Source organism: Phasianus colchicus, chromosome 8 (assembly GCF_987193195.1).
Source record: "Phasianus colchicus chromosome 8, bPhaCol1.hap1.1, whole genome shotgun sequence".
NCBI lineage: Eukaryota > Metazoa > Chordata > Aves > Galliformes > Phasianidae > Phasianus > Phasianus colchicus.
This window is the reverse complement of record NC_143443.1, coordinates 20454399-20526278: the sequence shown is the minus strand read 5'-3', so window position 1 is coordinate 20526278 and position 71880 is coordinate 20454399. Positions and strand designations below refer to the sequence as shown.

Here is a 71880-nt window from a genome sequence, read left to right as displayed (position 1 = left end):
TTCTTGTTGCCCTGCAGCTGCACTTCTGAGGTCAGGCATGCAACATGGGTGTTTTACACAGCACAAGTAAGCCTTTTGACCTGAGCAGTAGCAAGTACTTGGAATCTCAAAGGGTGGAGAAGAAATGAATCCAGTTTGGATTTTTTTTTGTTGTGCCTTGCCTATCTTGATAAAGGGCATGCAGCTTCATCCAGCTACAGCTGTGCCAGATGAACGACCATTGGCCTCAGCTGCTTGGAAGGGTTGCTAGGATTACCCACCTTTTGGATATATCAGCTGAACTGCTTGTAGGAATACTTTGTAGACTGCTTCAGTCAAACCAAACCATTAGCAAAGATGAACTAATAAAGCTTTTTAGTTAACTAAAACTTTTTAATTAAGCTTTTTGTCATACCTAAGATGGTAGGTTTTCTGTTCTGCACTGCAACACATTGAGCCAACAGTATTTAAAGCTGATCCACCAAGTATAATATCCCAAGGAGGGCTTTAGTCAACAGCCATGAACAGGATAGTTTTTGTACCTTTAGAAGTTAAAAAAAAATAAAAAATAAAAGGTTCTGAGTAGTGTTCTACCCATCTTAAACTGGAGACAGTACATTTTAATGTACTGTAATACACAGTAACAAGGGACCAACAGTAATTTCACTTACATCTGTATGTTTATTATTACTCTGGGCACTGCAGTGTAAAGTGAATTGTACTGACAACACAGCAGCACTGTATGCCATACAAGTAAGGACAGTTTGGATGCAATGTGAATCCATAAACTATGAATTATCCAAGAGCTCATTCTGTACCAGGACAAATAAGCTGCCTTGATTAGAGTAAATCTTGGGTTTAAACGAGCACATGGAGATCCAGCATGTGTTGTGCATATTTTTAATGGTGTTCACTGTTTAACTGGGTTGCTGTATAGCAGTTCACTCCTGTATAGACTGCTATTATCTAAGCCTATGAAAACCAAGGCTTTAATGCAGGACTGGCAAAACAGTACAAGACGCTAAGCAAAATGAAGACTGGCACTGAGATTGTCACACAGGATTGGCTTAGAATGAACTTATTTCAGTCAGTGCAACTGGGATTGCTGGTAATTACGTTAGAGATTCCAAAGGACAGCAGGTTGTTTCACACACTAGGTTCACTGATTTGCACTGATTCCCACATCAAGGACTTGCTAGACGGACAGATTTTTGTGTACTTTTCAGCAGATTCCCAGAAAATTATTTAGTATTTCAATCAATCTTGTATGTTGCAATTTAGAAACTAATGAGGACTATGAAGTTCCATCTTGTCCTGTCCTATGATTTGTTGGTTGCACAGCCTAGCAGTCAGAAGACAAAAGCCATATTCTTAGCTTCCACTGATTTTATGTGAATACAGACAACTCACTTCATCTTTATTGCCTCAGTTTTGTGCTTGCAAAATATGTTTTATGATTCCCATTATCTTTTTTAAAGATGGAAAATGTTATATAAAGTATAAAATACAGTTACTATTAAATTGTGGGGTTGTGTTGCCTCTCTATTTTTTACAACTAAGGAATTAAAGAAGGTATAAGCAAGGATATGTACTATACGGTTCCCACACAACTATTAATGAAACTACTTTTAGTCAAATATCTAAAGTCAAGGCAGGAATTCACAGAAGCTCACGTGCATCTCTGGGCAACCAGCTCAATGTGACCTGGCAGAGCAGGGTGAGCAGGTAATCCAGAGTATGTAGAGGGTCCATCAGCAACACACAAGAACTGGGTACTAAACAGGAGACAGGTGGTTATAAAGCCTGGAATTTTAAAGCGGGATTGCAGAAAATGCTACAATAAGGACTAGGAGTGAAGGAACATATTTGGAATCTTGTGAGAGTGCAGTCCTGTGTTACAGTTATTACATATCTGTGAAATGATTTTCCAAGCCAAAAATCTAGATAATTCCTCTGATTCATTTTAGGGCAAGACCCCCAGAAAAGTGAATCATCAAACTGAAGGAGATTGTTCTATGGCTGTAGGTTGAAAATGATGGGTCAGAGTGTGAACCTCCTCTATTTACTGATGTTAAAGAAATTGTAACATGAGATACTACCCCTAACCACACCACAATGTAGTTGTGCTGTTGCCTGATACGATTAAAAATTACATTGTTTATTCTATAGTTCTAGCCCTCAGTATCCAGTGTTTTAGACAAGACATGGCATAATTTGATAGTGAAAAGGAAATAGCTGCTTAGCTAATATTGTTCTCAAACTGATTAGGGCAATTTTCTTGTAATAAGATCCTTTGTGCTCCTGGCTTTCTAAGGTGATCACTATGAAGGAGAAAACTTTACCAAATAGAAGTCTGTAAAGAAATAATGCCATATAATTCTGAAGCTGAATTGCTTTTCCTGTGCTAAGAACTCTTCTGCGGGAGCTCAATTTGTAAAATATTTCAACCATGGAAAAGTTACTCCAGGTGTTTTGGATTACAAAAAGAAAAGAGCATCTCTGTTATCTTAGCTCTGAGTGCAATGCCATTTGTGGTGAAGTAGCAAGAGAATGCATACGAGATAAGAGCTAAGCAACAAATGAACTTGGCTCATTTGTTTTCACTTTTAGTCACTGAAAGAGAAAAGAAGCAATCATCACTGGTTTAATTATTTTATATCACAAAGCACACATAGAAGATCCATATAAGCAAGTCTCCACTGGGTGAGACTGTACAAATAAATAATGCAGGTAGACTTTGATCCAAAGAGTTTGCAATTGAAGTATCACATAAGAAACAAGCCAGGCTTCTCAATACTCCTTACTCAGGGGATTGCACAAACTGAAACCCTGCCCCTTGTTCCAAAGGTTTATGGTGTGCTGCAGTGACCAAGTCCTGATGCCTTCAGAGCTGGTAAATACACAGGCAGCACAGAACTAGACATGTCTGTATCCTTGTCTGTTTTTGACAGCTGACCTTTTACTACAGTCCCACATTAGGAACAGCTCCTGTCTATCACTCCACCCTTTCAAAGATCTGAACACATAGGAAATGTCACATATCTCTGATATAATTAACACAGTTCTAGGTCAATAGTTTTTATTCTAGTTTCCATTTTGATCGGTTCATTCAAATTGCTTCATTCTGTTATGAATAATAGTTATACTGACAATTTTTTACTCCCAAGTTTAAACTGCAACAATATAAGCCAAGCAACTGTTTTCAAGGAGGCTGGGAACATAGCTAAAGGATCCAATCCTGCAAAAGTGTATAACAGGGTATACTATGAGTGGTGCTAAAAATTCACAGTTATGAATTCTGTATGCTTTGGTGTATGGTCCCTGCAGAAAAAGACACAATGCTACTGGCAACACGGAGAAAATACTGGGATATTTATTGAGAAACTGTACAAAAACTAAGCCAATGCCCATCACTGCATTATTATTTTCAAAAGAACAGTGTAGCTAGGCATCAGATTTTGGTTAACCAATGAAGTTACACACATAACCAATATACATCTGTTGGTTTCCCTGTGCTGTTTCATTACCTCTGTAATTAAGAGATGGAATGGCTTCCTCAGATCAATATATAAGAAGAACCGTACCGCTGGGCTCCCCAAACTTCAGATGGCTTTCTATTTGCAATATAGTTGTGCTGTTTGGCAGTTCACTTCAGAGTCTCTATTCCTTTGGAAATGCTGCCTTGGCAGGAACAGCCTTACTCTTCACTCTAATAACAGTTTGCACTTTTAATACAATGCCTTCTGGACAAGATCTCATCACAGACTCTAGCTAGCAATTAATTAAGACATTCAGAGATATGCTGTTTGGCAGGCTCCCACACACTGCAGCCTTCTCCTTAGAACATTCCCAGTTGTGCTGCAGTCCCAGAATTAAATTACACTCAAAAGCATTATATACTTGGACAGTTCAGCCTATGGTGCCTTGCTTATGTTTTTCTGTGATTTAAAGAGTGTCAAAACCTCCCTGAACACTGGAATGGGTTAAACTATATTTTCCATTGCTCTGTTACAGGCTTGAAGACTTTCCAGCCATTGCCAGGCACTGGAAGACTCTGCATGCACGTAAACCCCATGTTGTCCCCTGCAAAACTGCCCTGTGTAGACAACATCCCTACGTAGAAACTTAATCTGTTACCCACTGCGTACCATCATCAAGAGACTACTGACATCCCAATATCCATGTTTCAAATGTTATCTTGGTCCTCAGGCAACAACAGAAAATAATTTTATGACAGCTTGTTCAGCTGCAAGGACTCTACTTTGTACTTTTCCTGCCAATTTTTAATGTCAGATGCAATGAAAGTTGTATACGTTTTTTGTTTACTTTTTTAAATCTAATATGTAGTTGATAAAAAGCTCTTAGTCCACCCACATGGTAATTACAGCATTATCACAAATTCCTGTCACAGCCTTATACTCTGTTTACTTGCTGAATCACTAATACTAATAAAATTACTTAAATGGATGATAAAATACAAGCAGAAAAAAAATATATCAGATTTTGTTTTTTGCCAAGTCAACTTGGATTTCTTTCTTGTTTGTTTGTGTTTCCTTGAAATTCGTGTTGTAACATATTTTGGGGGCTATGAGGATTCTGTCTTTGCATTCTTCTAATGCAGGCCTTTTCTTTACAAGCAATGCTTATATTAACTCTTCAGGAATAATCTAGCTGATCTGATTTGATGCTGCTCTGAACCTACAGTTGCTCAATTGTCACATATGCATATACAGAATAGCTGTAAACATTTGGTGAGACTGAGCATCAGGCCCTGAGCATCCCAAAATTCTATCCACTAAATTTAGTGGCAACGGAAATCCACTAAGAAGGTATGGAGCTTAAAACAGTCTTTCCTCTTGAACTCAGTGAGAACTGAACTGAGCTTAGAACTACATGCAGATGACATTGTTTAATTTAATGTTATTGTCTTTTCTTGGGATTCGACCAATATGGAAGCCTTCAAACATTTCACAGAAAGTAGAAAACACTGTCACAAGGTGTAAAAGAGTGAACAGTAAAAATTGTAAACAATTGTTCAGTGGCAATGTTGGTGTGTACACCAATTTCATTTGCCCCAACTCCTGGTCATGCATTCACCTTCTTAATCCTGCCTGCTGTTAACACTATCTCAGCTGTTTTTGTAGCAATGCAATGAATCAGACTGAAGAACTGATATGGCTGGAAAATGTTATGAATAATAGTTACACAGACAATTTTCTTGCTTTAATTTTCTTGCCATGCTACTTTACAGCCCTAGCAGTTCTCTTGGTTTTGCAGCACACGAAGCCATATGATGCAGACATGAATAAACAGCCAGAAGCAAATCTACAAAGTGCTGTTTGTGAATGCTTAACCTGGTTCTGAATAGTACTAAACAGAAGCTTATCCTTAAAAGAACAGCCTTCCCTTACCTTGGGCAAACAGAGTAACAGGGAGTGGCTGGAAGGGGTAAGGTTCAGTTTTCTGCTCTGTGTTTAAGCTATGCAAAGATGGCAGACAGGCCCTTAGGAAATGCAGCCAGGCACAGCTGGTACAATTGGGGTTAATCACAGGCAAAGCAAAAGGGCAGAAAGTCTTAACGTGTATTATTTCTTAAGGCTAATTGTTGAGTGCATTCACTAAGAAATGTTTGTATATCTACAATAAACAACATATAACATTTGGAGCCATGGATTGATAGTAATGAGAAATGAAGGGGAAAAAAGAAGAAACGTATATTTACTATGCAGAAATGTCACCTACTAGTTATCCAGTATTGCGTCCTGTTCATATGCGGAGCTATTTTCCAGATCACACTGAAAGCTTGTGTTGCTGAGTTAATCTATGCAGGTTTTTATGCTATGTTTCTCACTACAGTATCACAGTCCAGCACTGCATTAAAAGTACAGCTCTAAGTACAGCCATTAGGTAACAGCTACGTCCAAACTGTAGAACTGAGGAACACTTCTTATTTCTCAGTTCCAAGAGTATAACTCATTTTATCCCAGCTTGATGTCATGAGCTAATCATACATCATTCTCCCCACCTTCTCCATACAAGGGGTGTGCACAGAAGGAAAATCAAAGAAGGGCTGAAAGGAACATGGTCCCCAGTAGAACTAAAACTCGTGTTACACCATCAAGATGTAGTCAGTGCAACAAATGTTTGTCATGTTCTGCCAAAGGGAAAGAAGCACATGCTACAGATAAGGCTTTTTGGTTGTTTTGTATCTGAACACAAATGTGTGCCACTTTTGCTAGAGAAGAGCAGCAAAGCAGTGGCTAGAACTGCTGGGGCTAGCAGTGCATCTAGTGACCCCTTCAGGATGAACTTCATCTGAGTGTAGAGAGTTCCCAAATAGTTATTAAACATCACCTTTACTGTGAACTCTTCATCTGAACTACAAGCCCTGAAGATAAAGGACAGGAACTTGAATATGAATCAATTTCTGAGACAGTCAGAGCATGTTGAGAGGCCCAATTTGTTGCAGCCACATCCGTAAGTGTTCACGTGCAAGTGTCCTCAAGCACAATGCCCAGTCACTTTAAAAGCTGCAAACAGTCCAGCCATGAGCTTATAGGAAGTTCAGCTTAGCTTGACAGTGTGAGATAATAACCCAGCTTAGATAATAGAAAGTTTGTACTGTCAAATGGATATTCAGGAAGAATCTCAAGATCTTTCTAAATACAAGTTGGCTAGGCTTTAGGGATGTGGGATCTTCAAGGAAAGAAGAATGAATGCAGGGCTGTAAAACCTTCAAAATGGCTTTTATCTATCTTCTGGCATCACTTCTGTCCTGTTTACACACTGTGTACCTAATTGTCGTTACTCCATGAACCCAGCTCATTCCAGCACCAAGCTTTACTGCTGGCAGTGGCTTGGTCATCTCTTCAGGATAAAAAAATTGTACCTCATCTCTGTGTTACCTGACCATGTTGTCTAAACAGTTCCTATAGTAGCTGCAAGCAAATTTTTAAGAGCTAGGAATGGTCCTTGTGAAAAAATAAAATTCAGTGTGTCACATCTATTGGGACCTAGAAAGCCTTCCAGGTTGCTGGCAAGCATTTTGTCACTAAATCTCTAAAATGAGCAAGTGTAAAACAAAGCAAAAACCAATGCTGTATCTGTCTGAAATTCTTAAAAGTCAAATAACTTTAAGTACAGATTAAACTGCACTTCTTAATGCTGAGCACTATTCAAAGTGCTGCATGTGCCCTCTATTGGAATCATATGATAGATTGCATTTCTTAAATTTAAAGCTGGTTTTATAAACGCAATGACAGTCAATGAAATGTTTGTGTCCTAGAGAATATGGACATAACACTTTGAAACAAGCAACACTTTATTACAGAGTTTTTCAGTTATTATCTTGATTACTGTAATTTACACTAAACACTGGTTAGAATAACGAAGGTAGTGATTGCTATAGTAATGTAGTGTATTTTGCATTTCTGTTTATAAAGCAAAATCAAAAACATCTTCACTTTGCTCTGCCTCTCTGTAAAAGGGCAGCTGTTGTCACAAAGTACTCGAGCAGCTGGATGTGTTGTTTTGTTCAAGTTCTGGCTTTTGTGCGGTGGAACTTAAAAATAGAGCTCAGATGTGAGAGGGCAAAAACTGCACTAAAATCATCTTTCTGCCTCGTAAATGATGGGCCGTGTCAGAAGCCAACTCAACTGAATGCTACTCCAGGCAGCCTCGCAGGCTGTTCTGCCTTACAGCAGTGCTCCCTGCCTGCCAGACATCAGAAAGTCAGGAGTGCTGCACCAGGGATGCTGGGGCATCAAAGCTTCTGGGTTTTTGGACTGTACTGAAATGTTGTACAGGGCCTTTCATTTCTGCCTGAGTTATCTTCTTTATTTAATATGGAATATTTGCACTGTCTAAAAGTGCCTTTGAAGGTGCTGAGTGGGAAATAGCAGCATTCAGTCACTGCCAACCCTCCCAAGGAAGCTAGAGCCAGCAGGCCAGGGGCAATGCATGACAACCAGCTCCTGGTCTGAGCTTGTTAGTGAGAGCAGCTAACTGCAGCTGTGCTGGGGAGCTGATAAAAGCTGGGCCACCAAGACAGCAGATGGGGAAAACGAGTGACTCGCTTATGACAGTTCTGAAGAGAGATGGAAAGAAAAATGTCTTGAGAAAAGAAAACTATATGATATCATTATCAGTGTGATATCAGTTCAGAAATTCACTGGAGAATGGGCTGAATTACTGAAGCTGATCAGAACAGAGCTACTACCAAAGACAGATTTTGCCTTTAAGCCGAGCCTTTACTTAGCAGACTGAAACAAATTCATTTAGCCTCATCTGTTTTGGAACATGAACATGATTTTTCTATTTAGTAATAAGTATTCACTTGTTTCTTGGCACAATGTTGAACTCATTTGTTCAATCACAATAAAGATTTATGATCATTTTTGAAGGAAAATGTCTAGAAATAATCTAATTCTTTTTGCATATTTATTGCTAACAGAAAAGATTAAATAGAAGCAATTGAAGCAAGATAGGTCTGGTAAAATGCAGAGTTATGGAATGTTCCTTTGAGAAGTAAGCCCTTTGAGTGAGTTGTTTTCTTTCATGTTTGTTCATATTAAAGCTGCACTTGAAGTGATAGTTGATTGGATCTCCTACACTGCTTCAGACTCCTCACAACTTGATTTTCATAGTCTTAAGGTTTTTAAATCTACTGATTATTGTAATGTTAATCACTTAAACATCTTTTGTACTCTTGTTGTTAACAGTATCTATTATTTACAGTAGTCATGTGCTAACCACATTAATTATATGTAAAAAGATAGACTTTCATAAAATGACAGCATTAACAAAATTGTTCAAATAAGGGAATAGTGAAGGAAGCAGAACCATTACAGCAGTGCTAACTATTGCTTAAGGAAACAATGGAGACATTCAAACAGAGGTGAACCTCTGCATAGAAGGATGTACACTTAGCAAAAACATGCAAGTTTTGTGTCAGACCTGGAAGGTAAAAATATTGCACATATATTTAAATTATTATTCTACAGTGATGTCTCCAGGCATTTCCAATGGGAGGGATTTATACAGAACATCTAGATTGAAAAGGACAGCTCACTAGAGTCTCAACCAAATGCCTCAGTATCAGCTAGAAGCCCATGCTGCCCCAAACAGCATCTGTGATCTCTACATTGAGCAAACTCCAAAAACATCTGAGCATTTAACTCCATATATTCTTGTGTTTATGTAGAAAAGTTCTGACCCCCATTAGAAATCCCCATGTGTGCTGATTTGGTTGCTCTCTCAGCACGCGGGCATCTGTGGGAAGGAAACTCAGGGCAAGAGCAGAAAGGGAGCCAGACTGTGTTCCTGTAAATCTCCTGATCTGGGTGGAGATGATGGGACATGCTGCAATGCGCACCCACAGCTCACTGTAAACAAAACCTCAATGATCCACTCATTAGGAGACAGAACTGTTCTGTTTACATGACATAAACCGGATACACAGAGAAGACAGAGGCTCTGCATCTAGAGAATTTGTCAACCGCAGTAGACGAAAACACCTTAGCCTGGTATGAAAGAACCTGATCAGCAAAGCTTCTGCAAAGAAACACGTTTTTGTTGATCTGGTAAAAAAATGCTGTCTTGCTTTTGTGAAAACAGCAATAAAGAAGAAGCAATTGTGCTTTTTCTTTAACGCTGAAACTTCTTTAAATATTATTACTCCTAAAAAAGATTAATAAAAATATTAAGAAACTTTCCCTTATCTCTCAAGGATACCTTCTTATCTGCTCAGTGGTCCAAACATGCAAGAGGTGGTGTCTTCACTGCTCAGTACCCATTGCACTGTGACTCCAGCAAATGTTGTGGAAGAACAACTTGCCTGTAATTATTGTTTTCTTGCTTGTTTGTCTGAATTCAAGAGCTGATTATTAAACACTTTTATCACTTTAAGAGCCATATTAACTTAAAATAATGTGAAGAGCAATCATGGACTCTGTTTCGGACATCACAAATTCAAACTATTTCTATTGAGCATGAACAGACTCAGCACTTTTGATACTCTGCTGCTGACAGTTATTCTTTCTTTAACTTGTCTAGACAGCTTCTGAAACAATGAATTATTCAGTGAATTTCAATTCTATTATGCAGGTAAGCCATATCTCTGTAATAAAAATGCTATTTAATTTCAACAGTAAATGTTGGCTTCGCTGTACAAATAGATTAGCAGTCTCAGTATATGATCAGGTTAATGAAATTCACATAGCACTGAAACAGGAATAAATTACCTAGAGTCAAGATGATAATACATACACATGTATTTAAACATACATTTGTGCAAAGCTGGATACATTCTTTAGCTATACAGAGCAAAATAAATAGGTAGAGAGATAGATAATCATATCTATTTCAGATGTTTTGTTTTTGCCTTCAATTCTACATGATATTTTCTTCCAAAGCATTTGAAGTCACTCAAAAGCAGTAGTCGCAAAGGTAATCACAAAATCCAGTTTTCTGCAATTCAAATGCTGCCATTCAGACTGTAAGGAGAACCACTTCTTCAGAGATTCATCTTACCATAACCTCAATGGGTCTTTACACAGTGTAATCACATTCCACTAAACAATATTACTTCATACACTTGGTTATAAAAGTTCTCTCTCACTGGGACAAAGTATCAGAAGTAAAAGAACTAGCTGATCAACCACTGGTGGCATTAAATCCCTGTGACAAAGCGGTAATGACTGGCACTGGATGAGTGTGGTCTGCAGTGTGCAGTCATTGCATTTCGGACCTTGCAGCACTAAGTGCCCTCCAGCTGGGCCTCAGTGTGGAGCGATGCTAGGAGGCAGGAGCACAGTGGCACAGCATGCAAGGGCTGCATGCCCACCCAGGAGGCACATCCCTGGCCTGGAGGGTCATGGGCTGCCTGATGGCAGATGTAGTTTTACCTGTAGTTAACTTGCCAGCCAGTGCAGTAGGGACCTATAAAGGCTTGAGTTCTGAATGTGGTAATAGTACACTATCAAAGGCTTAATTTTAAGTTCTGAATCAGATCTCTATTTAACCATAATATGTTCTATAAATATGTGAGCACTGATTATTGGATGAGATAGCTTTATGAGAGAGAAGTGAGAGAAGCAGAAGGAAACTGATTTGGGTTTCTGACAAAGGTTTCACTGAGCAGTTTTCCAGTACAATGATGGCATTTAAAAAATGTACAGTGTGAAAGGATTATGTGCATTTATACACATTCCAGTATGTTTTACATATATTCTCCGAGCAAGTTTCCTTTTTAAAGCAAGAATGAGCTTGCAACTATTCTGGAGTCACAAGAGACTATTTCACTCAGCTTAGTGGCATCTTCTAAAGTATTGTTCTCGGACCCTTCCTATTTTATCCTGGATAAGCTTAATGCAAGGAACATTCACATGTCTTAAAAACAAAGTCTGCAACATTGTCAACACATTGCGCACACTGGCTTTCACACTGTTGTGTTTTTCCCATCTCTCTTTCCTCCCTCTGTGATAAGCTTACTCTTCACTCTGCCATGACCAATATAGAAAGATGAGTGGGGCAGTGTTTCTATTCCTGTCATTGCCTCTGACTCACTGTATGGTTTCTTAAGCATTTGCATCTTGCATCCTGGTATCTAGGAAGATGAATGTGATTGTCAATATTTTCTCTAGGATCAGGGCATATAATAACATCTCACTTCTTGTGATCTCAGTTGTGCTTAATAAGAGCTGTGTCCACAACACAGAGTTTTACCAGTGAGACTACAAGTAGGGGCTCTCACTTCTACCTATATTCCTACTTCAATTACATCTCTAGGAACTTACTTTTTAGAACTCTGCTTCTCAGCTAGATTTGACTTCAGCCAGCAGTCTCAAAAACTCAAGATAGGGCATGTGCATAAAAACATATGCACACAAAACAGTCTGAGCACATTCACTTTCCTTTTTAATGAATGCTAAACTGGAGATATACAGAGACACTGTAAACAGGTTTTTCCATAATGCTGCCTACCTTCTGCTACAGAGCCATGTAACAGCACTGCTGAACATATAAAAACGTTGCTCTTTCATTTTTGGTACCTTTCTGCCTTAATTTCATCTACTGTCTTGTTTACCATTCTTAGCAGATTCCATTCTTCAGGATCGTTTCACTGATTGTTAAAGAAGAGCAAACATATCGAATAAAATTAGCAAACGTATATAATTCTTACAAACAAAGATTTAGTTTTTAGCACTGGAATAAAAGCCAGAGACTTCCTACAGCTTGCAGATGCTGACAAAATGCATGCATGTGGAAATACAGATAGCTCCAAATAAGCCAAGGTGTGCCGCCTGCTTGCATCTTACAGCCTATGTTATTTTGACAGCAACTATTACTTTAATAAAGCATATCTTTTATCAGAGAAAATTCTAAATTGTTAAATAATGAGTTTGTCTTACAGACAAATGAGGAATGTATTTCAGTTCCCAGAGAACTGAAAGAAGCAGCAAGAACAGCACACAGTGCTGCACTATGAAGAATATGGTCTCCAAGGCACACAGCAACTTGAATCTTAAAAGCCACGACCAAATGTTAACAATCTGTTATGAGCTGACACAGTGCAGCCTGCTTATCCCAAACATGCTAATTTTTACAGGGTAAGCTGCCAGCCTTACTATTCAAAATTTATGTTAAATGTTCCAGTCTCTATCTTAACTACCAGGAATATCTTCACCATACAGTGGAAATCAGACAGTTCCTGGCTTGACAATTATTCACACTGACACTGGTGGGTGAAGTAGTTTTAGTTGGAGGCAAATAAGAAAATAAAACAACAATCTCATCTAGAAAGAGGTGCCTGTTTGACAAGCTAAGTAATGACATGAGTTGATCTTTGCTATTCATGTTCCAACTTACATATTCTTTTCTTGTGATGGGATTATCATACGCATTCTTCAAAAAGAAAAGATTATTCCCTCTCTGCATTAGCACACCTTCTCTAAGGCAGGCTGTAAATGTATGCAAGACACATTTATATAACAACACGTATGTCATTATAAAAGCAAATGGAAATACTGAAATGCATCAGAAAACAACTTAGGCTGAAATCTCCACAGGCAGTTTTTGGGTGCTAATTTGTGTGGAAATGCACGGACAGCCTTCCGCCAAAATAAAGAACCCATGCTGGAGAGGTCGGAGGTTTCCACGCTCTGGGTTTCTCGACTCAAGAGCAAACAGCAAAACAGAGTTGCTACACTGTAGTGAGAAGGCAGCTTCCACAGCATCCACCCAGAGTTGGTAGCGCTCAGTGTAGGCAGATGCCAAGCGTTACCCTGCTCTTTAGGAAACCAGGCATCTCATTGCAGCCTACCCGGCACTCACGCAGGAACACGCCGAGCGCTGCGAAGGCTCTGACGGGCACTGCCCCTCTGCTGGTAGGCGGCCGCGGCTCTGCCCAACGCAGAGCAGCCCTCGGGGGCCCATCCGCCCGACCTCCTCGGCCGCCGCGCTCCGGGACGATGCTGAGCAGCGAGCCGGTGCCTCCGCCCCGCAGCCGCCGGCAGAGAGCAGCACCGGGCACGGCAGGGTGCGGTGAGTAGCCCGAGGCGCGGCCGGAGATGTCCCCCCGGCAGCACGGCGTCCCTCATGGAGAGCACGGCGGGCGGCCCACGAGCACTGCGGGCGCTGACGGGCTGCCTGCTGGGCGCCCTGGTGCTGGGCACGCTGGCGGGCAACGCTCTGGTGTGCCTGGCCGTCCTGCGCTTCCGCCACCTGCGCACTAAAGTCACCAACTGGTTCGTGCTGTCGTTGGCCGTCTCCGACCTCTGCGTGGCCATCCTGGTGATGCCTTGGAAGGCAGTCACTGAGGTGGCCGGTGGCTTCTGGCTCTTCGGCAGCCACTTTTGTGACACCTGGGTGGCCTTCGACATTATGTGCTCCACCGCCTCCATCCTCCACCTCTGCATCATCAGCCTGGACCGGTACTGGGCCATCGCCAGCCCCTTTCGCTACGAGCGCCGGATGACGCAGCGTCTGGCCTGCGCCATGATCGCCACGGCCTGGGCCCTCTCCATCCTCATCTCCTTTGTCCCCGTGCAGCTGCACTGGCACAAAGCCAAGGACAGGAGGCACCCCAGCTCCCGCTGCGACGTCAGCCTGAACCGCACCTACGCCATCACCTCCTCCCTCATCAGCTTCTACATCCCTGTGGCCATCATGATCGTCACCTACACCAGGATCTATCGCATCGCCCAGGCCCAGATCCGCCGCATCTGCACCCTGGAACGAGCAGGCGGGCAGTGGCCAGCCCACAGCAAGGAGCCTGCCTCCAGTCTGCGGAGCTCCCTGCGCAAGGAGACCAAGGTGCTGCAGACCCTCTCCATCATAATGGGAGTCTTTGTTTGCTGCTGGCTGCCCTTCTTCCTGCTCAACTGCCTGCTACCTTTCTGCCAGCCTGAGAGCGACAGCAACGGGCAGCCACCCTGTGTCAGCCCAACCACCTTCAATGTCTTCGTATGGTTTGGCTGGGCCAACTCCTCAGTGAACCCAGTGATCTATGCTTTCAATGCAGACTTCCGTCGGGCTTTCAGCAACCTGCTGGGCTGCCAGTCTCTCTGCTGCAGCACCACCAGGGCTGCAGTAGAGAGAGTCCACCTCAGCAACGAGCTGGTCTCCTACCACCAGGACACCACCTGCCAAAAGGACGGAGCCACTGCCACCATGCCTCCCACCACTGTCACAGCCTGGGTGCAGCCCGGGCCCCATGCAGCGAGTCTTCAGCAGGAAGACAGAGAGGAGCTCCCCATGGAGAAGAGGCTGATGAGTGCCCCAACACAGGCTATCCCAGGCAGCAGCCCCAAGTGTTGTCATGTGACAGCCACTTTGCAATTGGACTGTGGGGCAGAGCTGCCCCTGGAGACTATTAATGCCTTTACAGGGCTTGGCAGGCATGAGGGACACCGTTACTCCATTCCAGAGGGATAAGCAACTGTATGTTTCACACACACAGTCATTGCACAGAGGCAGCTCACTGCCTACACATAAAGTATGCCTATATTCCCAAAAAATCCCAAACCAGAGGGATGGGAAACATTGTTTTTATCCCAGGGGAGTAACATGTGTATAAGCCCCATTCCAAAAGCACACAGCAATCATATATTAACCTCTTCCCAGCTGCCACCTTCACCTCTTACCCTCTTTTATAGTAGGCAGATATTTCCCACATATCCGATTGCCCCAACTCTTCAGTCAAACTAACTTGTGATACTGAGAACTGTGTAATAACAAAATTTACATAGAAAACTTACTCTTAGATGTAGCTACATTCCTAAAAACGGTGGGGTTTTTTCTTGTTGTTGTTTTTTTCCCCTCTCATGTTTTCATATCATATAGGTACATATCATATAGGTCTGAAAGTTTTGTTTGGTTTTAGTTCCGGGTTTATTTCAAAGCCATGTGTTCTGGATTTATACAAAAGAATCTGTGTTTAGGCTTTAAAAATTGCTCAGTTAAAACATCATCTTATGTTGAGCCAGAAGACTACTCAACCCCCTAGATAATCCATCTGCTGTTATGCAGGACCCCGAGTACAGTTTCAGGTATCTGGAATCAGCATTTAATGATGTGGATCTAGGGAATTCCTAGTGATTACCCACCTTTTAACATCATCCACTCATCCAGAATTTAACAGCTATCATTCAATATGCTCAGTGCCTCACCTGGGAAGCAATCTTGAACAAAACCAGTATTTCCTTAAAAGAGATAGATCATTGTTTTTGTTGGTTTGATTCTCTTTGGTTATTTTCTCAGTGATCATATATGAACTGCACATGGATTCAGAAGCTAAAGGATCAATATCAGTTTTTTTGAGGATTTTTCTTGCTACATTTCTTCTTCCTTACACAAATCAAAAAGTCATATTGTAAGAGTGGCAGCATCTTTTATCTCCTCCAAAAGAACAAGACTACATTCTAAAGCTGCAAGGCATCTCATCTCACTCCACAATGTTCCACAACAGAGCCATCCTGGGATGTCCTGGCACACCAAGAAAACAGTCCTGATGAGCAGCCCCTCACTGCCTGCCACACTCCTGTCTCTGGTGCAAGAAATTGTTACTGGAGACTTTAAAAAAATAATAATAATAAAAATAATAATTTTTTTTTTTTTTTTTTTTTTTAGAATGTGCACAGACTCATTATTAATGATAAAAGTTGCTAATCAATGGAAAGGAAAAGTTTACCTACACACAAGATTTGCTCTGCATTTGAGAGCTGTCTACCCTAGCAAGACTTTTGTACTCAACATGAAAACATGTACGACAGAATGGGTTGCAGAAACTAGGCTGTGAAAGCCTTATTTGAGCAATGTTCTCTTAAGAATAATCAGCACCAATGCCTGGCAGTGGTCATATTTGTGCTAAGAATGGAAAAGGCTTTTTGTATCAGTTCTTTTGGTTATGTTCTAAATAAGCTTCAATAAGAAGTCAGATTGTGCCTAGAAATTAATGGGTATTGACTTAAGGAAGAAAACAGCTTGACCTTTACTTCCAAAGCTTACTAAATGGACAGTTTAGAACTGCTCTTCTTAAGTGATTCTGGAAAGATTTCATAGAATGGTAGAAAGTTTGTTCATGCCTAACTTGTAACGGTCTGTATTGATGTGCAGATGATACACATTACAATATCTTACAGCTGTACAAACTGTTGTAGTAAACAAAATGTAATGCTCAAGCCTGTAACAAACTTCAGAAATACTGTCCTATAAATTCTTTATACTCATTTTAAGTGGCATAATTAATGAAGGTGCTTCACGTGAAAATTAGACTGCATAGCCCTCTAAATATTGATATTGTATGTGTTTGTATTTTCCTAAACTGGGGAGGTTCTTGAGTGATAACCTCACTAGAGCCCAAACAGCTCTCTGAGCAGTAAATGAGCAACACCTCTGTTGCTAAGAACTTTTCTCATTGATTGACTGTGATTTCTTTTTGATAACCGAACAAGCAGCTGAGTTACATAAGGCAAGACTTAATTAATACCATTAGGCTCAAGTGCGATGAGGTGTATTAGAATTACAACAAAAAGCCAAAGGTTCATTTCAGCAGGATTTAAGAGACAAAATTCTTTCATATTTACACCATTGCAATCCCTTAGAAGAGGCACTTTCCAAAGTAGAAATTTAGCAGCACTTCATCTGCTTCTGGGTTACTTCCAAACACCAAACAAATAGTGAAGGTGTTGTTTTAGGGACATCTACACAGGGCTATTCCTCAAGCACACATTTCATAACTCAAATCAATAGATGCTCCTTTATGCGCTGACCGTTTGTGAAGTATTTTTCTGCCTGAAAGCAGTTCAGTTTCATGCCTAGCTCCCCACTTACTGTACCATTAATGTCAAGATGACCTAAAAAATAGCCTTTAAATATCCTTGGTGTCAAAATGGTCCAACCTGACAGATACCACGTCTGAAAACTTATTAACCAATGTCTAAATATGCTAATCAAAACATCTTCCAGCTACTCGCAGGAGTGGTATACCTTGCAGGGCTTTATGATGTACACCAGCTGCCTTCTCTGCTAAGGCAAATAATTCCTGTTCCCTTTTCCTTCTGGCAGTGCTAGTATCTAGTACTAGATGTACTTGAACACCACATTGAGACAATGTTTCATTTTGTTTTCTAAGCAATACTTTTCAGAAGCTAACTACAATACATGCATATACTTGACACTGGTTCCATTTTTGTGTTCTGTTTGCTTGTCATGTCATTTATATTACATTTTAGTTTGCATTATACACAAACTTTCTGCGATTGCCATTTTCTAAGAAGCCTGTTACATCTGCAGCACTGTCCCAATACATATCTGTTTCAGGAACTAGAAGGTACTGAAAAATCATGTGTTGCTTGTTCACCATGAGAAAACATGAAGCCTTCTGACATTGTTGCAATTCAAACCCTAATAACAACAACAACAACAAAATAACCAAAAAACAAAAAACAAAAACAGCCTCAAAGTAAACTCCCCATCACCTAAATCCTAATAGATAAAGCCTGAGATTTCCTCCCAACCCCGTTTCCACCCTTCTACCCATAACCTTGAGAGAACTACCTGTTTCACACATCATCTTTCTTGCTCCCAAATGCACACAGACATGAAGCTACTGCAGAAAGGTTTCCAGCTTCAGCTCTTCCCACAAAGCACTACTCCATCACTAAATGATAAACAAAGCAGTAGAAAAGAAAACCAAAAGGAAACCATCACAAAAATAAAGATGGTTCACAATCTCAAGTCCAAGCTGCCACTTCACACAGCAAAAACCAGTACAGTCGTATAGATGCGCAGATCCACATTTAAATAAGCTTCTCAACTCTTCCACTTGGATGTTTTCATGACGGCACTTCACAGAAGCCTGTGACAGTTCTGTTAGCCTTTACATACTGCAAAAAGTGGTTCCAAAGTATTGAAGGAGATGATGCTTTTCCAAAATTAGTTTTCCTTCCTCCTTCCTTTATTTCTTCCTAAATACACTCATTTGCTTTGCTGAGTTGAAAATATCAATGTAAAAGAAGCCAAGGTCATACCTCAACCATGTATATATACACACATATATCCTCCTGGTACTAAGATGATATCTTAACATTGCATTTAAACCTTAATTTCAGTGAGAAACAGCTGACCTAGGTAGCAAAAGAGAAATCTGTTGCACCACTCAGTTGTCACAAGCATCTGTTGCTTTGCTGTTGCCAGAATCATGCCTCTCATGTTGGATTTCAGATGCTGCACCTACACACACCACATGAACTGTATTTCAATTAGTTTACTTTTTCTCAGTAAAAAACAATGTTGATAAAATTAATCCTTTGCTCTCCATAAACTGCTTTTTCCCCTCAGCCGAGGGGCTGAGAAACACCATCTACGCAGTGCCTCATCTGGCAGCTGGAAGTGGTTTCATCACCACGGTTACGTGACAACCACCACCAAACTCTTCATTTATCTCGTTGTTATAATCTAAGTCACTTTTCTGAATCCTCCCCCTTTTCCTGCACACAGGGACACACAGCAGGCAATACCACCAAGTACTGCCTATTCCTCAGAGTTTTTGTTTTAAGTACTGCTTTAAATTTACACCAAAGAGCACAGATTTTCTCCTAGCATATTTAGTTTTAACAAATTTCTAGTAATTCAAGTCTGGGCTTGTTATCTTTTATTCATCCTTGCCTCCAATCACTCAAGACATTTTAAAAAACCCAGTGAACAATACCTAGCCTATACCCACAGTCCATATTTTTCTGTGTTATCTATATGATAGGATAGCTGCCTAACAGTGAAACTTCTGAAAACATTAAGAAATATATATAAGAAAGAAAGGAATAAAAGAAAGAAGGGGAGAATATTTAGAAGGGTCTGTTGTGATAGGTCAAGGGAAAATGGCTTCAAACTACAAGAGGGGAGACTTAGATTGGACATAAAGAAGTTGTTTCTTACACTATGAGTGATGAGGCACACAGTTTGCCCAGAGAGGTGGTGGGCACCCCATCCCTGGAGACAAGCAAGGTAAGGCTGGAAGGGACTCTGAGCAACATGTTCTAACTGTGGATGTCCCTGGTCTTTGCAGAGGAGTTGCACTGGATGACCTTTAAGGGTCCCTTCCAACTCAAATACTTCTATTTTATGATTTACTGAATGAAGATACCTGATTCAGCATGGGAAACTCCCCAGACTCTGACTAGATGAACAGAAAAAGTGATGCAGATGGGATAACGTAATCAGATTTTGCACACTTGCTGCAATTTTTGCTGTTAATAAAGCTGAATTAATCAGAAATCATACTGAAAAGTGTGACAAGTTGTAATGATATTTACTAGCTGTGTAGAGCTGGGTTTGTCTCTTGTTTTGTGGTCAATCTGAAAATTCTTTCCAGTATTTCACCTAGATTTCAGGAAATAAAAATATGAAAAAACAGAAAGTGAACTATCAGTTTTCCAAAGTAACTTAAATAAATGTATGCATAAAATAACAGTGCTTTACAGATGACCAAATCAGTAATATGATCACCAAAAGCAGCATCACAGAAAGCATTCTTGGTATTTGTTAATAGAGAGAAGAAATTATATAACAGAGCTGACTTTCAAGGCAGCAAACCAGTGATTAGACATTTTGTCTCTTACATTTAGGATTATAGTAGAACATCAGCACTGTCAGCCTAATAAATCATAATAAATCAACTGATAATGGTAATTAATAACCATAATATTTTCTCTCTAAGCAAGCATATCACACAGTATGGACCCAGTGCTTCTAAGCCATGAGTTCCTCCCAGACTGGTAAGATCTGCCTGCTGTGCTGCCAGCCTCCAGTCTAAGGCTCTTCAAGAGCTTAAAAAAGAAAACAGCTCTGCTATCATAACCCAGAGAGCCCTCTGCTACAGTCACTCCTGCTATTAAGCCTTTCACACTCACAGCAATGATCGATAGAAACTTTCTGCTCAGTTACATAGGAAAAAAGAATTACTAATATTTACTAATATTTTAAGAGTATGTTCCTTCTCCAGTGCAATGGCATTTGTGGGCTGGGTCTGTTCCACATGGTGCTCTGCTTGTGCCCTTTCACATGGCACATTTACTGCACCACTCTTGCTATTGCAGAGTTCATTTAAGCTTGTTACAGGAAATCTGCATGGCAGGACTGTGACAAACTTCCTTTTCCGTATGGCTTCCTGCGCCATCCTGCTGTCTTCTTCACAGCATCACAGAAAGATCTTAGAGAAGAGAATCCTTTCAAACCAAATGTTAGTTAAATGGCAACAACAAAAGCCAGATTTACCACCACATTCAAGCAAAAGTTTCTCCAGCATGATGTTCAGATTGCAAGCACTTTTTATAAGGTAACAGAGACTTCACAGGGTTTTGTTTCCCTCCCTGCTTTTTACTTCCAGTTACATACTGTTAGGCTCCTGTTTTGTCTTCAAACATTAGCACAAACCACTGGTGTTCACCACAGGTCTGCCTAGCCAGCTGAACTGCTTTTGGACCCAGTCTGACAGTGCTTTACCCGTAGGAAGTTTCACTAAAAACAAAGGCAACTATTATGGACAGAGCTGCAGTAAAAGTTGCGCACCACTGATATGTTTCAAGAACCTTTTAGAGCTGGATTTTAATGAGTATTTAGCTAGCTGGCTCTTACGGGAAAGAGAAGACAGCTGCCCAAATGACCACATAATGTGTACCTATGCGAGGCACAAGAGAGCATAATGGAGCAGCGTTAAGCAAACAACAGGATCCTGTTCAGGCACAACTAACTTCATGCTTCTTTCAAAAGCAGGGTAGCCAAGCCACTAACATTGCACTGCTGGCAATTTATGCTACTGAAGAAGCATGAAATGGCTTTACAGTTGTTTGTGGTGGAAGTCATTTCCTGTAGGGAAAGTGCACCTCACCTGCAGTGTTGCTATGATGATATTTTTGCATCTTGGCACATCTGAGACTTGACCAGGGAGAAAGAACACAGATAAAGCATAATGCACTTCATGCTGAGCTGATATCTGACCCAGGACCTAGGTAATCTTGACCGCATTTGAAGCACAAGCCACACTACTCACTACTACCATCCCTCCAGTTTCCATGTAACATGCAACAGGTGCTTATCTAAATACGCATTACCTTTATTTTTTTATATAGCTAGAAAATTCAGTTTTGCTTCTGAATAATTCCCTTTGTGAACTGAAGTCTAATTTTCAGAGACAAGTAAGCTGGGCAAGCAAAAATTTGAACTGTAGATGCCTTGTTGAGCTTCAGTGGCTGTCTTACTCTATAAAGCTGAAACAAGTGGCTTTGGGGTGGCACAAGCTGAATTCAGCCAATGCCTCGAGTAATAAGCTTCCAAACACATATTCCCTACTGTGTACTGCTACAGCCTACTGCCCTACAGCAGAGTCAAAGTTGTTCTGGTAAAAACACTGATAAATGTTAAAGGAATTTATATAGAATAATAATACAAAAAGGAAATAACCTTGGAGACTGAAACAGAACAGTGCCACAGGGGAAAACATTCATGTAGTTTAATACTACTGAGTACTGACATTAACATTTCTGTATTACCTAGAAAAATCCTACATGTTCAATAAGTGCTCATCATTCTTAGGCTCAGCTGTGGTGTGCTTGCGATGAAACATGTTCTTCCTCACTAATGTTATATTCTCACTTAGATTAAAAGACTTCAGTGGCAAAAGATCCCAAATTTGGCAAGTGAGAGCATGTGGTAAGAAAGGAAAAACTCATCATGGCTTATCACTCTTAGACATATTATAGCTCTACTTAAACACAATACCAAGCTGATTTTTATTTTTTTTTTAAACACAAGAACCACAAACTCTATGTTGTCAAAGTTGGCATAGGCTTGTACAGCCTGTGTATTCTGGCTCATTAAAAATCATTAGTTTGTAGGGCAGGGCCAACCTCCTCTTCAGATCACATAACAGTGTTCTCCCACTGCTTCCGATGTTTAGGTAAAGCCTCTGTGCAAGCATCAAAATAAACACTATCCTACAATCAAGGTGTGCTGTGCAGCCTTGTGTGTTTTTTTTTTCTTTGGGGGGATGGGGAGAACAGACAGGATATTCGTCATTAGATACATGACACCTTTCACAATTATTTTTTGACATTTACTCTTCCTTGTAAGTCTTCCTGCCAGCACACATCATGGAAAACCAATGTGCAGCCCTCAGACCGTTAGCAGCTTAGTGAAAGGTTAAGCTCTGAATAAACTGAACAACTGAAGGTTCAGGTAGGATACTTGATAGGGATGACAGAAAACATTACTCATGTTACATTTTTTCCCTAAAAAAATAGACTATTTGTTAACAAAATAAAACATTTTGTTAAACCTACCAGGTCAGCCTGTTTAAAATACATGTACCATTTCCGTTCTCTGGAATTTGTACTGAAAAATCACAGATCAGAGCTTTTGTTCTAGAAACCAACATTTTAAAACAATTGTATTGCAATATTTGGATTTGAAGCTGTCTATTCAAACCATAAGATATTTAATCTATTTTCAAGAAATCAGTCTTCCACTTACTACTCACTCATCAAATAATTACCATTTTTATTTATTTTTTGAGACATGCGTCAACTTTTTATTTTCATGAAACCCTCCAAACTAACATCTTCAGAATGTGAAAATTCCTCACATTTCACACAAAGAAAAATAAGAAATCCCACCCCTGAGCTTTCTTGGTGGTGTGTACGTATTTCCTCCCACAGAGGGAGAATGGGGATCTCATGCTGCACACCAGGCTTTATGCTAACAGCCGCCTGCTACCCTCACACTGTGCCTGCTGTGTCTTGAACAGAACTGCTCTCACACACCATTTGATACAAATATTCTAATTACCCTTCTAATGGCTGATTTGCATAATTTAGCTCGCTCTCTCTTTTACTCTTTGCTGACTCTTCTCATTTATATTATGAAATGAAAATCTTCCTTTCCCAGCATGCTGATCATCTCCACTAACACTGTGAAAGCCAGCAAAGAAATAGTCTTGAGATGCATTTCTTGAGTCACAAAAAACTTCACTTTTCTAGAAGCATTCCAAAGATATTTTTCCTTTTGTGCATCTAAAAGGGTAAAGCCAATTTAGACAAGGGAATGAACTTTCATCCTATAGCACTTGCATGGTTTTTGACTTAGCGTATGTCTGCCTGATGCTAAAACAATAAGGAATGTATCTTCTGCCTCTTTAAAAGGATTTAGAATAACCAGCTAAAAGTTCTAAGAAATAATTGGTCTTTTTTGGTATTCCAGCGAAGTTCTATTAAACAGTAGTAGAAATCCTCTCTCTCTGTAATTTCCTTCACTATGTCAGGGCAGATGCTGATTTATTTTGAACCAGATTAAATAACAAAAGAGGCAAAGCTGAAGCTCAGCCTTTCACAAGGCTTACATTTTTGATCAGCTGATAAGAAAGCTGGAGTGGTGGAGGTATTTCAGCACAGCGAGCTCAACAAGGGGCGCTGTCAGTGCCTGGGTCAGTCCATTAATTATGGAATGAAGATACAAAATAGTGAAACAAGGTCACCTTGTTTCTCTGAAAGGTGACAATAAATCCTTCACATGCATGTGAAAAAACAAATGAAGAAAAATCCTGTTTTCCCTCCCATGACAAGAGAAGAATAAGCATGGCAAGCTTAACACATCTGAAAGAGAAGCATCCTCAAGACAGAAGGCAGATAAGAAAACTGGGTGGAATTTCAAATCAGAAAAAAATACTTATGTAGAAAAATTAGCAGGTATTTGTTTATCTCCTATCAAGAGTACAGTCTGAGTGGATAAAAAGCAAGTCGAAGCAAGGAATGAAAATGAAAACACAGGATGCAGAGAACAAAGTGATTCCTATAGAGCAGTGGAACCACTACCAAAAACCCAAATCACAAAGATCTCCTGAATTCCACTGTGAGAAACAGCACTGGAGAACAACAGATGTGTGACTCAGATTAGCTTATAGGAAAAAAAAAAAAAAAAAAAAAAAAGCCTGCAGGAGTGAGAAATGGAAAAGGTGGACAATGTATATATATTTTTTTAATTTTTATTTTTTTTACAGCCAATGAATTAGGGGCAGCATCGTAGTCTAGGGTGATTTTGAAATGCCACTAAGATGGTATTCAGCAGCAGCATGACCTGCTAACTGAAAGGCAAATTTTACACAGATTCCACAGCATAAGAAACTGTAAGTCTTCAAACCTCTGATCAGTGCTACAAATTTTCCTTACCATTTCTGTAATTTTTGCAAAAATCAGTCTTCTTAAATGAAAGGCTGAGTAGAACTTATTGGAATCTTATTGGCATGGAAGAAAAGAATTGGCCCAGGCAGTAAACCCAGGCAAAGCCTTCACTCTGACCTCGGAGAGCACTTAATTAGGTTCTAGAAGAGACTTAAGAGGAAAACAAAATTTCAACAAGAAAGTTCTTGTTTCATTTTACTCCCACTCTACTCTCGGAAACAGGACACAAACTCCCAGATTTCAACTGTCTACACGTCAAATCTGATAATTATACATTAATGTTCAAATAATCTTATGAGACCTCTCAGTAGCCATGCTTATTCACCATCTTGTGTTGGAAGAAAAATGAAACACATGTAGTGACTTTGCTCTGAAGTATTCTATAGCTTGGAGAGCTGGGCACCATGCAGGGTAGGCCTAAATTGCCTTTCTGCTGGGAAAAGTTGAGACATCTGTCTCCCCATGGCTCTTCAGCCACCACTTCTTGTCTTTTATACTATCCAGAGCTTGGCTTGTTCTCAACAAAAGCAGAATGAGGCTCTCAATTATTTGCCTCCCCGCAGACAACATTTATTACCACATAAAATGATTTTATTCTCTTGAGCCAAAAGCAAGAAATCTGAAGACTGGCTTCTCAGACAAGTAGGTTAAACACAGCTATGTTCATGTAGTGTATTTAAATTCAGATTTATGAATCACCATTCTTTGTACCACCTACTTCTCTGAAAAGGAACTTTGGGTGACAGGCCAAGAGGCTGTGGCTACTTAACACCACAAAGCAAGTCTATTCTTGCAATAGTTATTGCTGCACTCTTATGGGCTACAGTAAGAAGAATAAGCATTATTTTTCCCATTGACTGGAACTCAATTGAATTTTGAAAGATCCATACTCTGAAGTCAGAATCCTAACCCGATTGCCTTATGCTATCTTCTATGTGGGTGAAACAGCCTATACATGGAAGAATCCTTTTTTGTCCAAAGAGTTAACAACAACAACAAAAAAAAACCAGGATAATTCACCCACTGGTAAAAGAACTGATCAAAGCTACAGACTGTGCTTCTGAAATGGAAAGATATACAAGGAAACAGCTTTATGCAGTGGTTGAACATCTATTGCTGTATTTTTCCTCTTAGTTCTTTTCTTCGTTAATAAACCCACAGCTTAAAATAGTTCATCTGAAGTCATATTCTTTAGGTCTGTAGCATTCTCACTGTGCTTCTGCCCTCAGTCCTGTTGATCTTTAAGATCAGTCCTTAAAACTGTATATAACATCCCAATCAAGGGCTGGCTTCAAGCATCTTATGAGTGATACCGTTGATTCCACCTGCATTTCGCAGTTACACAACAAAAGTCTCTGCTTCAACTTGTGATTCTCTGCAGCCTTACATAGGTTTGCTTCTGCAGAGGTGTTATTCAGTCAGCATTGCTTATCCTGGAGATGCACAGACCTGTATCCTGTGATTCTCTGCATTGAGCTGACTCCCATGTTTTAGACTGCTTGTGTGCTTATGTCAGCCTTAATCCAGATTCTAGCCTGACTCCAAACTTCAATCTAACCCAGCACAACTGTAAATCCTTCCAGTTTCTCCCTGCATGAGTCACACTATTTACTTAGAAGGATAGGGCCATTAACTTCCAAGACGTTTCAGGTTCTCTGCAGATATAAAGCAAGTATCTCTGTCCTGGTGTATAGGTGAGGGGGAGGAAAGGAAATTCAAAACCAAACTACAACAGCAACATGGGCTAGATTATTATTATTATTACTAGCTACAAACAGGGCAAAAGGATACAGAGACTTTGGTAAGAAATAAGGTGGTTTTTTTTCCCCCCCACACCCATCAAAACAGAGAAAACTGCAGCACATGCAGGAGAATTAATACAGAAGTAATCAGTATTGAGAACTAACATCCACTTTACCACAAAAGTTGAGTCTCAATAATGGAGGAAAGTGTGCAAATATGTACCAGAATACAGCAAAAAAAAACATCAGGGAAGATACAATTACACATGGGAAATCTAAGCAGCCTTTCATTGTTTCCTTTTATTTCCTCAATTCCTGATCAGTAATAACTTGTATGTGACTTAAACCTGTCCAAAGCAAAGTGCAACAGGAAAGTGCTCATTAGATCAGTTATTTCCCTCCAAATCTGATATACTTAAGATAACCTGCTTTAAAAATGATCTCAAATGTGAGACAACTCCACTTCACATTGCGTAAATGATACTAAGAATGTCAAAAATGGAAAAGGAGCTCAGTATAATAGAATATAGCAGTTACAGGTGGTTGGACCTTAATCTGAATGCAGCACCACGGTTTGGTGGACAAATAAGCTAAGGCACATGATATGCCTTATGCTCCCTGGAGCAACAGAGGATCTTAAATAGTCACAATGCAGTGCATTATGGCGCCTCGTGGTACCCACATCCCTAGGTTGGATGCCAAGATTCCGCCTGCAGTCCATGGGAGGTCCTCAGTGCCCATGAAAGGGATTTGCTGAACCCAGCATGCCAAGCAGAGCACTGTGCTCACCTATCAGCAGCTAAGTCTTGTCCTGCAGAGGTAGGTAAATATGTATTTCCAGGAAAGAAGGAGCTATTGGTTTCTACTTGAGATTTCTGGTTGTAAAGTCTCTCCTATGACTTACTGTCATTGTATTTCCTTATCAAGACCCTCTCTCCCCTGCTGTTTCCTATTCCCAAAACAATCAAACAGGAAGAGCAATGTCACCATGCTTTAAGTATTAAACGCAGCTGGGAAATGGAACCCCATGCCGTAGTCTTCCCCTGAACTGGAGAAAGAACTCCACATCCCTCACTTTGGGCAGTTGTGCTCAATCTCTGCAGAAAGGTGGCTTTTTTTTTTTTTTAGGACTTAAAGACAAACGAGTCAGTATCAGTCTTCCCCCGTTGAATCCTGCTGGACAGCATTTGCCCAAAGCAGAACAGCTCAATCGGGAAAGATTAGAGGATGCCTGGTACCCCTGAAGACACAGGGCAACTAAAGCATGCTTTTGCCAGCACTGCCACTCCAAGCCACTCTGCTCTCAGCAACCAGGGCAGCTGCCCGCAAGCCATGCTCGGAGGCAACCAAAGCTTCTTTGGATCCAGCTGATATAGCCACAGATTACCCAGGGGAGTCAGGGAGGGAACAAACCCAAACAGCCATACGAGGCCCTATAACCATTGTGCAAAAGCCGATATCTGCGTGCCTGGGTGCAGCTGGCTCCCAAAGGCACCGCTTCCTCGCACGTCTCTCCCACACACCAGGTGTGTCACTAGGTGTCCCCCTCGGGCCGCGCACGGCTATCCCCAGCCGCGGGGACACAGCCGGGCTGGGCTCCGCCGGCAGCTCTGCCTCGGGATAACGGCACTGCTTCACGGACCGCCCCGCCGACGGAGAGAGATGGTGTAGGTATCGCAGGGACGCGCGCATCTATAAATAAAATTCCCACGTTAAGGAAGGAAAACAACCGTCCTAGAATTCCCCACTTCGATACTTCCGAAGCTGTAACTCGTGCCCGCAGAACCACCGCCGCCGGACGGGACCCCCCGACCCGGCCGCCGGAGCTCCAGGAACCCCGAGCGGAGGGGGCGGGCACTGCCGGGGGCCCCGGACAGCCCCGCGTGTCCCCGGGGGCGGCGGCTGGGGAGGGGCGTCGGGGAAAGTGGGAAGCGGGGGCAGGGGGGGGCAGCCCCCGGCCCTTGATAACCCCGCACCCTCCCCGCCGCCGCCAGCCGCCTCCTCGCCTTCCCCGCACCCGTAACCGCCCGCCGCGCACCGTGAGTTCCCGGGGAGGCTGGGGGTCAGCGGTGTACGGCGGGGTAACGGGGAGGGGCGGGGGGGAGAGGAGCGGTGCGACGGGAGACGCGAGGAGAACAGCTCGGTCCCCAGCTGTGTTTGGCAGCCCCAACGCCGAGGGCTCCCGGGCTGCCAGAGAAAGGGGGGGGGAGGGAGGCGGTTAAGGCGAGCCGAGAGCGGGGCCGCGGTCCCCAGCAGCGGGACGGCCGCCCCCCGACAGCCGCGCATCTCCGCAGGGCGCGGGGCATGCGGCGGGTCCCAAGCCGGTCCGCGTCGTCGCCGAGGCACCGGAGGAGGCACCCGCGGCGCTGAGAGATGAGGCTGCCCCTGGCCCTGCTGACGCTGGCCGCGCTGGGGGCCGCGGGCGGCGGGCCGGGCCCGGAGGCGGCGCCCGCGGGGCGCTTCTCCACGCCGGAGCATCACCGGTGCGGCTGGGAGGTGCGCCGGGCGGCGGGGAGCAGCGAGCTGCGGCTGAGCTGCCGGCCGCCGGCGGGCCGCGGGGCGGAGCGGAGCTGCGCGTATCGCGGAGAGCCTTGGCGCTGCCCCGCCTACGGCGCGCGCAGCCGGCAGTTCTGGCGGCAGGTCGTCGCCCGGCTCCGCCGCCGCCGCCGGCCCTGCGCGGAGGGCGGCCCGCTCAGCGCCCGCTTCTGCGGCCCGGGCCGAGCGCCGCCCGAGGCTCAGCTGCGCCTGGTGCCCCCCGGCCCCGTCCCGGCTTCCGCCGAGCCTTCCCCCGAGCAGCTGGCCGAGACCTACTGCGCCCAGCGCTGGCACTCGCTGTGCACCTTCTTCGCCAGCTTCTGGCAGGGCTGAGCCGAGCCGCCCCGCCGCAGCCTCGGCCCTCGTAGCGCCTCGCCCTTCCACTTTGTCAGTTTTGTTTTTTGTTTTTTTTTTTAAACTTTTCTCCCCCAAATAAAGTGCCCACTTTGATAACACTCTGGAAACTCGTGTAACTCCTTCCTCCCCAGAGCCTGCAGCACAGCAGCGAGTGGCTGCCGAGAGCTGGAGAGGTGTGGGGACCGGGGCAGCACGGAGCACACTGAACATCGTAGAAGACATAAATAACCACAAATTTATATAACAGGTTCAAGGTGCAGTGAAACTGCCCAGCTAAAAGCCACGGGTACCACAATACAGCACAAAGACTTCACTGCATAGCCCTAGCAAAGCTGCCTTGCTCACACAGATCTATCACATGCAGAACAAGCTGCCCAGCCACGTTCCCACAGAGCAGATCAGGTCAAATCTGAGCAGACAGATTTGAGAGAAGAGCTCTGAAGAGACTCTCAGAGCAGAAGAGTTTCTTCCGAACCATGCTTTGGAAATGAGCAATGTTTAACCTAGCTAATGAGCTATCACCAAAGCTGCATTCCCATTTACAGAAAAATACTCTTCTCACATTGCATCTGGATTATACAGAACATCAAGAGACATGCACTAAACAGGCTTTTTTTTTTTTTTTTTGTATGTTCTCAAATTGCTGAAAACTAGAAGTACAGATGTGTCCAGGATATATATTCTTGTCACTTAATTAGGAAACATTATCTACTCATGGCCAGTAAGATTACAAATGCTTCCCACCAGCTGCAGCCGCACCATCCAGCTACTCCCAGAACACAGGAGGAGTCCCTGCCTGCTCACATGAACCACTGAGGGCCAAAGGCACCACAGCACCCCGGGTCCTGCAGGAACCTTGCAAGGCTTTCCTAACCATCTCTCTGTTTTCCTGCACTCAGCACAAGTAAGAGCTAAACAGAAGGAATTAGGCTGATTTTCTAGTTTTCTCCCTTCAGAAACGTCCTTGTACCGCATAAGCATCTTTTCTTTGCAGCAGACAAATTGCTTTACAAAGGAGGAGGAGGGGTTTGAGATATTGAACACTTCATCCACTTACTGAAGCAGAACTCTGGTACGCTTTGATGGAGACAGTTCAGGCTCTCCTCAGTCTTGCTTTTTCATTTAGACATCCAGCTCTCATCCTACAAGGAAAATAGCAATTTCTGCAACACATAGCTGCCCTGCATTATTTACAACAGTAGACAGAATTCCACCTTTTCATACAGGGGAAGTAACATCACAGAGGTTTGATTCTCACAGCTAAGCGTGCTTGTTAGGATCCCAAGTGTGATCCCATCTCCCAGACAAGCACATCAGTCTACATACATGATGCTACTGAGAACAGAATTTCAACAAGCCAGCCCTCCTCGGCTGCCCGCAGGCTGTCTGCACAGGTACATTTAAGTACCTGTGCTCCTACACAGCCATAAGTGGGAGCTCTGTGTGGTTTTGAGGGCAGCTGGGAGTACTTCCACAGTAGCTCCCACAAGAGGGCTGTGGGAGGCTGTTGCATACATCTCTTTGTCCCAGGGTATTTTTCTTCAAAGCAATAGCTTGGATACTGCTCAGCAGCACTATGCAAAAGGCTGACTATCAATGCATAACTTGCAGTTTTTAAAAAAACCGTTTCACTTTTCCCTTATAACACACAACCAACCACGTAGCAGGCTAGTGGCCATAGCATTGCATGCTCTCTTGCAATAATATGCAGCTTTGTTTTTACTCCCATGGCATTGGCACAGCAGCTTCGTGCAGTGCCTTTAGAGCTTGTGTTTCATACTATCAGACGCAAAGGTACAACACCATGGCAACTGATCTGCTAATCCACACCACACTTCATTTACAAAACCACTAGAAATTCTGAGCAAATACAGTGTCTTACCCCATGAGGAAGAGAAAGAAGAGGATCCTTGCTCAGTGCTTCACAGCATTACCCCCCTTGCTCTCTGAAAGAGCACAAAGTATTTCCTACACCTCACAAAATAATGAAATATAACAATCCAGGAGACCATATTTAGTTAATCTACTATGGTTAATAATACCAATGTCCAGAGTTAAATAGAAACAAATACCGAGTTTCTGTACCTTGGGTATTGTGAATCCCAAAGGATAAAGAACCAGTCAGATCCATAGAACTGCCTTTAAGGAGTGTAGATTTGTGCCTCCTCAATCAATAGTATTTTCATCCTTCTCTTATGATTAGGTGGTAGCTGACTGTAGCCATTAAGCCAACAAAGCACAGGAAGAATTTATAGCTAATATCTTCACCTCCACCAGAATCTGTTCCTTTCCAGCCCCACAACACAAACTTGTCATCCTCCCCACCCCCCCATTCTACCCCAGACACCCAAGTTTGCACAGGCCCATGCTGCAGTCAGCCTTACCTTTGCTCTCCCATTGCAGCTAGGCCCATCCTTCACCATCTCCCTGATTCCTAATTTAGATGGCTCCTGCCATCTCATCCTTCCCTCTTCAGTTCTTTCTGGCCAGGGCCTACATCAACAAGCAGCCTGACCACAATACTGGAGCCCAGCCCAACTGCTCTACCCCTCAGGCAGGTGATCCCAGGCACCACTAACGAGAGGGCACTTCCCCACAGGCAGCTGCAGGTGCTGTTACCCTCACAAGAGAGCTGCCACTAAACTTAGCAGGATAATAGAGCTGTCTTTCAAGGAAAAGCATGACTTATCTTTAAAAATAAAATTTGCTTTTTAGCTTCTGGATTTTGAATACCAGAGGATGTAACCTCTTTCAAGTTTTCAGGATTTAAAAAAAAATCATCTTTGCCTCACATTGTATGCAATCAAAATTGTTTTCTTTCCTTTGGTTGCTCGGTAAAGATGGCAACCAGTCTGAATTCACATGTGTTCAGTGAGGTTATACAAACAAACAAGTATCTCAGTGTCTGGAGTTTCTAACAGGATTAAATATCAATTTTCCTTAGGAGAAATATCAGTGATGCTGTATCCGGGCATGTTTGTAACACAGCTGGCTTTGTCTGTGGTTTTTACACATAGAAATCTGTGATAAATACCAAGCTGAAAGTCTCTTTCACCACTTTCTGATTTTGGAGGTACAATTATAACGTTACTCTAATTTGTGATGTTAAAAAATACAGCAAGCTGTCTTGTTGTTTGCAACAATCCCTGCCTGTAAAGTGATGCCACAAGGTTAATTCATGAAATAAATCTTTCTTCAGTAACCAAGCAGAGCTAAACTAGGAACAGGCATCTGTCAGTGTTTTGCATAGCAAAGATATCCACAGCAATGGCTGCTTTAGGGCTCGCCATGGCTGTGAGTTGCTTTAAAGCTTTTCCATTTCTCTAAGTCAGTTTGACACATGTGGGTTAAGTCTGGAACGAGGTGGGAGAGCAGTCCAATATCCACAAAAGGAAAGATGGTTCTGCCCTACGTGGACAGCTCTAGCTCTTGCTTTGAAGGACCATCTATCTATCTATTCTTGTTTTTTAAGAGGGAAACTGAAAACAAGCCAATGCATGCCAATATACTTCAATACATAGAGTACAAGTTGTAATTTAAGGTGCTGTTGTTACTGCACTGTCGTAGGCATACTTTAAATACTTACAGATTTGATTTGCAGTCACTGTCTTCTGCACTCTCAGAAGATCAGAATTGCTCCAGGGCCACAAGGCACCACTGAAGAGGCCATCCACCTTCCTCCTCCAGTCCTGGTAAAACCTCAGCCGCCTGCAGAATCTTTTAGTTGTTTGTGGAAAATCAGGTTTTAGAAAAGGAGATGAGGCTAGTGTTGGGCTTCTGTGACAACTGTGGTTATTTGACATTGTTGTTTTCTACCTGGGTTTGAGCACAGTCTGCTCTGGGGGGATCCCAAAGAAGGATGGTGTGTCTGTGGAGACTTTGGTGCAACTTAAAAACAACCATTAACAAATAGTAAGACAGAGGAACAAAAAAGCAAGTGAGAACAGGTTGGATAAAGAAACCTTAAATCTCTGGGAATTTCTCTTTAAATGACTTCAGTGTATTCCAGGCTCTCTCTTGTGCCTTGAGCTCTTTTCTGAAGCCCAATGTAAAGCAAAGCAAAGCAATGCAAGTGAATGGCAGGCTTTGTGGTTTTGCCAAACACCAAACCCTTTCCTTTGTAATAATTTGAATTTATAAGAATTCCAAGCTCAGTACATTAACGTGGTTACATGAAAGAGGCTTTTACCCATACAGTATTCCAAAGCTCAGATTAACTCTCCCGGCCCTCACAACATTTCGTTAAGTGGGTGGGACCTGAGTACAATCACACATGAAATATCTGCAGCTTTAGAAACAGTTCTGAGTTTTGGGGCTTAACCTTGCTTCATACGTGCCATGCTTTGTGCAATGCATATGCTCCATGTTCGCTGCTGCAAAGGCAAATATTTTGCCAGTTTATTTCAGGCATTCAGGAGGTTAACGCTGCCATGTTTCCCTGAAGGGGACGAGGGCTTGAGAGGGACAGCAAGAAGCGGCAGCCCAGTCTGCATTCCTGTGGTGAATAGCGGCCTGGCCTGCCCGCGGTGCTGCAATCCCACTCCTGGCTCCAGCCTTCCCAGTGCAGAGCCCCACACCCCCTGTGACAAGTGCTGTGGGCCCACCCGTGTAGTCTTGAAGCACCAGAGAAACACACAGATGCCTATTTGACAACAACAATGTGATGTATCTCTGTGTTCCAGGGCCCTGACCTCACTGCTGGCCCTCACAGCCTGCTTGGGTGCTCGTGTTCCTGACTGCTCTCTGCCAGTGCGTGTGTTGGGAAGAGAGTGCTGCGGCCTGGGGCCAGCACTACTGCTGTGTGAGCAGCTGTCTCACACTTTGCTCTAGGAAATGTGATAGAACAAACCTGTAAAACTATTGAGGACATAGAGCTCACCTGTTCAGTTTTGTCTTGTGCCATTCAGAAGTGTTCTGTTATAAATGAACCATAGTGAATAATTCTGATGTTACTTCAGTTTTACACCCACTGCAGAGCTATTGGATCAACAAAAGACGTTTTATGATCATCTCTCAGAGGAAATGTAGGAATAATTATTCCTTGTATGGTAAGGAATTGACTGATTTCAGACTCTAATATTCCACTATTCTCTATTTAAACTGTTCTAAAATGAGAGAATGTTTGCTGAAAGGATCATGGTAAAACTCAGAATTACACTGTAGAATCATTAAGGTTGGAAAAGACCATCCAGCCTAACCATGAATCATCACCACCATGCCCGTTAACCCTGTCCCTCAGTGCCATGCATCATTTCTTATTACACTGTGACAAAGTACTGAAGATAAAGTAACTATTTATCAAGGGAAATACAATACCTCTTTAACACAGAACCTATATATAAAAAATATATATTTTTTTCAACAAAAGATATCAAACTCCTAAAACAGAATTGATCTATTGTCAGCACACACAGTAAACTGAATTTAAAGCAAAAAGTCTTAAAGGATCTTTTTCTGTAAATCATAATCAGAGGCACTGTTTAGTCTGAGCAAACCTACTGCAGTCAGCATCTTTTGTTGCAGGACTAAGTGAAGGTCTCAGGTCCCAAAACCTTTGTATGATTTAAACTGAAAGAACAAAAAATCTGACAGAAATACTTTTTTTTTTTTTTTTTTTTTTTTTTTAAGATTGTGTTTGGAACTAGAAAATGTAAGAGACCTTGTCCTCTAAGTTAAGTTAGTGAAAAGCTGGGGACGAAACCCCAGTGGCTGAATTTGAGCTGTTTTTCTTTTCAACTAAACAAAGTGCTGTTTAATTCCAAAGTCACCACCCTTAGCAGCAATATGATTTGTACCAACAGGAATAAATCTAGCCTCAACTCCTTGCAGTTTCATCTCCTTTTTTAATTTTAAGAGCAAAACCTTTGGATATTGTGAATAAATTTATCACGTTTTCTTTTGATGGGTAAAAGGTAACAAGACGGCCACACAAGAGAGCATTATTTCATGTTAGTTGAGACAAAATGTTGAGGGTTTAGAGCTGATCTTTTGTCTCTGCTCAAAGACAAATGGTATAAAATTTATATGCATGCTTCTGTCCTGACAGCAAAGGGCTTCAACACGGCTCTCACTGAGAGCTAGTGGCTCTTTGGGATTCTACTCTCTAAAGTACCCCGGTATGAAATGGTCCCTTGCGATTCATCCCCTGCTAATAGCAGCTCCAAGACTACGGTCTCGCTCTTTTTTTTTTAAAGTTCTATTATCCCCAGCTGAAGCTGCCTGTGTTTTTATTGGATCCAAGGCCATGTAGCGTGGACGCTTTCTCCCCTCCGCTCTATTCTCTCGCAGCCCTCAGCAGACATTGAGGCAAACTGAAGGCCCTATTGAGAGCAGGGCCTGATGTCATCCCACCCAGCGAGGGGCCAATGAGCGCGCTCCCGTGGCCGACACAGACAGCCAGAGATGTGCATATCAACGGCATCTTAATAGCTTCTGGGGGCTTTTGAAATCTTTATTAGTCCATGGTAAACAGCAGAGGCAATGTGATGGTTTGTTGCAGTGAACCCATAGCCAACAACTTGACAGTGACGTGGTCATGCAGCAGAACAGCACCAGCAAACAAAAAAAAATTCTTTGATTTAAGAAGTTACTGTAGATCTAAGGGAGACGGAGTCCTATTTTCATCTTGGGGAGATAAAGGCAGTTCCACAGTGAGGGCTGGCTGTGTGCAGGACACACACGTGGGGACAACACAGCACTGGGCCACCAAGAGGCCTTGGGCTGACTCTTTCTGAGATCAGAAGATGGTGCTAGAGAAAGTAATTATTTCCAGAAGATGAATAGCTAATTTGTTTTTAGTTACACATTTCAGGTAAGGGCTGAGTATATATAACTACTATTTGTAAACTTTGAAAAGTGATGTTGCACACCGTATTTTTTGTGCACCTTGGAAATCCCTTTCACCATGTGCTCATGCAATGAACTCAAGCTATCTCTCACTGGCAAGCCAAAGCTGAGGAACATTGCTTACACCATCAGCCCCAGCAGAAGCTGGCCTTGAAGTTGAAAGAGCCAGACTTGTCCTTCTCCTGTCTTTTTCTCTCTTCCCAATTTTTGTTTTATTTTGTTTTGTTTTTAATATCAGCTCAAGTGTTTATGCAGCTCTATTACAAACAAGATGAGGGATCTATCCCAACTTAAAGAGCTGCAGGGTGAGTGAGCTTTCAGCAGGGAGGTCATCACACAGGAAATGAATTGAGGGTCCAAAGCCAGGCAAGCATGGCTTTCAGCAACAAGACTGCTGAAATCTCTGAAAACAGCTGTATGTCCACAGCATAAAAGCTGTTCATGTCTTACAACTGAAGGTGATTAGGAGTGCACAAAGATCCATTCATTTATCTTTCCCTAAACCTGGTCTGAAGAAAGGGTGATTTGAAACTAGCTAACAGCATCATGTCCCTTAGCATCATGGACAGGGAATCAGACAGAACAATCAATATAGCTTCCAAATTCCATACGCATATTTCCAAGTGGCTGCAGAAGATGCAAGGTTGCCCCCAGCAGTACCTCAGAAAGACTGATGCCACAGTCATCAGAGAAACTGGACTTGGGTTGCGTCACTCAGCAGTGATCAGACAAACTCCCTGGAAGACAAAAAGACAGAGCAGCAGGTCTGACACTGGAGAGTTTTAATGCAGTTAAGTCATGTTTGGGGTCTGCACAGAGAAAGCTGTTATAATTGCTTATCACTTGTATTACAGGAGCACCTGAAGGGCTTAACTACAAACATCTGGGTAGAAACAGTCCTTATGCCATAAAAAATTTGCAACCCAAGAAGAAAGAATGGGAAGAAAGGAAGTACAAAAAACTTATTTTTGAGGCAGCTTTAAGGTGTACCAATAGATGATCTCTGAGTTCTCTGATGAAACTCAGCTCCTCTGAGGCAGGCTTGGACAGGGCTGCTTCTGATCAGAAAAAAAGAAAAAAAACGATTTGGAATTGAAGAGAGGCTCCTAGAAAATAAAGTGGGATTGCTACTCCAAATGTCTCCATAATCTTTTTTTTTTTTGTCAAGAAAACCCACAGGGGCTGTAGTGAAAAGTATCAAAAACTGTCATTATAGACAGGCAGCAAAAACGCTCTGTTCACCATACGTACTGCCAAATGAAATATTGGTGCTACATAAAAGGCAAAACAGGTGCACCGGTGCTTAACAGCAAGATGAAATGATTGTGCATTAAACTGCATATAGAGATGCAGCCTTCTACTCTTTTCTTTAATAGCTGCAGTTAACTCTGGCAGACACTTGTGGCAGCTGTTCCTGGGCCCCTCCCAGAAGTGCTGACCATTTAGTGGAGCAAGGCACCAAGTTTTGGAGCATTCCCACTCCCTTATTGCAGCAAAGGGGCACAATCATCTGGTTTTGACTTCTGGTTCTAAAGATCACCAAACATTTGAAATCTTTGTTACAGAGAACTGATAGCAGTTCTGTTCTCCTCATCTCTGTAAATGCTCTGAATTGCATTTTCTGGGCTCGGCTTGGGTCAGATCTCTCTTCAATTCCTAGCAACAACTTCAGTGGGCTCCGATAACAGGTCATTCAAGTTGATGCATACGTATGCACATAACACATGCAAGCTCATCCCCAGTGAAGCACAACTTTCCTCAAGTGAAATTAAGTTTAGTGCAACTGCTGCTGCTGCTCTTGATTAAGATTTTAACTGGAAGAAGTCAGACCAAGAGGTATGATTTCTGCCACATCTCTTAAACCAGCACATTTGCGTCACTGCCGACAGCGACTGAAAAATGGCAGGATGTAAAAGGGAGAAAGGCCCTCACAAAAATCTATTAAAATGAGCCACAAATACAATGCCAATGTGGAAAGTCAGGGGGATATGCAAATGCCCGCATGTCCCAGAAACCCTAATCCTATCAAGAATGCAGAAGATGTTAATTTGACCATCTTTCACAGCTCATAAATCTATCTGTAGCAAAGCCAGGCTGCCAGATGTCATCAAGTAGCACTTCTTTGATGCTGGCACTTTTAGCATAGATGCTGATCATGCCTCAGTAAAGACCAATAGACAGCATTGTATGTGTGGCCTTGAGAGCAGCTTCTCACATTTTGCTACAATAGGAGTAAACAGTGGGAAATGTGAATGACTGATTGTCAGAACTGGTGGTCTCCCTTGTGCTGCTTTCCACATACAGAGCTATAGATTTCCCATTCGTTTTACAGCGTTAATATGCAGATTACTCTATTTTGTTCTTAACAATTAGTGGTATATGCTTCTCAGCTTAATTTCTTGAATTCTAAACTATAAATACAAGTGGACATAGTTCCCTTCTCGGAGGCAGATACCTCTTATTCTGTAACTGCTTAGAACACCGAACAGCTTTGGCATGATCTTACTTTCATGCTTTTAACATCCTACTTCAAAGCAAGTACAGTTCTCAAAGAAAAACATACACACATTTATCCTACTCAATACAAAGTTGAAAATTGCCCAGTGCAATTTAGGTTCTTTATTATCAACTCAGATCAATTTATTTTGCTTTCACAGGTGTGTATGATAAAGAGGAACAGCAGCTATTTTTGTGTGAAAGCCATCCAGGTTACTCCTAGGTAAGGAAACTTCCTTCCATCCAAACTGGAATGCCTTTCAGCTTCTTGCTGGATCTTGTGGCTCTCTGAGCTCTGGACTGAAGCACCTTGGTACACAGCTCAGCTAGAAAAAGAAACCAGGCACAGTTACAGAGAACACTGCAGAGAAACAACTGGAAAGACAGGATGTTCCATCATTCAGACAATTTCAGGCTGACTGCTATCTATAGGCCCAGAGATCCTGATGGAAATTACACTTTATATAGGACTCATACATCCCTGCCACATGCCATCAGACAGCCTGCTGAGCCCCTGGGGCTGAGCTTGGGACGTGCCATTGCAGCCAAGCTGCGTGCACAGCCTTTTCTCTGCAAGGCTATGCTCTGAATCCTGGTCTGACCCAGTAATGACAACACTGCTATGCTTGTTACTCTTCTTTAGGTACTGTTAAAGAGTAGCACTGTAGAAGAGTTCAGTTGGAAGGAACCTACCCAGACTGAGTACAAATAGCTAAAGGAACTCCATTACGTTGAGAGAAATAAATGCTATGAAAAAAATCAGAATACATTTTTTTAAGCTATATGACATATATCATTAATTTGCTTGGGGACTCCTGCTTAAATTTTACCTTCAGAATTAGATGCAAAAGGACAAGTACATTGCCCCTGAGTTTGTTCCAGTTCACAGCTTTACAGTATCTGTGCTGCTAAATTAATAAATACAGTTCCGATTATTTTTTTCTGAAAATACTGAAATTTTGAGACAAACACATGGGATTTTATCTTGTTTACTTATATGAGAACATTTGTTAATCTAAAACCAGGAATCTGCTCAGCAAGTCCAACCCTGCTGTCTTAGCAGTGTTCCAAGTCAGGTAAAGACAGTGAACCACCAAATCCCCCAAACCTGTACTGCAGAATCAGTCCAGTGAAGGAGACATTTTAAACATTATTTTTAAAATATTTTTTAAAGGAAAATATGTTATTTATTGATATTACAATAAAGCATCTGTAATACATAACAATTCACCCTATTAGACAATTAACATTTAAGCTATTAATTGCACAACACTGTGTCATTACTTATTCTTCCTGCAAAAGTAGACACAACCCAAACTTGATACACGAGCCATTTAAGTCATACATTGAGTTAAAGTCCTTTTTCAAAAAGCTGGTGGTTCTGGGAGAGGGGAGGGCTCAGTGGACACACCTAACGCAGAACAGTTTGCTTGCAGCAGGTTCTTGGCTATTAAAAGCTGCTATGTGTACAGTGTGAAATTCTTGTATCTCTTGCAAATTGTTTTCATGATTTCACTACATCTCCCAGACTACTTCCATCCAGCGGTATGCATAAGGGTATGAGCTGCTGTGTTGTTTTGATTGGCAGTTGTCTCTGATACTGCTTCCCAAACAATCTTTTTAAGAACTACTGCTTAGGATGTTTGCCTTCAGGTTTTGAATCCTATTTCTTTTGCTTGCATATGTTACTTCCCAGGTCTAAAGTGATGATTTTGAATTGGCTGCAATTTTCTCCTTACAACCATTTGAGCTCTTAACAAGAGCAGCTATTTTGAAATCCCTGTAATGTCTATGCATCAACATTTGTTTGCCATTTCGACTCAAAAATGAGACAGAAATAACCGTAACTTCACAGTACCCTTACAATTTGCATTTCGTTCTTCAAAGGCAAATAGCATCTCTCCCCCCTCCTGTCTTCTCTCAGTTATCAACCTTTCCCTTTTCAGAGCAGAACACATTAACTCCAAACCAGTCATCTACATGCTTTTTCTCCTTGTCTTGCTCTCTGTTCTGACCACCTGCAGCTCTTCCTGGTCACCTGGGGAGGCATGCAGCCAGAGTGAAAATCCCCTCCCTATGCTGTTCCAGAGCACCATTCCCCATGCCTACTGGCATGTGCCTCCCTGGGCACCTTCAGCTACAGCACTGCCCCTGCTGCCATCATCCTCAGCCACTGCAGCTCAGTGTTATTGCTCCTCTGTAGTGAATGAGGTAAGGGAAAAAGCACGTGTGTGCATACTCATAAATACACATGTACAGGCACACACAGCATGATACTTAATGGGGAAGTTCAGGGTAGAAAAGACAGGAACAACTTCTTTTATACAATTTACTCCACTCAAAATCAGTGTCAACACAGCTCTTGAACACTGGACACGCACTGCATGGATAAATCTTAGTTTTCAGTTCCATTCAGCAGAAGAGTCTTGCCAAATTATTTCTGAGTTTCTGAGAACTGAACTCTTACTATGAGTACAGTTTTGAAAAAAATTAACATTTTCAATTTCTTTAGTTGAAGCAACTGTTTTTACACTGATTACTTTACAAAACGCAGAATGGAAAACTAAATTTACTTTTTTGTTTGCTTCTGGTAACAATCTTGATTGGCAAAGTTTTCAGAAATGATTTTCTTTGTAATTACACTCCCAAGATACCTTAAAGAATTTCATCACCTTCTGTCTCACTACAAATTTACTCTCCTGCCATCTAGCGATCGTCTCTGTCTACATCTTCTGTTCAAGTCTGGTTTTGGAAACCACCTACCACACAAACACTTCTACTGAAAGAGAACTATTTACCTAGTACTATCAGTAAGTTGTTTATCACATTGCTACCAATACACTAACCTAAAAGGTCCAAATTTTCAGGCTACTCTTCATTTTACAGAAGCAACTCGAGGCCATTTTCTTCCAGCTTAAGACCAGATAATGCAGTTTTAAATGCGTAATAAACGTAGACAAAAGCTTCAGGTTACTAAAACATCTGCACTGTCAGCTAAAGCAGTTAGTTAGCTATATACCAGACTACAAGTTTCCACAGTATTTACAGGTTTTTGTCCATGCTTCTCTAATGCAATTAATTTCCCCTCTACTAATGTAGTTTGTTAAATTATCTTGCATGCTAACATTCAAAACGACGGGTTGACACGCTACATCTGTAATTACTCATGTAATTACTCATGCTACCAGAAAACCAGTGAATTAAGTTTATTTAGTGTTAAATGAATATGGAATGTTACACAGTACATGTAAAGACACTTTAGGATGAGTAAAGCAGAACTAATTGCACACAAGATTAAAGATTCACCTCAATAGTCAATATTATCAAATCATTACAGCTTCCATCTTCAGAGTGCAAGGTATGTCATGCAAAAAAAAAACAAAAAAACAGCTCAACAAATCCCCAAACAGACAAAACCAGTGTTGTGGTACCACTTAAATCTATCATACCACAATATTTTACAAGACATTAGGTGATCATTCATAGAGAATGAAGCATTGTAGTAATAACAAAGAAGTTTTAAACATACTTAACAGGTTTTGCATGAACACCAATTCCAGCGTTACTACACCAAAGGAACAGGCAACATGCTGGGAAAAGTACCTAAAAATCAACGCCTTTTTTATTCATAGCCAATATTACTTTCTGCAAGAGATAAGTTATGCAATCTTATTACTCAGATTCCCCACATAACTGGGTAAGGTTCAATACATTTTTACATAGAGCATAATCACATAACCACCACATCAGCAAGACGTTTTCATTATCTTGACCAGTTACTACATTTAAAACCATGGTATGATAACATGGCCAGCAACCAAATTGTCTTCTGGGACACTATGCTGTATGCAGAAATATAAAACAACTCAAATATACTCCTAACCACGTTAAAAACAAATGAACTCTAATTTGTATTTACATATTTTTGAAATATGTAGGCAAAAACTGCAGATGGAAAAGAAGTAGAAAGCTATGAGAGGGCTGACCGAACCCATCAGCGCACTCAATAACCCTGAATGTGACTTGGCACGGGGCGATACCTTTGGCATTCCTTTTCCACAGCAGTGGCCTTAGCAGAGTACCGTGGGGCAGCTGTCACCACGGGAGAACCGCAGGTCCCACTTCTGCACTGCTCATCCAGCAGCCTGAGCACAAGGGCCCCGAGCTGTGCCCCCATCAGCTCCACTCACCCAGAAGCACTGCAGGCAAGCACACTTCTAGACAAGTGCTTCAACTGCAGCTTGAACATTAACATGGAAGAAACACAGGAGATGACATGATGGTTTTAACATTTCCACCTTGCAATACTCACATCCTGAGGGCATAAACAAGGAGATGCATTTAGCAAAATAATCATATGGAGAAGGCCAAGCTGCCCACCCTCATATTAGGAATGAACCATTTAACTTCCTGGCTTAAATGGAAGCGAGAGGAACTCAAGACAGACCTCCTTGAGGTTAATTTGCCAACTACATTCAAGGAAAATAATTTATTAAAACTAACTTGCAAGGTCTACTAGCCTTGAAGTGAGGATACAGCTCAACTATAGCTACAGTTAAATAAAAACTTCAGAAGACATTTTACAGAAATAAAAATATGAGACTCTAGTAAAGAGGTGGAGAAACACCCTAGCATTCAGTTGGAATATTTTCATAGCCTATTATTCTCAGGAATGTATATTTCATAAATAAAACTACAGAACAAAAATTTGAATATTCAATCTAAAGTTGGCTATTTCTAAACTTCTTCAGATAAAATTTGTTTTCTCTCCCCCAAACAAATTATAAACCCTGAAAAAAAATTGGCTTTTCAAATCTATTGCGCATGAGCAAACAGATGAACAAACCAACATTTGGAAAAAAACATTTTGTACAAGGTTGCAGTTCTAAAACACTTATATTACAAAGCAATGTAAATAAATACCAAGCTAGTACAAAAGCTCTTATTTACAGTTTTACAAACGGAAACATTTTCAGTGTAAATGCAGTGTTTTAAAGAACACAATATTAGTAAAATGATTTCCTGTATAGAGCATTATAATTTCTTTTATATTTCAATGCAGTATTGTATAAAACCATTGTTTCAAGTTAATTTTTGTTTATAATTTAGTACAGGCAAACTGCAGTTTACGCCTGGAATGGTGTCTGTTAAAGTGCTGAAAAAGAGGACAATTCTGAAATTTTAGAAAAACATACTATACATTATTAAAGCTTTATCAAGTCAAAAACGGCAGATTTTATTCACATTTGCTACCACACCACCTGTGGATGGAAGATCTTTTTTTTTTTTTTCCCAACAACTCATTGCAGTTAACAGGATGGCAGCCACTGGTATCTTCACATCCAAGTCTGATGGTTTCTCACATGTAATTTGTCTTAAGCTTCAGTGGTGGCTTCAGGTTTCATGATCTGGTAAGTAATCAAGTATTCTGGATAAGCCTGAAAGAGTGACACACACACACACACACACTCTTTATTAAGTTTACATTTTCTGGATACATTCAGAATGTTTGCTATAGAAGAAAAAAATATGCTTATTGTCAAAGAAGATGACAAAATGTCAAATGCCTCAAGTATTCAAACAACAAAGAAAATTCACGTTCAGCCACAACTAGTGTTTAAGACAAAAGCTATTTCTACCACATGGAATGTAAGGTGAAAAAAAACACAACAAAAACAAAAGGACCCTACAAAAGGTAACATACTACATTAAAAAAAGAATCTGAAAATCCAAACCAAAAAAGCAACTTGCCTGCTCCCCTCTGTAAATGACATATTCTGCCAATGCCAGTCCATTTACACTGGGTCGCCCAGTAACTGAATGATGTCCAGGGGGAGAATGGGCCATTTTCATAGCGCTGAACTGCAGGAAAGACTTGCCCAGCGTTACACGACAAAACAGCAACTGCCTGTGTTAAAAGGAAAAAAAGGATTATGACTACAGAATGCTTGTACAGTGCTAGAAAGACTGTCTTTGTAATTTTAAACTGTTGCTTGAGAACTGTGGCACTTTATGGACACTTTAGTTAGTCTCTGTAGTTTGCAAAATTCTGAAATTTTGTTTGGAAGGACAAAAGTTACAGCATTTTTGGAAAAGTTCTTCTGTCTGAGAAAAGGGTTGTTGTTATTAATAGCAAAAAAAAATACTTACTGGAGACAGTATGCTTAACAAAGCACTCAAGATTTTTCACTGAGCTTTCCCTCCACTCCCCTTTTCCATCTTAATTTTCTATGGGTCCCTACTCTCAAATAATTCATGCTAACATCATAGTTCACTGATGCTCTAACATTAGATTTCTATCTAACAGGCTGACTAGACTGACATTCTCCAGACCTCAAGAAGATTCTTATTTTTATTTGAGAGTACCAGAAAATGCTAACAGTATAAAGTGAATATATGCACAGACTCAAGGAACTAAGGGGATTTAAGAATGTTGGTAGTGTCAGAATTGCATAAATCCATGCCTATATTTTATTGTCTGAAGCAGCAGTGACATGGAGATGAACTCTTCCAAAGTGCCAAATTCTCCTCAATACAGCATCTGAGCATCACTGAGTTTTTCCTGTCTCTGTAACAGACAATCAAGTGGACAGGACACTGACACTGCTACATTTTTCACACAAGCAGCTAGCAGACCCTCCTTGCTCTCAGGTTACCTAAGTCTGATTTTTAAGGGCAAAGTATTGGTTATATACACTGAAGATGGTTGCAGGTTCTGTAATACAAACGTTGAAGTTATTTAATCATCTCTGCTAGGCTCAGTGTATAGCAGGTGCTAAAAAGGCCTGGTTACCAAGGAAATCTTTTCTCAAAGAATCTGCTAATTTGCACACTGTTGTAGACCAGTAAATCAAGATCGGATTCTTTTACATAAAAGATCATAACTTACCTATGGCAAACATAACAGGATCTGTCTTTGTGAATTGGACATCCAGTGCCACCTCCAATCCCATACACATATTGATTGCTTTTGGAAGAATTTTCAGCAAAATAAATCCCAGCTCCAAACATGCCACCTATATAAGCATGTCTTTCATCAAAGCCTTTGTGAATGATTGCATTCACAAATGGGGAGCCTAAGAGAAAGGAAGTAAAATATTTGAAATACAGCACATAGAAATTTGTAACAATTTTACTATCATCCCCCAACTTCTTTTTGGTATACCATTTCCTCACACACACCGAGCAAAATCTATATCCAGAAATTCTGAGCTCCAAATTACATGACCAGTTTACATGACCATTTTATGCAAGGGATAGGAGCTGAAAGGTGTCAGCTTATCATATATTTGCAAAGGATAGTATCACAAATAACTCTTGCTACAGGAGAAAGCTCAGTGAATCTGCATTCCCTTCAGCATGGCTTCGTATCGTAGATTCTGGGCTGTGCTGCTACACAAATCCCATTTTCTTCTTAACAGTAAGTTGCATTTTAAAAAGTTAAAAAATACACTCCAAACAAAACTGTGCAGCAATTGTCTAAAGCTGTTTGTCTCTCCAGTGTTCTTTTTCACCATTTATTTACTTGCAACCAGTGGTCATAACATTTACACTTCAAGAATAACCTATCAGAAAGTTAGACTCTGGATCTTGAGATGCATTATATCCTTTAATTTTGAAAAAATGTATTCTTCTAGTAAGCTTTTATATCACAGTATGAATATGGGGGAATTTTTATAGAAAAGCTGTTCTAAGAGAACGTGGCATTTCAGTTATCTAAGGAGTTACAGTGAAAATAATCTCAAGTCTTTTCTTTAAAGAAGGATCATTCCATCAGGAGGCTGGTTCCTTATGCAGGTACAGACCACAGCCAAAAGACAGTATTTTGTTCTGTCAGTCTGGGCAAGCAATAATTGCTGTGTTACTGTGACTTCCAAGAGTAACCTTGTTTTGGGAACTAAGTAGTTTTTTTCACTGTAAGAATGCACAGTGGTTGCATTTAATTTCTCTATCAGGATAGAGTATAAACTGTATAACTGTATGCAAGACATCTTTCAATTAGCTTTGATATGATAACCTTTATTTATTTATTTATCATTCCAGTAAAGGCTATAAGAACTAAATTACCAATTAAACAAACAACCCCCACAATTCATAGTAGAATAGTTTGATCCTTCATCACTTTCATCAAAAAAACAATAAAACAGAATTGGTAACTTAGTGAAGGATGAGGCATGTTCCCTTAGCCTCCATTCATTACAGCTAAAATGTTTTCACTTAGAACTTCATAGTCTCCTGTGGAAGAAACATAGTTGTGCAAGATTCAGAAGAAGGATCCATTGCACTATATGTAGTGTCTTAATAAAATATTTGAAAAAAAATCTAGCACATATAACCAACAGAAACCCTCCACTAAATAGTATTGCTGGTTAGATGAGTATCTAAGACACATTCCAACATCTCACCATGAAACAGCATCCTTTCATTAGCATGGTTATGATTCTCTTCAGAGACTTCTTTCCTCCTATGAGTGTATCTTTCCCACAGCTTTTTATTGCAGACTTTCTGAATCTGAAACAGTAAAAATATAAGTTTAATCCCCAAATTGAAAACTTGTGTTTACATGACAGATTTTTACCATACATTAGTTACATCACAATACTTTAAAATGCTTAAAGAATACTTAAAGAATATTTCTTTCCTTAAAACTCAACAAAACAACGGAATTCTCTAATTCACCCTCACAAGTGTTACTGCAGTATAATACTGAGTAAATTGTAACTATACGTTTAGTTGAGAATCAATTTAACTAAAACCAACCATTTTTCCAGGAGAAAATGCGAACTGAAATTCTACTAAATTATTTAAACAAAGGTTGTCTACTTCCTGTTGTTTTAAGCTGCTTTGGTTTTAAATCAAGCCATACTACATCCCTTCACTTCCACGCCTCAAAAGTTTTGTTTTCACTTCTTGTTTCCTGCTTTTCCCTCACACTTCCTTAATGGAAGTAAGCCTTTGTTTCCTATGAAACCTTCTATATTTTTCTTCAGATATTCTGCAATTTTCTGTGAAGTCCTTTTATGTCAAATCTTTTTTTTTTTTTTAAATGTTTATTGACCTGTAAGTAGTTTTTCCCATATCACCCTACTCTTTGAATTTCCCTGGAGGATAATCTTTTCCCTGTGAATGTCTCGGAATGATGCATCTCTTACAGAATTCAACAAATAAATGCAAAACATTTTATGGATAAGTCAGGGATAATTTCAGCCAGATCACTTAGTCATGAAAACGTGACAGTTACCTTTAAAATGTTATATCTATTGAAGACTCCCCCAGCATGTCCTCCATCTCTGTGCTCTCGGACAGTACTCTGCATCTGAAGATTTCAAATGAGAAAGATTGCCTTTATTCTGTTTGGACTATTGTTTCTTCACAACGGTCTTGTGTGATTATTATACTTGAAGGAAGTGACTTAAACACAGGCAGGCAATTGGTAGCATAGAATTTGTGTTATATGCAAGAGCTCTTCTATATTGTAGAGTTTTAAAAACATGACTAGCAATAAGAACATTACTAAGAAAAAAATACCAATCTCATGAGCACGGACTGTAACAGTGGTATAAATAAGATGGAAACTTGAAGTATCCTTATTGCAAGTTTCTTAATATACTTATAGACATTAATCATACTTCAATTGTCTAGCAATGCTCTTCTGGCCACATCAGTAGTGGAACTAACAAAAAATACTGACAAATTACAAAGAGAGGCATACCTCCTCTTCTACTGACTGAAACTCCTTATCTTCAGAGGAAAGATCTATGAGAAGAGTTCCACTACTGGAGGTGTTTAGAGTCAGGTATGGGTTAAGTCCTGTGAATACAACAAAACATAGCAGCAGTTTCAGAAACTGCTTTAAGACTGCCAGTTTGGCATGATCACCATTAACAGAGTTTCAAGAGATCCATTTTCTGAGAACACATTTTATAGGATGAAGAGATTGGCCAAAAATAAGGCAGCAAATATTTTCAATGATTTACATTGCCTTCCATCAGCAACATATTTTTCTGAGGATGTCAAAGTGCCATCCCTCAAACTACTTTGCTGGTTTGAAACAAACTTTTCCAATATTTCCTTTCATAACCCCTCCCCAAACATTACAATTTAAACATCATAAATGCCATCAAAGCATAGCGGCTGTGTTTGAATACAGATTAAAATTATTTTTATTTATCTGAGGATGCTTATCATTCATTCCATCCACAGGAATGAACATTTCAGACACATCAACCCATGTGCCTGTGCTTAGCCTGGTATTTCCAACATACATGACAGGGCAACTACACGAGCCACTGCCTGCTTGAGAGTTCATTTCAACATTAGGCAGTGGAAAAGCATGGAACCTGTCCTTTTGCAGAATCCCAGAGTCTGCAACTGCTGATCATGGCATCAAAACAGATAATCAGCCTGAAGTGCTTGCAACACAAACATACTTAGGTATATGAGCACAAGAGCAAGATACAGAAAATTAACAAAAGCACTGACAGACAACAATGCCACTGCCTGAGATGATCTGAGGTATTAGTGAAACGGATTCTACAAAAGCAGTATTACATAATAACTTGGAACAAGTATATACCTTGCTGTCCAGAAATCAGCCTTTCAACTCCTTTAATGATTTTGTGCCTATGGCCGTAAGCATTAATTCCAATTTCCTTCAATTCTTTGTGCCCCATTTCAACCAACACATCAAGTGTTATCTAAAATGGGAGATAGATCATTTTTTGTACAACAGCACAAACAGAACAACACAGCTGCCAATGACAGCAGAAACATACATCACAACTGCAGAGGCAAAAAGTGAGTAAGAAAATATACACGACTTAGGATACTATTCTTGTCCTTAGCTCCAATTCAACTGTTTTCTCCAAACTTATGTCTGCAAATAAACATGCTGAGAAACACACAACGAAGCAACTGGTATCATTAGCAAGGATCACATTTCTGACTGAGAAATAAACACAAATTACTAATCAGTATGTACTACTATTCACCATGTATACCACTAAAAGGAAACAGAGCTATACTCTCTAACTGGTACACTCTTGTTCATAGGTTTTACTTATATGCATATAAATATTCACACACACACACATATATATATAATACACATCTACACTAACATATATAAAAAATTCCACAAGTATAAACCTTTCCTTCATTCCATTCCAAGTTGAAAACACTGACTTATTTTAAATATACCTAACTACACTATTCTAACCAGTCAGCATTTATTTCCTTGCTTTCTAACGGAGTATCTGGAAATAAGTGTACATACTCACCTGTTCTCTCTCAAATATGTCGATTAGATGTTCAAGGCCAAGGTTCCGCACAAACTGATTTATGCTGAAATCTACACCTGAGACTGGATAAAAGAAAAACCTCAGAAGAAACATTCATGTATGTACTACATAACAAAATACAATGTTACTATCAGTGGCAACGATGGGAGGTAAAGAAATTCCTGGCCTTGTGAAAATAGGAAATAAATATCTGTCACTAACTAGTGACAACCATCAGTCAACCCAAAGACTCCAACGTCTGTGCACATGTGCACACACACAGAAGTGCTCTTTTTGCCTCTGTGAGATAAGCAACTACCTACCTAATAGAAATGGATGTGCAAACAGCAAACATTTTGAGAACTAACACATCATAGAAGTAACCTGTTCAGAATATCTGGTCTAACCTTTTAGAAACTGGATAAATTAGTTGTAAAACACGGCTTGGAATGGAGTCAAATTTCATTTGATTTCTCTTTTAAGACACAGTTCACCCTTCTGAGTCTGTATGGAAGAAAGAAAGTATCTTTTAAAGATACTCTGTAAGGAGAAAATATAAAATCTTGTACTACAAGATTTTTAGACTTCTTCACTAACAACAGTGTAATGAATTGTAATGAATAGGGATATCGTGTATGTTCTATGTCACAGAAACTGTGTACATCTGTGGGAAACTTCACAGATGTACTCCATAATACAGTAGAAACTGTTACATATTCCTAATTGAGAAAGTCTCACCTTCTTTCTTCTCCAGAACAGTAGCTCCCTCTGCACTGTTTGTACCAACAACTGATGGAAGTTCAGAAAAACTACCAGACAAATTGTCAAGACTACTTGCAGCAGATAGACTGGATGGACTGGATGGAACAGATGACAGGGGATCAGCTGTAGAACCTGCTGTCTGAGATACACTTATAACCTGAGGTTTGTAGCAAGATGGTAAGGCAGAAGGAGGCATTGCTGCTGTCAATAGCGCGCTGACATCATCCGCCTAAACATCAGAAGACAATTTATTAAAACACAGGAACATTTTTACAGAGTTGTTTATCCTAAACGCATCATCATCATTCCAGACTTATTCCTAAGTATAATGAAAAACAAACAAATGCATATTGGAAAACATACTTTACAATGCAATTCAACAAAGAGCCTTTTATGCTAATAGCACAGACGGTTCTGTAAGATGTTTATAAATACAAACAGTAATAAGACAAAAAGTTTTGACTTCGATATTTCTTAAAAGCTTATGAGACAGTTAAATAAAACTAAGTTTGTAGGAAAAACTACCAAAAGCTTCTGTCTTTTTTTTTTTTCTTCCAGATTTTATGAAATAATATTTACTCTGGGTAACTTTGGATTGTATTATAAAACTTGGAGGGAAAGACAAGCCATCAAAACCTTAACTGCCAGATATAGTTTCCCAAATTCATGTTGCTATAAAGTTTGCTTACATTTGATTGCTACAATTTTTTTATTCATTAAAAATCTAAGTATTAAATTAAGAACATTAATTTATAAGCACAAATTCTTTTGGTGCTTTTTTCCCCTGCCTCATTTTGAAGTAAGCCTTGAGCAAGAAAATATTTAAAGGCTTAAAAATGCTCTACTAACGTTCCCTGTCAGACACGTACAAACAAGAAAACCCATAGTGAGAGTAATTTAAGGTGAGCTGCCACAAACAGTAGGTAAGAACAGATTTCCCAAGAACCCCAACACTTACAGTGACCAGGTCTAAAGCTGTTTGTCCTTCCTGGTTTTTCAGAGTAGGATCAGCCCCATGTGCCAGCAACAAGGCACAAAGCTGTGTCCTTCCTTTCTGGGCTGCTTCATGCAAAGGTGTGAAAGCCCATTTGTCTGTAGCATTCACACACGCGTTATACTTTATAAGCAAAGCTGCCACATCTACATGCTGGAAAAATAAAATCATCAGGGATGTATTCCAGTGTACTACCAAATATTAAGTTAACTCACAACTACTGCTGATAACTTCTCTGTAATTCTCATTCTGATTTTCCTTATAATGCATTTACTTTGCAATTACTATAAAAGTAAGTTTTAAGATGATTTTAAGATGAGGTGTTTTCTTCCTTACCTATTTCATACTGATAAAAGCTCTCTCATGGGGGAGAAAAAAAAACAAAAAAGGGACTACAACAGAATTCAAATCCAGGAGAATTAAAGACTTGATCCAAGCACAAAGATCCTGAGCCACAAACTATAGTATCTCAACACCAGACTTGTTGGTAGAATCAAATTGGCACAGGTATAGAAACAAATTTTGTGGAACACCTTTTGAGCTGTTGACTTTGCATGTGTTCATGTTCAGAAAACTGAAGTCTGTCAATTCATACCACTGTTTTACAAATTCAAAGAATTGCTTGCATATGACAACAAGCTTGCTATGACTGAATTACTTATTTGCTTTTTTATAAATAAGATTACATTGTAAGTCAACAGCAAAAGCTTTCTGGAGAGTATTGGCTCACAGTGCTATCACTGAAATGCACTGCTTATTTTAAGAAAATATCTTCAAAGTCCAATATATTTACCCCATAAGATGCAGCATTATGCAGAGGAATCAAACCTCCTTTATCCTGAGCATTCACATCTGCTCCATGCTGTAGCAGGTACTCTGCAACCTCCAAATTGTTGTAACCAGCTGGAAGGGTGCAAAAGGACAGAAAGGACAGAATGAATGCAACATACCTTTAAAGACTACCTCGACAAACTGCAGAGAATGATAATTCACTTAAATTACTTGGAAGTTAATATGTCCCTTCCAGTGAAGACAGTGCACTGTTAGAGAAGACAGCTTCATCCCACTTAAGACTAATTGATTTTAAAACCTCTGTCAATGCCCAACAAAAACCTCTGTATGCCCAACAAAAGACTCTCTTGGGCTAAACAGAACAGGAAAACTGAAGTTAAACAGTTTAGAAGAGTGAAGAAACACGTAATAATATGCATAGAATACTAAATTAAGGACTCTAGTTTACTAATTCCAATCAGTTAAATAGAACACTGACCTGCTAAATGCAGTGGTGTTGAATGCCGTCCTTGTGTGTCCCGACAGTTGACATTGTCAGGTGAACAGAGCTTTTTAACCCGGGCCAAACAACCTTTCTTAGCAGCATCTAGTAGAGCTGCATCTCCTCTAAGTAGGTCTTGAATATCAGTATCGCCATCTTTAACAAGGTCTAAAGGCGTATTTCCATCTCTGTTCTTCTTTGTGGGGTCAGCTCCATGCTGTACACACACACAAAAAAACAGGTGTTGAGCATGCAGATACGCAGAATAAATACCGTGCATCTTCGGAATCTTTCACCTTACTAAGCAAATATTTTCACACATTCTTGACTCCTTTGGAGAGAGCCTTCCACTTACTATGAAAAAAAAAAAAAAATCAATACACTTGCCAATAGTTGTCCTCTACGGAAAATGTTTACCTCATTCATTTAGCAACCACAAACCAATTTCTCCAAGAAATACAATCACATTTCAGGCTGAATAAGAAAGAAAAGAAAGTAACCTCTCTCAAGTATATGTAATACCTGCAATAGCAGTTTGCAAATCTCGTATTTTCCTTTTGCTGCAGCTTCATGTAAGGGAGTAAATTTCCACAAGTCAGCTACATTGACAACTGCACCATGTTTAACAAGCAGCTCTGCAACCTCATAGTGACCATACGAGCAAGCATTATGTAAAGGAACAAGTCCTCTGGAAAACAAATAATAAAAAGGTTATCTTAAAAATAATAATAAAAAAAAGAATCTCTTTTCACACACAGATATGAACCTAAAGCACAACATACCTTAAACAACTATAACAAAAACTCTTCTAAGAAAATTACATTTTCCATAGTAGCCTATTGCAGTAGGAATATCTGCTACCAAAGTAGTAAAAATGCCAGTAGCAGTGAATAAAAGTAAAAACAGAATAACAGTACTTCTCTCAAGTACCGCAAAATGTTTTTCTGGATATTCTAACAGTTTCATTGCAACAGAAGTGCCCATGAAAATAAACGACTGACTGAAGAAAGATGGGATGCATATCAGCTATCAAAAGACAAAAGCTCACAAACGTAAGAAGTAACAATAGCATGAAAATATACAACAAGTTTGATTATTTACCCCTTATCTTTTGCATGCACATCAGCTCCATGCTGAAGAAGATATTCAACAACAGACACCCTGTTGTATCCAGCTGCAAAATGAAGTGGTGTAGACTGACGCCCTTCAATATCTCTGCAGTTCACACTTTGAACTGTACACAGTTTCTGTGAAACCCAACAGACAAAACATGAACACCTCTGTATAGTGTAGAAACATGTTGAGTCATAAAATGGTGTTATACATACCCAATTTGAAAAAAACTTTTTTCATTTTAAAAACTGTTTTTAAAATAGAAATTTTACTTTTCATGGGTTGTATCCTCTGAAAAAATAATTACCTTCTCTTCCCAATCTCACATCTGTGACATACATACATTTTTAATGTAAGAATTGAATGCAAATTCAGGAGGCGGTAAACATCAACTTTTGTTATCTGTAGTTTTGCACAATAGAAAGGTTTCAGCATGAATTGTAACTTAACATAAAGTAGTAAGAAAAGCTATTCGTTTGCTTTTTTTTTTTTTTTTTTTCTTTTTTGAGAAATGACAGTTTGGCATGTAATTCCCACTTCTTTTTGGGACAGGTTTGAACTTACTTTAACAGTATCTACATCACCAGCCTTTGCAGCCTCCAACAACTGTCGATCTGCATCTGAATTACCTAGAGGGATACCTTCTGCAAAATAAATGAGATTGCATGGCAGAGAATTAACTGTACATACTTGAAATAATTTAGGATAGGAAATAATTTCAGCATTTCAAGAATTTAAAGGAAGTCAAGGACTTAATGGAAAAAACTATTCAATTATAGATAGCTTATGTATTTTTTTTAATTATGTACAGCTGTAGCTATTAAAAAGTTGCCTACAGGAACATGATTCCTACGAACTTTAGAATGCTGTGAAACCAATTAAACATTCAGTTTCAGAATAAGACTAATCTGAAGAAAATTTACACATATAGTATCTAAACCCTAGTCATTAAAATCTACATAGCCTGTTCCCTCTGCTAACAAATGCACAGCAACCATTTTTTTTTCTTTTTAAATCCACTTTCTACTTACAAGACTGTACCCTCCCCTCCATATATCAGAATTTCTACAAAGTGGCTATACCATTGAACATTCTGAGCAATTCCAACAATCTGCATGCCAATACTAGAGATTTAATTATATCTATAAGCAGAACCTTTCCATACGCATGTGGTTATGGAATAAGAACTGAATAACTCAAGCCAGCTTTTACCTTTTGTAAAAAGCAACTTTTTTTGTTTGTTCACTATTATGCCTTGACAGAACTCAAAATAGCAAGTAACTTGTTATCACATCACTTCCTAAACACATCTTGAATAAATCAGTTGTACCTTGTAGTAGTTGTTGCACACTTTCATTCCCCATTTGTAAGGCTGTAAAGCCCTGCAGAGACACAATGGAAGGATCACATCCAGAACTCAACAACAACCTACAAGTCTGGAGGTGACCACAATGTGCTGCTCTATGAAGAGAGGTCTGGCCAAGGTTATCCAATGCATTAACCTAAAAATAAAAAACAGAATCTTTAGAATACATTCTTAAAAGAAATAATAACAGCAAAACACTGTTAAAGCTATTTTCATTGCTGAATGGGTGTGTTTCACAAGTATTCTTCCTAATTTGAAAATATGCTGAATGTTATTCCAATCAAAGGTCATGACATTTCAAAAGATAAGACAAACAATAGCTGTTCATAAAGTTATAACTGCATTTACAGAGGAAGAATAGACTCCTTTTAGAATCACAGGAATAATCACGTGTTTAAATACATGTAAACAATCAGTTACAGCAGCTTTACCATATACAGACAGACTGTAATTTTCATTGTGCAGCAAGCATCTTTTGTGCCAGTGTGTAAAGTCACTTTTATGTATATTGGCTTAAAGTATTCTTTCAGATTTAGGACTTTATAACAGTGTTTCAATCAAGGCAGCCAACATTCAAAATCGTGTACCCAAAGCTTATCTGTACTTCCTACTGTTCCACTGGTTTTGATTATCACTCTGTAAACTTTACAGCAGGCTGCATCCAAAAGCTGTATCCAAGTTTCCATAAAGAAGAACTTAAAATACCAGTCCGGAGCAACCCAAGCCCAAAATTACAGAGCATCTTCTTTCTACATTCTCTTTTTGTGGAAATTTGGGTCAAAACACTATACTGATGTAATGTTTTGCTTTCACTGTAATTTTTAATGCACACAACAAAGTCTACCTGTTTTGCAGTTCTGACTAACCTCTTGTTCGTGCTCTCCCATCTTTTTTTTTTTTTTAAGCAGAGTATAATTTCTCCTTCTTGACAATACAGCAGGTAATAAGATATTTTGTAAATTTTTAATTAACATCGAAAAGAACTATGTCTGCACATTTTATAAGATAGGACCAAAGACAATGTCTCAAAGTGCATAACTGTACTGCTGGATTGATAGTCTGTGTCTTAAGGGTATAAATCTATAACTTCCAAAACAAATTCAGCCAAGTGTCTACTCTGCTCTCCACTCTCATGACAAGAAAAGACAAACAGAAATTAAACAACAAAAAGAAAAGTAAAAATATTAATTCATACCTTAGCTTCATGTTTCACAACTACTTCAACAACATCATTATGAGCTTTTTCTGATGCCACATGCAGAGGAGTCAAGAAGCTTTAAAGAAAAAAAATGTAATTCAGAAGGTATTTGGCAAAATCTTTTAAACAAGAATTCAGGAGGATTCACTTGTCACTCACTCTTTTGTCTTTTCATTAATGTTAGCTCCTTTCCTCAGCAGCAATTCACATACTTGTTTTCTCTTAGGATATGGAGATGCAGCAGCACAGTGCTAAAAAAAAAAAAACATTAAAAACCATTAATAACCAGTTACCAACACAAGGTTTTATTACTTACTAAATCTGGTTGTGTGCAAAGTCAGCATAAAAAGAAATATACCGAGAAGCTTACTAATTTAAGGAGTTCCAGATGAACTCTTTAGATTCATTCTAGTACTTTCCCAAACTCTCTCTCAAAAGATTTTAAGCTTTACAAAGCTAACACATCTAACTTGCTAATACTCAAAATTCTATAGCATTCTATAGAAGAGAATTTATACAACCTAAGTAAAAGCAGCAATTTGTATTAGTCTTAACATTACTCTTAAACAACTTTTTTTTTTTTAAATGCTAGACACTGGTCTGAATTACACAACTACACTGTTTAACAATGCAACTGAGCCCTCAACTATTGCCTACTACATCTAGGTCAGTCACAATACACGCAAGACAAATAAGAAATTCTGAAATGTTACCAGTGCTGTCTCATGTGTTTGAGGATGCTTGAAGTTAACTGTCTCCAAAGAAAGATGTTTCTTTATACGAGCAACATCTGATTCTCTTGCAGCTTGTAGCAGTGAGTGACCTTTGAATTCATCTTTAAAGAGAAATACGTACATTCCAGAACATTACATTCCTTAACACTAGAAGGATCAAGAAGATTGATTCTTTGAATTAGACAAAAACAACCATTTTATTTCCTGATAGGACATTTAAGGGGCTTCTCCCTCTGCAACAGTCATTGGTTGGCAAAAAGTTTCCAGCTCAGACTTAAGTTGTTAAACCACTTGATAGAACTTACTAGCTAAGTTAAAACACAAGAATCCCACTTTGTTTCTAAACTAAAGCCTGACTTCCCTTTGGAAAACCATTTCTAGTTCAAAACAGTTATTTTCTTCTTTTCTTCCAACAAAGTACAATGGAATAAACATGAATATTTCAGCAGTCTTGATGCAATGACAGGAGTAAATGGGGAAAACAAAAACGTACCAGTAAGGTCACAAGGGAAAATGTATTTAGGGAAGAAAGGCCACAAAAAACATCCTGATCACAAATAAAATTGACCTACCTTCAGAAACATTCTAGCAACTTTGAATCTTAAGTAGTGAAATAAAATGCCAAACATTGCACAATTAAGGGTAAAGTGTAAGCATTTTCCAAGTTCAACTTCTGCTGGGTCACTGTCCAGGGAACCTAAGCATACAGTCCAATCTAAAACTGCAGAACTGATTTTATACTCACATGCTAATCGTTCTTTTAACTGGGGCGTTGGAGCCAAATCAATGGTGCTTTTGTTGTGACAGTTCAACAGTGTTGGGTCAGCACCATAACTTAACAGAAGAGAGCATACTTCCACCCTGTTCTTAGAAGCTGCTTCATGCAGAGGAGTGAACTGCCACAGATCCATTGCATTCACACATGCTCCATGCTTGAAAAGGAAAGTAGTAGAAAAGATACAATATCAAACCCAGATTTCTAGAAGACGACTTGTCAATACAGTAGACTGTTAAAATAAAAATCAAAGCTAGTATGGAAATGGTATCCAAGACATTCTCCAGATTTTCACATTCAATATAACAGAATATTTCAACATACTGCAGTTTTTAATCCTCTGGTGTCTCGAAGTTACATTTACAGAAGCTAAAGGCAAGCTAGATTCATCAGGTATTCTTCTCTTAAAATCAAACAGCTCATCTACAGGTCAAATCAAATTAAGAGTCTAAATCACCTACATCAAATCACTTCTGGACAAGCTCCTATTACTTGTTGCTCTAGAAAAAGTCTACAGTGAACAGCTACAGTAGCTCAAAACAATACACATTCTGTAAACGCCCCCAAATAATGACAGCCAAGATGTCCAGAAAGAAATAAGCAAAATCAATCTTGATTTAAAATCTTAAGTACAAAGTTCTGCAAGTAAGACTTTAGGACTTTAACATCTATGTAATTCTTCTCTAGACACCTTCAGTTCTAACCATAAGGAAGTCTGATTGGACATGCTCATTCCTACTGCTGCTGCTAACGCTGTAGTGCTCACAAAAAATAATTCAGTAATTACTGGAGCAGATACCCAACAGGAAATACAATTGCAGCTTGGCAGTTAAGACACAAGAAGTGGCTAGGTACTTTTTTTGTCTAGTACCAGAAATAAAGATTTACTTTATGACTGGCCTGTGAAGTTGAAACAAACAAAAAACTTGTCTGTGTATACTTACTACAATTTATGCCTCTTTTGATCATTTTAAACTTATTTCCTTCTAAACCTGAGATTGGTGGACTGGGATCACAAGGTAGAAAACCAGCCACTCCCTGATTGCCCAGCAGCCCAAGTCATCTGACAGCACCGCCTCAGCTGTTTTAATGTTCATGATTTACTGTGACAGATGAGAATGAGTATAGTTCCTAAGTCCCTCTGAGGCACAGACTCTTGCAGGGCACATCTTGAACTTGAAGCCCTTGGTTTAATGTGTATAATACTTTACCTTCAAGATTAACACAATTCAGATAAGCCAATTCGGTTTACATTAAAGAAGTTCACATACTTTTTCCTCTGGTGTGCGGGCTATGATTCTGGGCCAGAATCTATCAACTTTCAAGTTTTTAAAAAGATGAAAAATTTGCAACTTTAATCAGTCTATTAGTCTAAACTGTTCTTATTTAATATTATCCAATCTAATTTATTTTTTTCAAAGACTAACCTTTACTAGAAGCTCTGTTACTTCATAATGACCATAGGAACAGGCATTGTGAAGTGGCACCAAATCTCTATACAGGAGAGAAGAGAGAAATTATCTTAATACTCCTATTTAAATTCTAAAATCTAAAACATTGTTAATAATACTAAGCTGCATCTTAAGCATTAAAAAAACCCAACAAAAACGGTATCTGAGTTGTTCAAATGAAAATGAGGGGAACTGAGAAGCTGGAGAAGAGCCCATATAAACTGACCAGCCTTTTTCAGAACAACAAACATGTAAGTTAACAAGAAGATGAGAAATGAATTGCACTGTCTTAATGCAATTGAAGGGCTCCTCTAAGACTTGGAACCTTAGTGAGAAAGAAGTAAAGGCAACAGCTGTCTAGAGTGACAGCTGTTACTTCCTTTTTCCACAAGAACACTGCTATAAAATTATCTTCTCCCTTGGATACTAGTGGAGTTTCACTGGTACTGCTTAAGTAACTGTACATTATTCCACAGTAACGACAGACCTAGTTCTAAAGCCTGCTTCACATCCTACCAAGCTGAATGCTCTTAGTAGCCAATGAGAAATTATCCAAAGTGTGCTCTTCTACTGTGGGCAAATAAGGGAGAAATGACAAAAGTGAATTTCAACACTGAATGGACGAAGTTGCCTAATCAGACAGCTATCTACATAGCAGTGAAGGGATCACAGGATAAAAGGATGGATAAGAGTTCGTTTTCCATAATCTTTAACGTACATAGGCATACATCTAATGAAAAACATTTTAAAAATACTTTATGCAACAATAAACAACTCAGCACATCAGCATTTTACTACATGTTCTGAGATAACAACCAAATGCTTAAAAACATAGTCCACAGATAACTCTGAAAAACAGATCTTCAATTTTTCATCACTTTCCAAAAAAGTCTAGAAACTTAAAAGTAGGAATAAAATTAAGACTAGGCCATTATGATATTTACTGACCAGTGATTTACTGAAGTATTTTCTTAAACAAAAATAAGATGGCTAGTGATACCTTAAAGGCTACATATTTTGTGGTCAGTTCTGCTTAAATTCTTCTGCTTCACAATATTTCAGACTGTCTACATAGTATTTTTGTCATAACAGAAAGATTCATAGTCTCAGCTCAGAAAATCTTCATGGCTAAAATGGTGTTACTATTCCTCAAATTTGAACACTTTTCATTTCTTCTGAACAACGGAAAAATGAACCTACCCCTTATCCTTAGCGTGCACGTCAGCCCCATGTTGGAGTAAGAGCTGTACTATTTTTACACGGTTATACCCAGCTGCTAAATGTAGAGGAGTAGACTGAAATGATAGAACATAGCAGTGATCAGTAACACAAAATCAGCATTTCATTTTATTCTTTTTTTTTTTTTCAAAACTTGTTAACAGTACTAATTACTGAAGTCCTTAAAACACCTGTAATACCAAAAAAGCCCAGAGAGTTTGAATCAGACACACAATAACTGCGTTTATTTCTCATCGTCTACTTCTACAGACATAATCAATGCAAATCCTGAGTCTGCTTTATTTCTAGTACGTTCTGAGATGAAGGACCTCTTGACAGACTTTTGAGTTCTGCAATTCATTTCTGTGTTTTAGACTGTCATATCTCTAAGAACTTTGCCAGGACAAACAATGTTGCTTGCAAAAGGTGGAACTAAGACGGCCAGTACAAGCAATGACTGCTAAATGATAAATAGCTCATGATAAAGAGTTTAAATTGCATTTTTAAAGAAAAATACCTTTCTGCCATCACTTGCATGACAGTTAACATTCAATGGTGTAAGGAGAGACATCATCTTTTCTTCATTTCCACTCCTGTAGAACAAGATACAAAATAGGCAGAATTATTTTATTAAAATTGTTTGCAGCTTATGGTTTCATACTTGTCCTTGCTGTAACATTCTGCAAATCTGTTCTAAAATTATGTTTATCATTTGTTTCGGTACTAAAGGCAAAGCAAAAAAAAAGTGTTTATGTAGTTATTTTTGTGGCTTTATCTATAGAAACAGCCAAAGTTTACTACCTAGATGGAACGTCAACTCACGGATCACAGAATCACAAAATTGTAGGGGTTGGAAGGGACCTCCAGAGATCATCGAATCCAACCCCCCTGCCAAAGCAGGATCCCTACACCAGGTTGCACAAGTAGGCATCCAGGTGGGTCTTGAATATCTTGATGTAAACATTCGTTACACAGAAAACCTCTGTAGAGTTATAAAAAAGTAACTAAGTTCCAGATGTGTCCATAAAAACACATACCTGGCACTTTCTAAGAGCTCATCTTTCTTGTATTCACCTGGAAGATAAAAGAGAATTTCTAAAGTTATTAAATAAATATCCATATATTTAAGTTCACGAGTTGAGGCTTACAATTTATCATCCTCTTTCAAAGCTGCAGGAAGCTAAGTACTAAAAATTTGACACTATTTCCTAACTGTTATAACAAAGTATTTATCCAAAATGCATCCTGTTAATGACACAATAAGGCCATGCAGGGAATTTCTACCTAGAATTTTATAACAGAAATGAGTTAAAGTTATTGAGGGAAAAAGAACACACAAATACTGTCTTACAATCACTGGAGTGTTATTAGTTAACACAATCTAAAGATTATCACATACCAGTCAGCACTGCTTTTGCAGATGGGTCTGCTAAATCCAAAGCTGTTCTTCCATCTGTGTTCCGGATGGTTGGTTCAGCACCATGCTGCAGCAATACTTCAGAATGCAAGAGTATTTCATGTGAAAACAAATTGATAAGACAAGACTTATGAGACAATGTAAGCAGCAAGCAACAACAAAAAGCCATTATTGTTTCCAACTTCCCCTTTCAACCTTTTGATGTCAGATTTCCTTAATGGCACCTGTGAACTAGTGAAACTAGGAAAAAAAGTCTGAACAGAAGTGGAACAATCAGAAACCAGCAGGAGGCAATTTCAGTAAATATGAGACTGACATACGCCCTAAAACCAGCAGCTCCTTCTCGACAGGTCCAGAGCACACTGCCTCAAAACCACAGTTGACTATTCCCCAAATAGCACACAGTGGTAACAAGCCATGCATCTTCACAGACCTTGCACTGATACTGGGACCAAAATGTTACATATCCTGCTCTCCAGATCTGCTCCTGAATAAAGTAAACTGGAGGAAGCCACACAGTCAAAACACTAATTTCTCAACCTCTCCTTTTACCTCTTCCTCTCTCCTAAGAATTGTGTAGTCAAACTACTATATTCATGCGCTCAACTTGTTAAAAGTTTTCTTTATATTCTCAGCTCATTTAACATGACTGCTATGAAAAGAGACAGAACTAACTCATTATTTAAAAGTTTTGTTATTCTTAGTGCACTATGAGTAACAGCAGAAAGCAAAATAAGAGGCTAGGCTGAAGCAGAAAAGTACATCTACTACATCTATCAGATCACTCTGAGGTGCTTGTCCCTCAATGTCAATCATTATATTTGGGCAATTAACAAAGGTCTAAAAATTATAGTAACTTTTTTTCTCAAAAAACTGGCAGGAATTTAAGTTTATCAGAGATTTTTAACTCTTACAGACATGGTTTCATGAAGTAAAAGTGGTCTTTAAAAGGTTATCTTTTACATTTTACAATACAATACACTGTATTGTATTTTTTACAGTGAAAGAAAACATGTCACAGTAGAAGTGCAAGAAAATTACCAATGCAGACATCTGTTTTGCCCTTAATGGCTGCTTCATGAAGGGGAGTGTAATTCCAATTGTCCCGAGCATTAGGATCTGCACCGTGCCGCAGGAGGAGATTGACAACTTCGGCGTGACCAAAAGAGCAAGCATTGTGAAGTGGGATAAGGCCTCCATCATCTCGTGCGTGGACATTGGCACCACTCTGCAGTAAGTATTCCACTACATCCTTCCGACCAAAACCTGGAAGAGAAACAGCTTTGTCTCATGTGCTGGGGATGAAAGAAAGGTGGAGGGGAAGACAAATCCTTGTCTCTCACACCCATGCTGAAACAACGTATTTAAATGACAGCAACCACTCCAAATAAAGACCTCAGTTGGTGTTTCTTACTAAAGGAAGGTTATTTTCAAAAACACCCCAAATTATTTTATTAAAATCAGTAGAAAAGTAATACTCAAGATTACTAAAACAATGAATATCTTGGCAGGGCTCCCACGAATCAACTGCTTCTTGAAAGCATAACAAAAGGACAGACTATTGACAACAAATCTTCCTTTTCAGTCACTTTGTGTGGCCATTAAAGCTAACACTATTCTGTATGATACTCTGTCACCCCACAGCCCACCTGCAGAAGAACCAGTTGATAAGCTCAGGGAGCAGAAGTGGTGAGCGACTATAACTAGTGCATGCACAAGTTATACAAAGTAAAAATAAACAAATCATATACCATAGTTTGAAAATTATTTCACATTGCTTGTTTGAAAAAAACATGCAGCGTTACTCACAGGTTAAAACAAGCAGTATGGCTAACTGCTCTCTGAGGGTTATTAGCATAATGAGCACACTGTTTTCATCTTTGAAATTCTCTCTTAAGAAAATCCTTAGGAATGTAAAACATTTATCTGAGAGCATTTATGATAAGCATGCACAACCATAATTTAAAGATATCCAGAAAGTCTACATTACGCGACTACAAAAACCTGATCTGAAGCACAGAAATGCTATTATATCTTCAGGGGCAATTTCACACTCATGTCATTCATGTTAGTAGACAACAAAAACCTCTGCCCATCTGTGGCTAGCAATGCATCATAACTAATGGATTCTTTAAAGCCAATTCTATAGCTACTACTGTTTAATTTCAGCTGTATCTTGCACATTTATATAATGGCACATACACCAGCGTCTCAAACTACTGCCAACTGTGTCCATGCTTTCTCTAGGACCTTTGTTAAGAGGACACAACAACTCAGGACTGCTGCTCCTGTGCCTACACAGAGATGCACTAAGGGACACAGCCTACAAAATTCCCTCAAAGCTTCATGAAGACCCATCTGAGTTGCAGAGTTATTAGGAAAGATAAGAGCCATATGTTGGTGTACGTGTACCAAGTACCTGCTGGGTAATGACCCCTTATGCACAGGATTTGGCCTTCCTTCCTTTAAACACCAGAGTTGCAGGGGAAATTGAGAACTGTGTGGGATGAAGCCTCCTCATGGGAGTCATTGTGTGACTGCAAACTGCAGCGCACTTGGAGCCAGTGGGTTTAATCTTTGTTACAACCCAACCTGCCTGGCCTCAGCAGGCAGGCAGGAGTCAAGACAATCAGAAGCTAAAATGGTGTTTATTCCTGACCACTGCACAGAGTTCCAGTGACAGAACCACAGAAGCATGAGATGTGCCATTTACAACAGAACTCTTCAGTTTTAGTTTCATCACAGCTGAAGTTTCTCATACTGCGTTCTTCACTAAACCTGACTTCAGTGACTCCTTCTCCCAGACAGACAGTAAACAGAAGCCTGGAGCCCCACGAGGAAAGCAGAGACACCTAAGGCTCTTCATCCTGGACAAGAGAAGACTCAGAGGAGATCTTATCAACACTTATAATTATCTAAAGGGCAGGAGTTGAGTGGATGGGGGCTGGGCTCTTCCCAGAAGTGCCCAGTAACAAGGGGCAACAAGGGGCAACAGGCACAAACTGGAACACAGGAAGTTCTGCACGAACATGAGAAAAACTTCCTTTCCGTGAGGGTGACAAAGCACTGCAACAGGCTGCCCAGAGAGGAGATGGATGGTCTTTCCCTGCACATACTCAATGCCTGCCTGGACAAATACATTTATTCAAACTTCAGTTTGCTAGCACCTTTGCGAGAGCAATCTCTATAGAACTGTATGTCAAAAATCAGCTCCTGTAGAAGATACACTTGAAGAGCTACACTGTCTACATATTAAGTCATATGCAGCATATTTCTCATTCTTCCACTGAATTTTTCTTGCATCTTCAAAACTTCCAGAAGTTATGTTTCTAGGGTGAAGGCATAACCACAGTTTGCCAAATTCTTACAGGATCTATTCACATGAGACTTTTCACAAGTGCCTCAATCCTGCAAACATATCAAAACTGCTGCTATTTGACAACAGACTGTTTGGTACCCGCTTTTGGTATCATAGAATGTTTTCCAGAAAATACTTTACTAGTTGGGTTAGAAAAGCCTCTGATCCAACTTCCTGCCTCAGTTACGCATCTGATGGATAAACATCACTCACTCTTGCATAGAAGATATACCTGTCCATCAAAGCTTTGTGGACACAGCTCTGAACACAGAGAACCAACATGAGCATCAATTCATAATGACTGTGGTAAGCCTCACTATACTTGTAGAGAATTCACTCTGTAGCCCTCCAGTCAGTATGTAAGTTCACTCAAACACAATTCATACCTATAGCTTCTCTCAGGGCAAAGCCAGCCCAGCTGGGAAATATCCCCTTACTGGGGGAATAGCAACACCCCCAAACCACCCACAGTTAAGGTGGAGTGGAGATGGAGGATCATCTGCATCAGACCAGTTTCTGGAACTTGGCTTCAGCATGAAGTGGGAGCCTTCCTACCAGTCTTGTGGGAGCATTCATACCAGAAGGCACCACATACAGAATCATTTCCTATGGGTGTATGTGCGCAGAGGAAGCAGCCAGGCTCTCGTTTCTTACTGCAAAGCAGCAGAGCTACTTAGGACACAGGAAAAAAAAAAAAAGCTTTTGTATTTGTGTTTTTTCCCATTACAATGATAGTTAAAGGGAAAAAAAAAAAAAAAACAACCAAATTCAGGACCCAGAATATCCCTAAAAGAGTTTTTGTGTTGCCTTTTTTCTATCTTCATGTTTCAGCCACCTCTTCCACAAAACAAAGCCTTGCAAGTGAATGAAACTAGTCAGAGAAGTTTTGTAACATTTTTTCTAACAACACGTACCTAGGCTAAACAAAGCAAGAATACAACAGGCTTTTGCTTTTGCTTCCTGGAATGTAATTCCTTCAGGCAACAGAGACAAAAGAAGCTGGTATTACTCAAACTGTGAATAACATGGCAAAAGCAAAACAAACAAAAACATTCTTAACCCCAAAATCAAGGAGTTGCTTATGACCAACTTCCAAGCTGAGCCTATGCAGGTACAGCCCTTTTTGCTGTCAGCCCATCCGAAGCAGCGGAAGCGCATTACAGCAAGACATTACACGAGCATTTTACATCCTGCCTTAGCCAGAAACTTTTTGCACATGATAGAGCCCTGTGAGAAAGGCAGTTAAATTCTCTCTATCAAGCTTGAAGGGGACAGAAGCATGGACAAAAGCACTTACACACACTTTTGCCTTATTTTAGAGGCCTATTTAATGGAAAAAAAGCATTCAGTAAGTTAGAAGTCCTGGTTTTTAAAGCCAAGACAGATCTGCCCTGTTCAGAGAGGCGAACTAGGTCACTGCCTATGGGGAACACCTCGGGCACAAAACAAAAACAAGCAACAAAAAAACAACCCCAAACTCTAACCTAACAACCCTCTTCTACAAAATGCTGATAGACAGTCCTATTTAGAAGTTCACGGTTTATGAGCAAGCAGGTAGGGCTGGGGTTTATGAAAAAATAGCTGCAAAACTCTCTTCCTCTGACAGGATGCTTTATGTTGTCCCCTGGGCTCCCCTGCTGACTGAGCTTCCCAAATCTGCGAATCACAGCTGTCCTAAAAAAGCAGCTCTCAGGAACTCAAATCCATTAAATTTACTGAACGTAAGAAAATGATACCTTAATTAGAAACCTTTTCCAAAATAATTCACCGAGGAAACAACCCTGTTTGTTAGTTATGCACACAGCTAAAAGCTGCTGCCCCTCGCACCCCGCCTGTCCCACGGTCCTGCCGCTAAGGCTGCGATCCAACCGGAGAAACACCACGAAAACAACAGCCACAATCGTGCCTTTGTCTGAAAAGGTAGCACACAGCCTTCCGGCCAGCCAGAAGAGACAGCAGTTGTTCTGTGATGTCAGCTATTTGCCTAAGCGCCAGATTAACAAAGTCTATTTGTTAACGACACGAACGCAAAAAAACTTCGGACCCGTGCCGTCCGTCCGGCACCCCCCGTGGGCGAAAGGCTGCGGAGCAGGGCTGCCGGGCTGCCGGGAGCACTGCGGGGACGCTGGGCGCTGCCAAGCCCACACCGCAGCACAGGCGGCACTCGGCGCCAGCGCCCCGCGGCCGGCCGGGCCGTTTACCCGCGGAACGCGGGAGGCCGCCGGGCCCGTCCGAGCCCAGCAGCCGGACGCGGGGGCGGGGCGGCGTCCCCAGAGCAGGGCTGCGGCAGACACCCGGGCCGAGAGCCGCCCCGCCGCCCGGCCCGAACGGGCTCCGCGCCCCGGGGAGCGGCGACGCGCGGCCCGGCCACCCTCGGCCCTTCCCCGGCGCCGCGGCCGTAGGCCGTACCTGCGGCGAAGTGCAGCGGGCTGGACTTCCTGCCCGCCGTGTCGCGGCTGTTCACGTTCTCGGGCCGCACCAGCCGCTTGACCCGCTCCACGTCCCCGTTCCTGCAGGCCTCGAACAGCTCCCGGGCCGGCTCCACCGCCGCGCCGCAGCCCGGCGCCTCGGCTAAAGCGGCCGCGCCGCCCGCGCACCGCCGCGCCGCCATGCCGGGCCGGGCCCCCCGGAGGCGGCCGAGCGGCCTTCGCTGCCCCGCTCACAGGCCGCGGCCCCGCGAGGCGGCGGCCCCGGACGCGCGCCGCTGGGCAGGGCGCCGTGCCCGGCGCATCGCGGCGGAGGGATCCGAGCGGAACGGCCGCGCAACCGCAGCCAGCGGCGGCCTCGCTGCAGCCGGGAAGGGGGGGGGGCCGGCGCGCATGCGCCACGTGGGGCCGGCCGGCTGCCGCGGGCGGGGCGGAGCGAAGCCGTGGGGCCGGGCCTGCTCTGCGGGGCGAGGCTTGCGCGTAGCGCTCGGGGCGCGCGCCGGCGGCGGTGGGTTTTTCGCTGTCCCTTTTCGTGCTGCTTCCGCGCAAGAAACTCTTCCGGCCGTAGTGCTGGCTCTCGTTTTGCCTCGCAGAGGCTCTTTCCGCTGCCAACGCGGCCTGACGGTGCATTCCTGTTAACACAAAACGATTTTTCCAGCGTTCTTTCACAGGTTGGCAGGAATCGCAACAGACAACAGATGCGTGCTGCCTGATCTTTATTAGGGGAAAATCTTCACGAAGGGCTGATGATTTGCTCCACAGCTATAGAAGTGTTCCCGTGGTACTTAATGAAATGTCGATTAGGATGTGCTAATAAAGGACTTTTTTTTCCAAAAAAATGTTAAGAGTGCAGTGTGGTGCTAATAACTTCCTGATGCAATTAAAAAATAAATCCTGAATTATTTATTTACATAACAAAACACATGATTCAAAAATAAGTGTTTGCACACTTATGGAATGGGAATGATATAAGTTAAACAGTTTGCTCTATCCTGGCAAAAGGGGGGGTGAGGTCCTGGCACTGCTGCCCGGAGAGCTGTGCGTGCCCCATCTCTGGAGATGATCAGGACTGGGCCGGGAGGGGCCCTGGGCCCTGACCAGGGTAGAGCTGCATGAGTTCCGAGGTCATTTCCAACCCAAGCTATTATATGACACTGCGATTCTATGACTGCCAGTTCAAGGATCTGAAGAAGAATAGAGTATCTTTTTTTTTTTTTTTCTTTTAAGCCTAACGAGCCTGATGGGGAAGTCTGAGCTTAGATGGGACTAACTAGAAGGGGATTAATTAGGTAATTTTGAAATGTATTTTTCCACCCATGCTATAATCTTTCAAAAACACTTTGGAAAAGGTAGTTGACAGAGGCCAGGAGCTTCCTGTTCCACAGGCAGGAAGGATAAGTACCTCCAAACTCATTGAACTTGCAGGCTATTGTTACAGCAGTAAACTAAATGGCCTGAGAGCCAGGAAAGGGATCTAGCTGCTAATTTGTGCCATTTAGTCACTTCCATGCTGTTAAACACTACTCCTCTCTGCAATAAGGTAGTTAAGCCCAAACTGCCTGTCCTTGCTAATGTCTCACCCTAATTGCACCCATGATTTTTTGCGGGGAGAGTACCAGCTGCCCAGGCCACAGCTGTGCTGCAGGAACAGGCCAAGGTCCAGTGCCCCCGGCTGTGTAGTTTAGCCCAAAAATAGGCACGCAGCCAACAGCAGAACTGTGACCAAAGGATGCAGCCAGCACAGCAACAGCAAGCACACACTGTGACAAACAGCCTCGTGTCATCCCATGGCTCTCCTCCCCTTGCTAGCTGTGCTCAGCAGGCATGAAAATGTCAGGCCGTGGCCACTGTTCCTCCTGAGCTTGTCACACACATCATTCATCTGCTGCTTTGTGTGCAGCCATAATGCTCTGGCACAAACTGTCACAGATATGGTGTGTGTGAGTCTGCAGCCATCTCAGAGCTTCCCAGCAGCTCCGCTGCAGCACTGTGGTTTGTGTCCTTCAACATCACCTAGGCAAACAGGGCCGAAAATGCTGAGGAAATACAGAATAAATAACAAAAGAGCACCTACATACTGAGAGCCAGAATCCCCGTTACTCCCTGAAGCATCGCATTGCCTTTCCTCTTCAGGTCGTGGGGTTTGGAGAGGTGGTATGGGTCAGACCCAGTGGGCCCCAGGCAGCCCCTAATGAGGTACAGGCATGGAATAGGCACTGTCAGGTCTCCCTGAACCTGTCTTCTGCTGGGGAGACTCATGGCAGAGTACCTCTTAAGATCTTAAGTATTTATTTGTCACATAATCCCGTCTGGAAGAAGCAGGCAGTTTGTGAGCAGGCCAGAAATCACAAGGCATACTTCTGAGAAACGCTCTTCATTTTACCCGTGATGATAGTATGATGTACAAAGTGTAAGAAAACAAGATCTGCAGAGAGAAGACATACAGACTTACTAATACTGCTGGAAAAAATATACAGGCTTTTGAGTTCATAGATGCTTCTTCAGGCCTACGGCAGAAGTAGCAAATGCATTAAGTTCAAATTCATAGAATCATTAAGGTTGGAAAAGACCTCTCAGATCATCTAGTCCAACTGTCCACCTGCTACCAATATTGCCCACTAAATCATGCTCCTTAGTACCAGTGCTTCTGCTTCAAAGCAGACCAAGAGGTTGTGTGTCTGTGGAAGCATAAATACCTGTGTCCATGCAAATGCTTCCTGTTACCAAGGCCCTCGAAAGAAGTTTACAACTAGAACTCATTTTTACTAGTTCAGTATGAACTCTACTTATGTTTTGTTGGCAAAAAACCATTCTGAAATGCCACTGAAAAACAATGAGAGTTAGAAAAAGCCCCAATTATAAAATGTATTGCTATTTTAGATCTAAATAGAGGAACTCCCCTTTCTTTTCATACCATTACACTAAATTACCTATAGGCTGACATCCCTTTCCAGTACAGTTTCGTGACAGCTAAAATGTAGAACTACAGCAGGGCACTCTGAATGGAAAATTATTTTTAAATGTACTCTAAGAGCAGGATTCAATTAGCCTTGAATTCAGTGAGTCAAAGACTTAGCATTTCAGACTTCTATAGAGTTCAATAACGAGACTCTATAAATCATGTAAAATAAATCTACTTTTAAATCATATTTCAATGTTTGTTTCTTTTGTGAGATAAACAGGAAAAGGCAGTAGAGTTAGAACACCACTGCTGAAATATATTTACCAGTGGGTGCAGTGGGGGTTTTTGTAAAGGAAGAGTGTCTTGAGCCTGCTATCAGTGCCATTCAAGAGACTCATGGTGGTATAATGGCCATTCTGCGTATCTCACTTGTGTAGTAGCCTCTAGCTATACAGCACATTTATTTTAGTGGCATGACCTGCCCCTTACTGGGACATTATTTTTGAAGAATGCTTTATTTATTTAGAAGCATGCCTAGTTGGTCGCTAGAAGGCAGGAAAGAAAAGGGGATGGCTGGATAGGGACAGTCAACAATAATTAATACTATACATTAGGAAATAACATATGCCAATAAAGAAAATACACAGGGTTGGTTTTTTTGTTGTTGTTTTTTTGGGGGTTTTTTTTGGGAAAGAGAGAATTAGCCTATTAATAAACTTTTAAAACTATGAACAGACTTTCTCAGTGCAAGCTACTTTTCCAAAATAAGTAACCAGTAAATTTAAGAAATAAGGACATATCACAAAATGAAAACAGAACAGGTTGCAGAACAGTGAATGTGTGTGCAGCCGTTGCTTCAAAGGAACTCTCTTTCTCCTTTCTCATCCCATCTCTGAAGCACTTTGGCAACTTGTCCTAAGCAAGCAGGAGT

At 40.7% G+C, this 71880-nt stretch overlaps 3 protein-coding genes and 1 long non-coding RNA gene across 7 annotated transcripts; 2 read left to right on the top strand and 2 right to left on the bottom strand.

Annotated features, from left to right (window-relative positions):
* The first annotated feature begins 13037 nt into the window (after positions 1-13037).
* LOC116231505 (D(1) dopamine receptor-like) lies at positions 13038-15307 on the top strand. The gene has a single exon (XM_031597273.2). The coding sequence runs from the start codon at positions 13576-13578 to the stop codon at positions 14911-14913; it is 1338 nt and encodes a 445-aa protein (XP_031453133.2). The 5' UTR covers positions 13038-13575; the 3' UTR covers positions 14914-15307.
* A 12618-nt stretch (positions 15308-27925) lies between these two features.
* LOC149917065 (uncharacterized) lies at positions 27926-31896 on the bottom strand. Of its 2 annotated transcripts, none has more exons than XR_016468560.1 (3): positions 31726-31896; positions 30399-30483; positions 27926-28141 (listed from the first exon to the last, which is right to left on the bottom strand). It is a non-coding gene; the product is annotated as an uncharacterized LOC149917065 (long non-coding RNA). The 2 variants fall into 2 exon arrangements; XR_016468559.1 differs by lacking the exon at positions 31726-31896 and adding an exon at positions 31427-31564.
* Positions 28274-29422, top strand: FGFBP3 (fibroblast growth factor binding protein 3). Its single transcript, XM_090144619.1, has 2 exons — positions 28274-28488; positions 28744-29422. The coding sequence occupies exon 2, from the start codon at positions 28823-28825 to the stop codon at positions 29315-29317; it is 495 nt and encodes a 164-aa protein (XP_090000745.1). The 5' UTR covers positions 28274-28488; positions 28744-28822; the 3' UTR covers positions 29318-29422.
* A 6903-nt stretch (positions 31897-38799) lies between the features above and the next one.
* On the bottom strand, positions 38800-68247 carry TNKS2 (tankyrase 2). 3 transcript variants are annotated; one of them, XR_016468810.1, is made up of 28 exons: positions 68031-68247; positions 63305-63529; positions 62246-62341; positions 61884-61920; positions 61364-61439; positions 60829-60923; positions 59605-59671; positions 58148-58334; positions 57382-57503; positions 56828-56919; positions 56666-56744; positions 55435-55606; positions 54669-54748; positions 54093-54238; positions 53514-53679; positions 52989-53208; positions 52512-52621; positions 51683-51871; positions 50701-50953; positions 49963-50045; positions 49260-49380; positions 48396-48493; positions 47925-47999; positions 47089-47194; positions 45573-45759; positions 44435-44591; positions 43945-44121; positions 38800-39009 (listed from the first exon to the last, which is right to left on the bottom strand). XR_016468810.1 is itself a non-coding variant. In XM_031597760.2 (27 exons), exons 1-27 carry the CDS (start codon positions 68230-68232, stop codon positions 44059-44061), a joined length of 3504 nt encoding a protein of 1167 aa, XP_031453620.1. In that variant the 5' UTR covers positions 68233-68247; the 3' UTR covers positions 42284-44058. The 3 variants fall into 3 exon arrangements, 1 of the variants encoding a protein (XP_031453620.1); XR_016468809.1 differs by lacking the exon at positions 38800-39009 and adding an exon at positions 42284-42998; XM_031597760.2 differs by lacking the exon at positions 38800-39009 and having other exon boundaries at positions 42284-44121.
* Positions 68248-71880: the final 3633 nt, after the last annotated feature.

What these genes read in the sequence shown, in the direction of transcription:
- TNKS2 (XM_031597760.2), bottom strand. Translation starts at nt 68,232, where the DNA reads ATGGCGGCGCGGCGGTGCGCGGGCGGCGCGGCCGCTTTAGCCGAGGCG. An exon ending in TTCAGTCAGTAGAAGAGGAG is followed by an intron (nt 48,000 to 48,395) that starts GTATGCCTCTCT and finishes TGAAATCTTCAG; the next exon opens with ATGCAGAGTACTGTCCGAGA. An exon ending in ATAGATATAACATTTTAAAG is followed by an intron (nt 47,195 to 47,924) that starts GTAACTGTCACG and finishes TTACTGTTTCAG; the next exon opens with ATTCAGAAAGTCTGCAATAA.
- LOC116231505 (XM_031597273.2), top strand. Translation starts at nt 13,576, where the DNA reads ATGGAGAGCACGGCGGGCGGCCCACGAGCACTGCGGGCGCTGACGGGC.
- FGFBP3 (XM_090144619.1), top strand. Translation starts at nt 28,823, where the DNA reads ATGAGGCTGCCCCTGGCCCTGCTGACGCTGGCCGCGCTGGGGGCCGCG.